Consider the following 72,089-nt stretch of genomic DNA (forward strand, 5'->3'; position numbering starts at 1 on the left):
GACTAAAAATGATTACATATTTTCCGTGTGTTATAAATGATTTAGCAAACCAATAAAATTTAACACTTGCTGTGCAGGTGTCCCACAAAGACATATCAAATTAAATCAGTTTTTATTCTGCTGAATATTTTTAAGATTTTTTTTTTTTTAATTAATTTATACTCATTTGCGTTATAAACACCACAGTTTGTATTAATTTTTTAAACAAATTTTTTGTTACATTTTTGAAAAATTCAAGATTACCATTTTATTGAGAACAATTCCCAAAGCTAGTCAAAATTTGTCATGTCTTTGTGGGACACCCTGTATACTTAATATTAGAAGGAAATCATTTTAAACTAATAGTTTTAGTCAAAACAAATTATAACAAACACACTTCTTCATCATTTAGTTGGCGAGCGGATTCAACAAACATCAAACAAGTTAGAAGCAAAATAATTGAGATTTTGAAGTACATTATATCGGTCTATTATAAACCAATGTTTAACAGTGCGACAAAAAACTATTACTTTTATTCTCTACGGTTGCCTATTGACTGTTGTATAAAAAAAATGAGAAATAAAATCCAAAACAGTAAATAAATATATCAAATACGTTTCCGACAAGTATCCAACTGTGGCATTGTTGCAAATGTCTATTTGCACTGTTTTTATCGAATAAAAGTATTGATGTCATAATGCACAGATGTGTAAGTATGGCTTTAAAAATTTTACCGGCAATACCTGGCAAAATTATAATGCATATATGTAATAAACTTCTAAGCCATCTTATAACATCAAAGCTTTGAATTCGTTTGAAAAAAAATTATTACCAAATGGGATACCCTATTGTACAGTTAAATTCCTCATGTCTTATTCAAGGTTAACTGTATAATGTGCACAAAAGTCTATTCAAAACAAGTTTTCCAATAACATTATTATTCCAGGCCTCAAACTAATATCTTCTGCTGTTTTACGCTTGCATACATAGTAAATAATGTGTCTGACTATTATGTCTATTGACAGCTACCCGGATATTTTCCGGCAAAAATACTGGATGATTTCTATCGATATTTTGTTTGTTTTGTATGCTTTGAAATTCTAGTAAATAACCGTCTTCCGCATTAACAAAGCGCCCGTGTACCCGGGTTCGCTCAGGATAAGAAAAAACAATTGGAACAATATTTTTTATTTGCTTAAGTTATATCACGACGTAGAATAGATTGTAAAAATGAAGTCATCATTCATATGAGTATTAAAATGTTGAATTTACTAATAGGTAAAATAACCACAACAATATTAAATTAATTATACTTTGAATTTGTCTACCCTATATAGATAACCGTGTTGTGCTCGTTGTAAATTATAATTGGTAAAGTACACATATTGAAAAATAAAAAATGTGTATTGAATACCAATTCGTAGCTACAAATGCGCGACTTCATTTGTAAATTGAATAAAAACGTATTTCAAATAAGTAAGAACTCACAAATCTACCTCTCGGGAATCTGCAATTGGGATTTTTGTCCATTTATTCCTTTAGGAACTGGCTGGCTTTTTTTCACACGAGTCAGGTACTCTTGACGTACATGTAAACAGGAATCCAGCAACCTCACGCGTTTAGGCGGTGCCAATTCTTGTGTTTAAAACTTTAAAAAATTCAGCACTACCCTCTACCTCTTCTTCCCACAATGCCCCAAACAGGTATAACGTTGACCGAACAAATTCGGCACCTGCTGAGAGATTTGTCCATTATATTTTTATTACATAAGAAAACTCGATTGTACATAGATATATGCAACTATGAATAATTGTATGAATCATACCAGGTATTCGATAACCATGGCCCAGTCAATAACTTAATAGTTATTATTTTTTTTTATACATTTTTATAGTTGTTAGATGGTACAAATTAAAATTTAAATAATTTTAAAAAAACTATAACCCCATCCCTTATTTGATAAACTTGTTTAACCCGTTTAATATCTTTCACGTTATTGACTGGGCCATAGTTATCGAATTACCCGGTATACCATATAAACGACAGATGTCCAAAAAGTCCGGGAGAGTGTAAATAGAAATACTCGGTACTCGTATTTGTATGTACAATAAGTCTACTAAAATAGTACACAAAAGCTATAGTACTTGGCTGCATGGCAACTCCGGGGTGATAGAGAATTATTATTATTACTATTATTAGTGTATAAATTATTATCACATTATTTATATTTCTACATAAAAAATTATAGGTAGTTTTAGTATTATTAATTTTAGTAGTTTATTATTCAATAAAAAGAAACCAACAGTTTGATTATATTATATAGTATAATATATCCCGTATTCACTAATAAAAACAATCCATACAAATTTGGAAGAAATTCTACTATTTTTCAAAAAGTAACGGAGCATCGTAATTATAAGTTGAAAAATGTGTAAATTTTTTGGGTATTTTTCTCGATTTTGAAAAAGAAGGAAAGACTTTTTTTTTTAAGTTTTGGCCCAATAAAGTATATTTCAGGTACGATTTGTAATCTATACAGTTGCATACTCGAAAAAATTGGTTCAGCGGTATCGTGTGCCCAAATAAAAATAAAATAAAAAAAATATATGAAAAATAAAAATATCTTCGGCCATCAAAAAAATGATTAAAAATCAGTGTCATATATAAAATGATCTTCTTTTTTTTTGCTTTCTGAAAACAACTTTGATTTTTTTTTTTTTGTTATAGAAAAAAACTAAAATGGAGTCTAAAAAGTTGGTTTTTTCGTGTTGCCTAAATTTTAAAATATTCCAACGTTAGTGTATCGATAGTTAGAAGCAGGGTTTAAACTCAAATGAACAGATTACAATTAAACATTTTTTTATAAAGCGTTCAAATTAAAATACTGAAAATACCTACCTACAGTAAATAAAAAATCCCAAATAGATGTTCCTAGCTAAAAAGAACAATTTTGTTTTCATTTGTTCAAATTTATTTCGGTATGTTTATTTTTCTATATATTAATTTGTTTTTGAAAATATATATGTATATATGAATATAAAAGTTTCATTATCGTTTATTCAGTAAAATGGTCAGTCTAGTGACGGTAAATAATAAATATTGCAGGGTCTATTTTTGTGTGTAATGTGCTACATTGTATGCAATAGAAAATAATATTTGAATGGGTCGAATAAAATATTTGAAATGATTAAAATAATTTTAAAAAATAGTATTTAAATAGTTTTTAAATGCTTTTTTAAAGTAACTATATTTGAAAATATGATTTCGTATAAATCTAATATACCTATATACTACATTTAGAAAATATATAAAACCAGTAAATATAGGAAGCCAATTTTTTGTATGAATATTTTTTTTATTCGAATAAATTAAAAAACATTATCAAATAAACTGTGAAATGATTATTCAAATAACGTTTTATTCGAATAAAAAATCGCACAACCTTGATTGTGGCGATTTGATTTACGTTGATGTGTCTTTTCTTCTCTGCATTTATACCTAACTACAAGTAGTAGAAAAAGTACTCCGATCTTTATGATTCCAGTAGGAAATTTTGTTTGTGAGGTACTTTATTTGAAACATTTTTTTATAAAATAAAATCCCAAAATTTTAGAACCAATAAACCGCAAAAAAAATGAAAACGTCAAATAATCGACATGTCCATAGGTGAATTCTATAAAAGTTTTAAGATAATTCATGTAAAATTAATTTTGTTATAACCATTTTAATATTAAAAAAAAATTATGGAATAAAATTTAAATTATTTTTACTAAATTAAACTTAAGAACTTAAATTCTTTACCTATCCTGTTTTTTTTAGTGAGATAAGTTAGCATACAAGTTTTAGAATCTGTAGTGTACAAATTTGTTTTATTTTACACAAAAACTTAAAGTACAACCACAGTTAAATGAGGTGCGGTATGACATACCGTACGTCACTAGTAATGTATAAATTATTCGTGTAACACTGTTCGTTAGTTAAACTAGTATACAAATTAATTATAAAATTAGATATAAATTAAAGAAAAAATAATCCCTAAAATTGAGCGCTGCTGTTTAAATTTTGTATAAAAGATGTAGACTGTAAAATTTCAAATCTTCAAAAAATAGCTGTTAGTGTTTAGACTTTTTGATAACGTGAGATTTTTAGTATAAAAAAATAGTATAGATGTGAATGGGTAGTAAGTAAATGCAAAAAACAGAACGCACTAATAAACTTAATATTCACAATTTTAAACTACTACAAAAACAGAAAAAAACGTATTAACAAAACGTTGCCGAGTTGGCTAGATCTTTTCGGGACGACACAGAGATCTATAGACGATTATCCATAGAGTTTTTTCAATATTAATCACAACGTGTTCAATATGGACCTAGTATTATTATTATCATCTACACAAGTCACAACAATGTGTTATATTACATCAATGACAGCGGTTACCTAGGAACTCATTTTTATTTGTTATTAACAATATAGTTGGCAATATTTCTAGTTACATACATACATGAACGTTGTTAAATTAACACAAGTCCTAAAAACCAAAAACGGGCAAATACTAGAATAACAAAATCACACACCTTAATATTCTTTTGACTCTTATTGTTATTCCATGTAAACTTAACACAATATAGTTTTCTTAGTTCAAATAGTGTCTAAAATGTTCAATATTTACCTATTCTGAGTTCTTTCAAACACATATACCATCATTGACATTGCTCAAAGGCGAAGCCGAGTATGGTTACTATGTATTTTTACAAGGACAAATCTCGTTTCTTTTGGTGAGTCTAGACCTACGATATTTTTAAATACAGATAAGGAACATTACACTAATTTTATTGAGAAAATCCAAAAAAATAAAGCAATGAATTATTATTAGTAAAATGTAAAAAAAAAAAAGATATAAAGCTCTCGTCATATTTTTTTATTTAGCTGTAATGATACAAATAACACTAAAATTGAGTTATTACAAATAACAAAGTACACGGGACAGTGCTAGTACATAATATTATAAAGTTCGATTAATTACATACATTATTTAATATAATTCATTGAACAAACAAAATGTAGTATAGACAAATTTACAACACGAATTAGATATTAAATAACGAGTATGCCAAAAAGTGTTTAAAATTTAAAATCCAGAGAAAGACACTTATCCAGTATGACTATTCTACTATTCTCCAACATGGTGCCGTTTGTGTACAACCATGTTACTTCTTTGTCAGAAACCCTTGAAGCACACATTGCATTCGTATGGCAATTATCCAGTATGCACTCGTAGATGACTTACTAGTCTGGATTTTTTCGACAACGATTTTAAACAAACGTCACACGTGTATGGTTTCTCTCCGGTATGAACACGTTTGTGTTGTACAAAGGAAGATGATTGATTAAAAGATTTTAAACAAACGTTACATTTGTTAGGCCTTTCTCCAGTATGCACGAGTTCGTGTTTTATAAGGTTTGACTTTTCATTAAAGTGCTTCAAGCACACAACACATTTGTATGGCTTCTCTCCAGAATGAACGCGTTTATGTAATACCAGATTGGATCTATCCGAATACGATTTTAAACAAACATCACACTTGTAAGGCTTTTCTCCAGTATACACGCGTACGTGTTCTACCAGAGTGGATTTATACAAAAACGATTTTAAACAAACGTCACATTTCAATTTTTTAGGCTTTTCCCCAGTATGCACTCGTCCGTGTTTTACCAAACTAGATTTCACCGAGAAAGATTTAAGGCACACATCACACTTGTATGGCTTTTCCCCAGTATGCACCCGTCCGTGTGTTACCAGAGTGGACTTATCCGTAAACGATTTTAGGCACACATCACACTTGTATGGTTTCTCTCCAGAATGAACTCGTTTGTGTACTGTGAGATTGTATCTTGCCATAAAAGATTTTAAACAAACATCACACTTATAAGGCTTTTCTCCAGTATGGACACGTTTATGTTGGGTAAGGTGTGAATTTCTAGAAAACGATTTTAAACATACATCACATATAAGTGTGTTTGCTTGCTCTTTGGGTTTTGTTTGTGCCAGTTGATCATTTACTCCAGTCTCATTCGCTTCATTGTTAATTTCACTAGAACAAACATAACAGTGCAATGTAAATGAATAGTTAGAAAAATGTATTATAATATCGGTTTAAATTGTTTTCATAATATTAATATATTTTGTCTTATATTTAGTAAGTAAACTAATATACACAATTTAGGGCAGGAGTGTAGTATTATCTAAATCTGTCCGCATTTTCCAACCGCACTTCCCCTCCTATCCTAAGTTTTAAACTCTTACACTTTTTGCTTTTAGTTGTCTCCTAATTATTCTACATATTATCATTTTACCCTGTCTACATTTTTTTATTCTCTTATTGCCACTAATCACTTCCCTTCTCTTCTTGCTAAGCATGAAACCTATCATAAGTTTTTATTATTATTAATATTAACTAATTTATAATTAATTCATCCGTAAGAGTAAAAATATCATATTTTTTAAGAAGAATGTTAGTATGTAAACCTCTTTATAGATTTATCTTTGGTGTTTTTATAATTAGGAATCTAATATCTAAGTACAGTTTTTTTTTTGTTACAAAGGGTCGATGTGTTTATAGAATTTATAAATACTTTGGTTGATGATTAATATACAATTATTTTCTAATCCTATTCTACCATTTGACATAAGGTAATTACAATCTACAAAATACTACTAGTCTTCTCAGACTTCTCATATACATTTTTTATATAAGTTTATATATATAAGTTTTTAAAAAAAAATCATTAGTATGGGTGGTAGTAGCCTTATTAAAATTATTCTAATTTTTGTTTTCACATATTTTATTCTAAATTTGAAATCTATTGTTCATAATAAAATATTTAAAAGCAAAATTGTTTTTTAGAGTTTTAAAAAAATGTCACCTCACCTGAGTATATTTCTGACAAATGTTTTATGACTACTTTTTCTAGTTGCGGTGTTCACGTCACCACGTCATAAAAACAATGAGTATCAAATATATTCAGTGCATTGTTTATTATTATTATTAGGTTAAACGATATGTTTATACCGGGTGGTACTTTTAACGCATAACGCCAGTTTTCTCTCAAGATGATTAATATTTTGTAAGTTTTCTTTTTGAAAATATTTTTGTTTATGCTAACACCATTAAAAAGAGTCTTTATACAACAATTTAATTATGATCTTTATGAATAATTTAATTAATTATTTGAAAGAAATAAACAAATCTATCACACTTTCAATATGTTTTCCTCAGTGTAGTTAATATAACAAGATGCTATACGACCACTATACTCAAGAACACACAATATAAGGAATGGAAATTTGAATAGAGTCGCATATATTAGACCACGGTTGCATGGAATCCACGAACACCGTTAATATCAATTTTGACTCGGCTAAGACGTATTACTTTATAACAGAAATAAAAGATTTAGGATAAGTTATTACTTACGAAGTCGCCCGACCAGGAAACGTGCGAGGATAAGATTAAAAGTTAAAACTATTAGTTAAAATTATCAATGAGATTGTGCATATCGAACACGGTTAAATACCGAAGTATCGACCACTGTTAAAAATGCATAATCTTATTTCTAAAGATCAAAATATGACTTTAATAAATCTCCCCGGGTATTTCTGCTATCTTTCTCCATATTACCTCAAGATACCCCAAGAGGTCCCTTACGCATTTTATTATATGCTCAACTAATTATTTTTTACTATTCACGTGTTTATATTAACCTTAAAATGTTTGTTTATAATGCCCATATTGTTTTAAGGAATTATTAAATAATTAACCCTTAATATTACTTAGTAAATCGCTAAATTAATATTCTTATGTTTCGGATTTAAAAAAATCTACCATACTTGTGTATATTTTTGGCAAATGTTTTTCGACAAATTTTTCTGGTTGCGGTGTTCACGTCATGTGATTCTGTTTTGTGGTGTTCCATAAGCCTTTTGGATGTAAATATTTTGTGACACTCGTTGCAAACAAACCACTGTTTTGAGTAGGAATCATCCTTTGCCGTTATCTCATCCAAAAGCAAAATTTTTTCAATTTCCACAACAGTTTCGAAGCGACAACCATTTACTACATCTATTTCTTCGACTTCCACTTTGGGCTTGTTGCACGGTTCTTTAACACTAAAAACAATGTAAAACAATGAGTAACAAGTATATTCAGTGCCTGGATTAAGTATTATTATTAGATTAAACAATATGTTTATACCGAGTGATTCTTTTAATGTCTAACACCAGTTTTCTCTCAAAATGATTAATATTTTGTAAGTTTTTTTTTGAAAACTACAATATTAAACAATAGTCAAATTTGTATCTTTTTTAGTTTAGCTTTGGGTTCATTGCATGATTTTTAAATACTAAAAAAGATGTAATTTAAAGTGTAATTGATATAATAACTGCCCAGGATAGGTTGTTCACGGTTAAACAATATATATATATATATATATATATATATATATATATATATATAGGTAGATATACATATACATATTATATAAATGGAAGTGTTTTTAAGTGAATTCGCGTTTATGGTGGTAGATAGCTTTTGGTAACATACCGATCATAGGAAAGTTTGGTCGCGTTCGCTTTGCGATGGTGGGTGTTAGAGGCAAAAATATGTAAGGTAAGTAGTCGGGCTCAATTCTATACTTGAGATTATGATGATTTATGATTTCTGTATTTAAAAATTCATTTTTTTATAACTAAATACATGAATAAACTTGAATCAATAGCTACAATTGTATGCAGAAGACCCAAGTGATACATTTATTTTCTGATATATTGTACACAAGTTATAACCTCAAGAACAAGATCTTTGAATTCACAATTCACAGTTTGAATAATCTATATTAGAATCGACAAAAGTATACAATGTAGCCTTCAGCAACCAATGCAAACTCTCCTTTCTCTAAGAAAAAAAAATCAAAGTCAGGCGAAGTCAGTATATATACTAGTTGCCCTTTGCCAATTTTTAAAAGTAAACAAAGTTCTACAATAGTATTTTAAAAATAATTAAATTAAATATAATGTGGTATTTGAACTTTCTATTCTAATACACAGGCAATGTCGGGTCGGGACAGCTTGTAATAATATAAATAATAATAATATTGTAAATGTCTTAATTGAATAAACACTGTAAATATTTTACTTGGTAACTTCTGAGTTCAAAGGACCTTTGAATTAAAGAAAATGTTATTGCTATAATAATAATTTTACTCTTTTCATAGGTACCGAGATAAAATTGATGAAAAATATGTAAAGCTAACCTTAAAACACTATTATACTATTAAAAAATCTCCTAAGTCAAATATCCAGAAAAAAATGAATACCTAAGTTTAAACTCATCATCATCATGTAGTACAACAGGCTTTGAATTCGCAATGATAACATTGTAAAATAGTTTCTTGACAACTTCGCTGTTGGGATGGTTCGTCAGTCTGTCACCGTAGAGGAGTAACGTTTTCTTTTCATAAACCAACTGCTTGCTTGCAAATAGTACCGCAAGACCAAATGTCAAACCAGCAACAATAAATGCTAACCCACATAACCCGCTCTGCCATTAGACCATCTCAAAAACTAATAAAATAGCAAAACACTCCTATGGTTGTTTAACTTATACATTAAGTAGTGTTAAGGGTTTTTAATGATTTTTTTATCACTATTTACCTTAAAATGAACTCAGTTGTGACATTGAGTCTATTGTATTTCAGTTTGAACAAAAAAAACCCCTGTCAAAACGGTCAAAAGAAATAATAATTACTTGCTCTAAAACTTATAATAAAATGTCGACACAACTATCACAGTTTAATATCAAATTTTTATTGTGAAAATCGCTTCTAATTATACTTTTTCCGTTTACCTTGAAAACTCATTTGTGAGGTTTGATCTATTGTACTTTCATTTGCTTGTTCTGTGATCACACTTTTTTTCGTTTTTTCGCCCATAACTAGACAGAATAAAATATTTATTATGATGACTGTTATTTAAAATAATTTAATTAGAAAATATTATACTTTACCTGGATATGGTCGACATCATAATTCCCGTAGTTTGAATTGTTATCATTTTATTATAATTAAAATAGTATTTAAAGTATATTTAAATACACTGTAATGAATCCAAATACAGTTAACAAAAAAAGTCAAAACAATTAGTTGAAAAAAATTATTATTCGCCAGCATGTTAGGAAAAAAACATAACAAATAGTAAATGATAAGAGAAAAAACAGAATAATATATGATAACATTTCTGTTGCCATGGCGTTGGCGTATGTTTTGCTGCCAGTTTGGTAACTTCCAAGGTGGATTTTTGAACTATCATACTAAAAACGTTTAGTGGCTCGTCAGCATACTTAAATAAATATTAATTGTTCTATATTAAGATTATGTAATGTCATTATTTATTATGCAATTTTATTTTATTGTTTTTTTTTTTAAATCACATTATCTATGATATAGTTAGGGATAACACCACCTCTCCCAAATTGCATACATTACCACTACACTAACCATTTTTTCCATTGTACACTTTTTCTCAACGATCTATTTGTTATGAGTTGTGAGAATATGAGATCCCCTAAACTTGGTTTGGTAATTGCATAAATTACCAATTTGTTGATTTGTGAATTAATTTTTTTTTAATTTTAGCATGGCCGTTTTTGGGGGGGGGGAGGGGAGGGAACAAGGGAATTTTCCTCACACTACGAATTTCGATTTCGATTATATATTTTTTACTTAAATAAATAGTCGATAAGAAATTTTCGTTATTTTCGCCTTATACAAATTGTAATTTAATAAAACTGTACGTGTAAAATACTATTGCAGTGTACCTTCGAGAATAATATTATCGATTATGGATTATAAACAAGGCCATAGTACAAAATTCAATATTAGAACTGGCGGGAACGGCGTTGTAACACAGAACACTTCAGTACCTACACTGTTTAATAGGTACATATTGTTATACTTGATGGCATGATCTTAAGACTTTTTAATAAATTCTAAAATTATGAAAACTTCAATACGTTTTGTGCATTTAAGTGTACTTCTGTAACAAAGTACCTAACCTTTAGAAAATAATTTTATGTATTTTAAATATTGTTATACATGTGTTTTATAACAATGCGTCCTTTGTTTTATATAAATTTGATAGTGCTTGATATACAAACAGGAGTTGGCAAAAATTACAATTAATCACATTAGCCCTTTTGAGATCCCTAACACTACAATATAAGGTAGTCCCTAGTCCACCTCGCGTTAACATTTTTTTTTTCTTGAGACTGCGCTTAACAAAATTCGTATTTACCACTTGGATTGTTCTTATTTGTATAATAAAAGAAAAGTACAATAATTCACCCTTCTAGGCCAACCCTAAGTGGTTGCTAAAGATAAATTTTCTCCTACATAATTTTTATAAAGAAAAGGTATTTTTTATAATATATTAAACTAAAATGGGAAAAAAACAATTTAATGTTAGATAACAGATTAAATCTGTCATAGTATACTCTTCAGACTTATCAAATTTTTTTTTATACATATTCTGAAATCTGATAATTTCACTTTCATTATACCTCAACTAATTGCTGCATTTTAATAAAGATAGTCTAAGCTTGCAGAATCCTTTTTCTAAAGAGTATGCAATTAAAAATTGTAAGAAAATTACTATTTTCTATTTAGTTATTACGCATAGGTCAGTCATAGTATATTATATTAAAAACATTTGAATTATGATACAATAATGTGTAAAATTCCATACCATGTAAAAATATACATCATACGAATAAATCTTGAAATATTATATTAGTCAGTATAATTCATTAAACAAACAAAATGTAGTACAGAAAAATGTACAATACAATTTAATAAAAATCTAAAAGCTGTTTTTTTTTTATAAAATAGTCTAAAAAAATGTTTATATTATATATCGGAGAAGACACTCAGCTGTATGACTATTCTCCACCATGGGTCCGTTTGTGTTTTACCATGTTGGTTCTTTGGGAAAAGCGCTTAGAGCATATATCGCATTCGTAAGGCTTTTCACCAGAATGTAAGCGGTTGTGAATTCTGAGGGAAGATTGATCCACAAATGATTGTAGACATACATCACACTTGTATGGCTTTTCTCCAGTATGCGCGCGTTCATGTACTACCAAAGCGGATTTCACCGAAAACAATTTTAAACAAACATCACACTTATAAGGTTTTTCTCCAGTATGCACACGTTCATGTGATACCAGATTGGGTTTCGTCGTAAAAGACTTTAAACAAATGTTACATTTATACGGCTTCTCGCCAGTATGCAGGCGTACGTGTGTTACCAGACTGGATTTCACCGAAAAAGATTTTAAACAAACGTCACACTTGTAAGGCTTTTCTCCAGTATGCACGAGTTTGTGTTTTATAAGGGCTGACTTTTCATTAAAGTGCTTCAAGCACACAACACATTTGTAGGGCTTTTCTCCAGTATGCACGCGTTTATGTGTTGCTAATATGGATTTTGTGACAAACGATTTTAAACACACATCACACTTGTATGGTTTCACTCCAGAATGAACGCGTTTGTGTACTGTGAGGTAGTCTCTTATCATAAAAGATTTTAAACAAACATCACACTTGTAAGGCTTTTCTCCAGAATGAACTCGTTTGTGTACTGTGAGATTGTATCTTGACACAAAACATTTCAAGCAAACATCACACTTGTAAGGCTTTTCTCCAGTATGGGCACGTTTATGTTGTATAAGGTGAGGACTTTGTTTAAAACACATTAGACACACATCACATTTAAACGGCTTCTCGCCAGTATGTATGCGTTCGTGTGCTACCAGACTGCATTTCACCGAAAAAGATTTTAAACAAACGTCACACTTGTAAGGCCTTTCTCCAGTATGCACGAGTTTGTGTTTTGTAAGGCTTGTTACATGATTAAAGTGCTTTAAGCACACAATACATTTGTAGGGCTTTTCTCCAGTATGCACGCGTACATGTGTTCCCAGACTGAATTTATTCGAAAACGATTTTAAACAAACGTCACATTTGTAAGGCTTTTCTCCAGTATGCAGGCGTCCGTGTGTTACCAGACTGGATTTCGCCGAAAAAGATTTAAGGCACACGTCACACTTGTATGGCTTTTCCCCAGTATGCGCTCGTCCGTGTGATACCAGACTGGATTTCCTCAAAAAAGATCTAAGGCACATATCACACTTGTATGGCTTTTCCCCAGTATGCGCTCGTCCGTGTGATACCAGACTGGATTTCGTCGAAAAAGATCTAAGGCACATATCACACTTATAAGGCTTTTCTCCGGTATGGAAACGTTTATGTATTGTAAGGTATGAATTTCTAGAAAACGATTTTAAACAAACATCACACTTGTAGTGCTTTTCCCCAGTATGAACACTTTTATGACTTGTCAGAATGGACCTTTGTGAAAACGATTTTAAACACACGTCACATGAGTATGGTTTCTCTCCAGAATGAATCCGTTTGTGTACTGTGAGGTAAGATCTTTTCGTAAAAGATTTTAAACATATATCACACTTGTTAGGCTGTTCTCCCGTACGCATGCGTTTGTTTTTTCCTAGTAAAGGATTGATCGTTGACGTGTTGTGGAATTTTAATATGTGACGGATTATTTGCCTTTTAGTAAAAAACAATTTTTTACACAAATCACATACAAATGTGTTTGATTGCTCTTTGGTTTTTGTTTGTGCCAGTTGATCATTTACTTCAGTCTCATTCGCTTCCATGTTAATTTCACTAGAACAAACATTACAGTGCAATGTAAATGAATAGTTAGAAAAATACATTATAATATCGGTTTAAATTGTTTTCATAATAATATATTTTGTCTTATATTTAGTAAGTATAACTAATATACACAATCTAAAGCAGCAAAATTAAAGTATTTATTTTAGCGAAAATGCATTAGTAGTCCTTATACAAAGTGATCAACTCATTGTGAACCACTCAATATCTCACTGGGTTTAGGAATTTAATTTTTTCTTTACATAGTTTTTTTTTATGCAATGTGACTTCAATTTTTCACAATGTTTTTTGTTTTTACTTTCTTTCCAATTTAGTTTTTTTGATAGTCTTTTTTGAAACTTAACTGGTAACGAATACATTTCATTAACTTTTTAAATATTAATAATGTACTAAAAATGTTGACTTGTCAATAACCAGTTTAAGATAACTATTTTTGAAGTTATTGGAGTTTAGTTATTCAAGTTTAGGCAGGAGGAAAGGTGGAATAGTATTGTTTAAATCTGCGCGCATTTCCCAAACGCACTTCTCCTCCCATCCTAAATTTTAAACTATTATAACTTATAAATAGTTATCCTAAACTGGTTTTCGACCATTTAAACTTGTTTGTACATTATTATCAATTCAAAAGTTTAATGGGTTCTATCAAAAAACTAAGTTGGAGGGGGTAAAACAAAAAAAATTGTGAGACATTGAGATCACATTGTATAAAAACATTATGGAAAAAAAAAATTATTAATTAAGCCCAGTGAGTATATCACCCTGTATGTTATCTACCTACACTAGCTCTTAATTTATAAATAATCCTTTTTTTTAAAACAATTACACTTTTTGCTTTTAGTTGTCTCCAAATTATTTTATTACATTTTTAAAGGAGAAAATGTTTGACCGAATATATAGGGCATGCTACATAAACAACGATTAAGCCGGTTAGGAGATAACAAACAAAAAATCTAGACATAAAAAAATTAATGAATAAATACAATTAGTTCTTTAATCTCCTCATCAAAACTAAAATTATATTAATTTTATTTTAAAAATACTAATATGCGTTACTAAGAGTTAAAACTATTATCAATATTAAAAAAATTAATTAATATAACACTTATAGGGTATGCTACATAAAAAAAACGATTTAGCCATTTAAGAGATAACAAACTAAAATTATATTCATTTTATTGTAAACATAATATGTGTTACTAAGGGTTAAAACTATTATTAATAATAACAAAATCGGCATCTATTAAGTAGAATTCTATTAAGTAGCCCTTTTTTTTTTAAAATCCACTGTCATTTGACAACGAGTAATTTACACTCTACAAAAAACAACTAGTCTTCTCATTGAAACATATCGCCATCTGGCGGTACATACAAGGCAGCCACGGTCAAGAGGACAGGTGCAGCCAACGCCGCACGGGACGCGCCCTAGTGTTGCATCGGCAGGAAGCCACAGTCAGGACGACGTACGCACGCTAGAGGGCGCGCCAAAAGAACATCAGTTTATTTCTAATCAACAATTAACAATTATTCAAATTTATTGTAAAAAAAAGATGCCAATAATTTATTCGAATCTTTTAAGAACCATAGGGAAAATTATATATCATTAGATCAAAGTTACTTTTAAGGCCGTAGGTCGATAAACGTTTGAAAATAGGGACACACGCTGAATATAACTAAACGCGTTTCGGGGGCCCCAAGGGCAGAAATAAGCATGCGGGCAGCTAATTAATCATCTCTTTCAGCTCATCGGTCCAGCGGTGCTTGACTTGTAAGTCCAACCGCGTTTGATCTCTCCTAGTAAACGGTGTTTTTGGCTACTAGCCAACAACCGATTACATTATTTTCCTGTCTTATTCACAGTGTTTTTAGCCACGAGCTAACAACTGTTTACCTTATTCCAAATAACCTGGTGGTGTTTTAGATTAAAATCTACAACCACTTCCTTGTTTTATCTTACTAACGGTGTTTTTAGCCTAGGCTGACAACCGCATCCATCCCACTCCACTACTATCCGTTTCAAACAGCGTCCGCCTGTCACATTAATAATTATCTTTTTTTTATAGGCTAACCACCGTGTCCCGTCTCTCAGCGTACATAGTTTATATTCTTTTTCTTTTGCTCGCTTTTGCTTTTTTTTCACTATTTGGGACATTACTGTAAGTAAGAATTTTAATATTCGTAGTTAGGAGTAATTTTCTAACCCATTCGCTCCAGCGGTGTTTATACTTAAAGTATCAACCGCGGTTGGGCGATTCGGTTTTATTTATATATATATATTTTTTTTTTCTCTTTTTTTTGGCATCTTTCAACACATTTTTAAAAAACACCAGTGTAAACACACATTGTATTACTAAAAGTAATAATAAAGGATTTTTAAAATTCTTTTAAAAAGGAAAATTACGAGTTATTTAATTGTAGTTAGAAAGTAGTTAGCAAACCCTTTATTTAAATATACTTTGTAATTAAAAGAACAGACCTACTCTGTCAGGAACACAAGGGATAGGATTGTGTGGATAGGTAGGGATTGTTTCATCATCTAGTACCATACAACTACCAAAAGACAACTTGTTTATTCCTAACATCAAGCAAAATTTTTTTGTATCAGTTTTTAAAAAAAATCTACCATACTTGTGTATATTTCTGTCAAATTTGTCTCGACAACTTTTTCTGGTTTCGGTGGTGTTCAAGTCATGTGATTCTGTTTTGTGGTGTTCCATAAGCCTTTTGGACGTAAATATTTTGTTACACTCGTTGCAAACAAACCACTGTATTGAGTAGGAATCATCCTTTGCCGTTATCTCATCCAAAAGCAAATTTTTTTCAATTTCCACAACAGTTTCGAGGCGACAACCATTTACTACATTTATTTCTTCAACTTTCACTTTAGGCTCGTTGCACGGTTCTTTAACACTAAAAACAATGTAAAACAATGAGTAACAAGTATATTCAGTGCCTGGATTAAGTATTATTATTAGATTAAACAATATGTTTATACCGAGTGATTCTTTTAACGCCTAACACCAGTTTTCTCTTAAAATGATTAATATTTTGTAAGTTTTTTTTGGAAACATTTTTGTTTATGCTATACTACAATATTAAACAATAGTCAAATATGTATCTTTTTAAGTTTAGACTTTGGGTTCATTGCATGATTCTTTAATATTAAAAAAGGTGTAATTTAATATGTAATGGATATAATAACCGACTAAGATATGTTGTACCCGGTTAAACAGTATAATTTATATAAATATATATATATATATATATATATATCATAAACTGATTTTTAATAGTCAACTACAAAAGTATTTTAAAAATAATTAAATTTAATAGAATGTGCTACTTGAACTTGAAAAGCGTAATCGTATAACATACTACAAATATTATATATTTGTAGCTAGAAAAGTTTACAATGAATATTATACAGGGAGTGTAAACATAATGTATTCATTCAACCTGTATCAATTGACTTTTAAAAATGTACAGATTGTAAATATTTTACCTGATGAGTTCCGTGTTCAGCAGTTCTTTTTCTTCTTTTATTGTTATTGTGGGCTCGTAAAAACAACTATCAGTCCCTTCTATTTTTATTGGTGCCTCAATTTTTTCTTCATCAATGCTAAAAAAAAATACATTTAAAAATTGGTCCGTGGTCTGAATTACTATATTATATGAAACTACAAATTACCTATCATAAAATGTGAAATTATTTAACACAACTGACCCGCTATGTATATTATTTGAGTGGCGGGACCCGTTTCCATGGCGTTTTTATGCGAATTCGCATTTATGGTGGTAAATAGCTTTTGGTAACATCCCGATCATAGAAAAGTTTGGTCACGTTGGTTTTGCGTTGGTGGGTGTTAGAGCCAAAAATATGTAAGGTAAGTAGTCGGGCTAAATGCTGTATTTGAGATTATGATGATTAATAATTTCTGTGATGAGATCTTTGAACTTACAACTCAGAGTTTGAAAATTCTATAATAAAATCAGCAAAGGTAAACAATGTAGCCTTCAGCAACAAATGCTAACTCTCTGTTCTCTAAAATAAATAAAAAAATAAATAGGGAAATTGTATAGCCTTGTGCAAAGTCGGGGAATACAGCTAGTATATATACTAGTTGCCCTTTTGCAAAAGTTTTAATTGAAGAAAATGTTATAGCTATAAAAATCATTTTAATTTTTTCATAGGTACCGAGATAAAATAGATTAAAAACATGTAAAGCTAACTTGAAACTCTATTATACTTAAATCTCCCAAGTCAAATATCCGGTAAAAAAAAAATGAATACCTAATTTAATTAACCTAATTTTAAACTCATCATCATCATGTAGTTTAACAGGCCTTGAATGCGCAATGATAACATTGTAAGATAGTTTCGTGACAGCTTTGCTATTGGGATTGTTCGTCAGTCTGTCGCCGTAGAGGAGTAGCGTTTTCTTTTCACAAAAGAAAACCTACCTGCCTAGCAAATAGAACCACAAGACCAAATGTCAAACCAGCAATCATAAATGCTATAACACACATTACCCGCTCTGCCATGGACTATTTTAAAAACTAAAAATATAGCAAAAATACTACTATGATGGTTTAACTTATAAATTTAGTAGTGATAATAGCGTCTAATGACTTTTTTTTATCACTATTTACCTTAAAATATACTCAGTTGCGACGTTACATCTATTATATTTTTGGTTTGAACGAAAACCCCCATCAGAACGGTCAAAAAACATAATAATTACTTGCTCTAAAACTAATAATAAAATGTCGATAAAACTATCACAGTTTAATATCAAATTTTTATTGTGAAAATCGCTTTTAATTTTACTTAACCTAGAAAAACTCATTTTACTTTACCTTGAAAAACTCATTTGTGAGGTTTGATCTATTGTACTTTCATTAGCTTGTTCTGTGATCACATTTTTTATCGATTTTTCGCCCATAACTAGACAGAATAAAATATTTATTATGATGACTGTTATTTAAAATAATTTATTCGAAAATATTATACTTCACCTGGATCTGGATTTGACATCATAATTCCCGTTGTCGGTATTGTTATAATTTTATTATAATTAAAATTGTATTTAAATGTATGTAATGAATCCAAATACAGTAAACAACAAAACTCAAAACTATTAGTTGAAAAAAATTATTATTCGTCTGCTTGTTAGTTGTTAGGAACAAATCAACAAAGTGTACTGTATACTGTATACTTACGATGTAGAGAAGATAAGGTGACGCCACTCCAACCAAATCAGTGGGTCAAGAAATTACGGCATTTTGGTAGTACAATTTTGTCACGTAGATAGCGCCACCATTCGCCCGGAGGCCGACTTTTACATGGAGCTAATAGAGGTTTTTACATATTATTATACGTTACTGTCATTTTTATTACTAAATAAAAATATATTACATGTAATTTTATTTGATTACAGGGCTATAGATTATATATTATTTTAAAAACCACAATATTCGTATATGTAGTCTAATTAAATGTACTATTTATTCTAATTCCTATTCCACAAAATACGTTTATAGTCGAACGATGACTATCCTTTTATAACAATATATGAAATTATTCTATACGATGTATAATATAATAACACGTATTATGTACAAGGAAAAAATTTTCCTCAACCCCTCCCTCCCCCTTCCTATATCGAATTTTAAGCACCAGAGAAGTTTTTTCAAATTGAGTTTATAGTTGTTGAAGGCCTAAAGAATAATTCGTTGTAAAGAACAACGAAATTTCTGGACTTACAGTTCCGAAGATATTTTAATTCTTACTTAGGTAGCCGCAATTCCCCTTAACACTCAATAATTAAAATATAATTATTAAATTATTATTTATTTACTTCAAGTTCTAAATTACTTCAGAGAGTAACATTGTAACAGTTATATAATAAATACCTATAATATATTACTTAAAACACAATTTTTTTTGGCTCTGGGGTATTTAAACCCGAACCCTTCCCCTGTAATACACCACTGTACATAACAATACATTCTTTCCGATTATTTTAATTTACCCCCGAAAAATAATTTGCATCACAAATAATTGTTTATATTTTGTGTCTACATAATAAACCGCGGCATATATAATTATAAAATACTGTTGTTCTTATTCATTTTTACAAATAACATTCATTGACTAATGTAGATCTTTTAGATTTATAATTTATTGGCAATATTTGCTCTACTATAGTTTTATTCTATTACTCTGATCTAGAATTTAGAAATTATGACCATGTATACTAATGACTAATTAGTATTGGAATACTACTTTATATTAGTAGAGTAGCTAAAATAATAAAATAAATAACTGTGCTGGACAAAGACTAGATCAGAATAAATTTAATTTAATTAATTATGAAAGCTATATTCTAGTGCTAATATTTACTTAAATGCCGTTAAAAAACACAGTTTTCGCAATTAAAAAGTTAACAAAATAATTACTTATTACTAAATAAGACAATAAAAATAATAAAAACTCCAAATAAAGAATAATTAACATAAAAATAAAAAATAAAACGTTTATTGTCCATAAGCCGCATAGAAAATATCGGCCTCCGGGCGAATGGTGGCGCCACCTGTACAGCGAGGCTGAACTACCAAAATGCCTGAAGCATTCGACCCCAGATTTTTACTGATAAGAAGTTGAGTGGTGTCACCTTATCTTCTCTACATCGTGATCGTGTGTATACTATATAAAATATGATAAGAGAAAAACCAGAATAATATATTATGATAACATTTTTGTTGCCATGGCGTTAGCGTATGTTTTGCTGCTTGATATATTATCCTAAATTTTTAATAGTATTTCATTTGTTTATTTTAATAAATGTAAAAAAATTATAAAAATGTCTGTACGCTTTACGCATTTGGGTGTACGTTTGTAATAAAGTACGTTAGTAAATATTTTTTGTGTTTTAGACGTATTGTTAACAAATACTGGTGTTACAGTTACCTAGTATTTTTGATTAAAATGATCCCTTAATTTTTACCGATTTAGTAAAATTTCTAATATATAAACAAGAGTTGTTAAAATTTACAATTATTGATGACATTAGCCCTTTCGAGATCCCTAGCTCAAGTCCAAGTTCTGCTTCTTGATATATTTTTTTTTTTGCATTTGATTAACATGGTTAGGTTCACAGCAAAGAAGGTTCTATTTTAATGATTAATCATTTATTTGTTTAACTTGTGTAACGCGTACAAACTTTATTTTTGTATAAAACTAAAAACATACGTTTCTAAATCGGTCAAAAAGTTTTTAAAAATTATCCGATTTATATTAGGAAAAAAAATTGCACGCTGATGGTTACAAAACGCACGGCCACTTTAAGGCGGTCACGGCTAGTATACGTTTCGCAGTCGACAAAAAATACATAATTTTATTGTTTATAAGGACCTAGTATTAATATTGTCTTCACAATAATGTAATATATTACATCAATGACAATGGTTACCTGGGAACAAATTTTATTTGATATTTATATGTTCACTTGCACACATGCATGAGCGTTTTTGAATGAACACAAGTCCTAACAACCCAAAATGTGCAAAATACTAGAATTATAAAATTACACACCTTAATATTCTTTTTATTAATATTGTTATTCCATGTAAAATTAACACAATATATTTTCTTAGTTCAAAAAGTGTTTAAGATGTTCTATATTTATTCTGAACTCTTCCAAAATATCTTTGACATTGCTCCAAGGCAAAGCTGAGTATAGGTATCATATATTTTAACAAGGATAAATCTCGTTTCTTTTTGCGGGTCAAGACCTATGATAGTTTTATGTACAGATAAGAATTAATATTACACTAATTTTATTGAGAAACCCCAAACAATTAAGCAATGAATTGTTAACTATTTATGTTAAGTGACGCACAACGAATAGATTTCAATACTTTTATTTGAAACAAAAAAATAATTACATGAACATAAAACAGGTCAACCCCAACTGTCTCCGTTGCAGGCCACCAACCAACTAACTCTCTAACCTATTATACACAATCATTTTATATACATGATATGAGATAACACTCGGCCTTCCTGCTATTTTGTTATGTCCCCATAACAATTACAAAAAAAAACAGATAACTTTTAAGTCTTACAAATTAATAACTAATCCAGAACAATTTTTTTTTCTCTTGTGAGTTTTCTTTAGAAATACACATAATCGGAAAACTTCGCTGGTTTCCTCTTCGTCCTCACTGGCCTCTGTGAACTGATTCCCTTGGGTGTCAAGTCTTCTTCCGCGACCGTTTTAATTTCGTCTGGCATCTCCTGTTCTTCAGCTGGTCTTTGAAAATCGACTTCCTTAGGTGTTGAATCTCCTACCGTGGTAATGTCAGTTCCGTCCGACATTTCTTGGTCTTCAGCTGTCACCTTCCAAGATTTTAGTTGAGACACATGTGCAGTTGTTATATAGTGCCTGTTCTTTTCTTGGGATAATTGTTCTACACGATAAACATCTCCCGGCAAAACTTCCACAACTACTAATGGGCCTCGGTAACGGTCTTGTAATTTGGTCGATTCTCCTGTAGCAGTAGGGACCCTGGTCATCACAACTATCTCTCCTACCTTGTAGTGTATGTGATTGTGACGATGAGCATCAAACGCCTTCTTGGTTTTTTCCTGAGACTTTTCAACTGCAGTCTTAGCTTCCTCCCACAATTCAGCAGGACAAGTCCACTCCTCAGACGTAGTCGACAGCTCACGTAGCGGTCCCAAAAAAAATCTAGGACGATAGCCATGAAGCAGTTCGAACGGAGTACGACAACTGACTTTACTCTCGCTGTTATTTATCTGTCGTTGTACTTCTCCTAAAAGTTGGGCCCAATCCGCATGCTCCTCTATCTGTGTAATCAACATAGACAACACAACGCTGTTAATTCGCTCTACCTGTCCATTTGCTTGAGGTCTACGAGTAGAATTTAACACATGATAAATGCCCATCTTCTCACAATATTCATGAAAAGCATGTGATGTAAAGCAGGTTCCTCTGTCAGTGATGAGCCTTCTCGGCAGCCCATACCTCTGTACGAAATCACTCATGTGAATCAACACATCTTCTGTACTAGTGTCCCTGGCAGCATAAAGACAGACATATTTGGTCAGATTATCTACCATTACCAATATGTATCTCTCTCCTCGGGCTGTCCTCACAAATGGCCCGACATGATCCATGTTTACCACTTCAAACGGTCTATGCGCAACTGGAATCGGATGTAATAGCCCTGGGCGTCGCCCCCTTGGCTTTTTGGACATTAGGCACTCCATACACATGTAGATGTGCTGTTTTACATACCTCCGCAACCCCACGAACCAATAGTCTTGCAGTATATTGCTCACTGTTTTATCCACTGACAGATGTCCATTAAGGTCATGCGAAGCAACTACAACACTCTTCCGCATGCTTCTCGGCATAACAAACAGCAACTTCCCTTGATGATTTCGATAAAGCAGCTGTCCTTGTAGCATAAAGTGTCTTACTTCACCTCTCTCTGCTTTCGAACGTTCATCTTCCGGCTTCTTTAATATGTCAATCAGTTTTTGTATCTCTTCATCTGTTACTTGAACCATAAGTATTCGTTCCTGTTGTTCTAACGATACACAAACATCCAGACGTCCAGATAACACCTCATCCAACGTTTCTTCCTCATGTCCATCAACTGGAGCTCTAGATAAGGCGTCGACATGTGTCATCTTAGTTCCGGCACGATGTTGGATATCAAAGTCATACTCCAGCAACAGATCATGCCAACGTTGAATTTGTGGATGTGTATCTCGGTGGTTCTTCAAGTAAACTAATGCTTGGCAGTCAGTAATAATCATAAACTTCTTACCTATCAAGAAATGTCTCCACTTATTCACTGCCCAGACAACACACATCAATTCCAACTTACTGGAATGATACTTGGACTCTGGTTCTGTAAGTCTCTTACTGATGCAGTAGACAAGTTGTAGAGGACGGACTCCATCTCCACTCTGTAATAACATAGCCCCTAAACCCAAAGAACTGGCATCTGTATGTACTTCCGTGATAGCAGCCTTTGGATTAAACATGTTTAGTACAGGTGCGTTGGTAAGCGATCCCTTTAAAGATTCGAACGCAGTCTTCTGGTCTTCTTCCCAAAAAAAAAACGCACCCTTCTTGGTCAGTCTTGTAAGTGGCTCTGCAACAGAGGCATACTGGTACACGAAACGTCGAAAAAAACCAGTAAGTCCTAAGAATCTACGAACTGAGTGTACGTCATGCGGTGGAGGAAATCCGCGTATAGCTTCGGTCTTGTCACGTCCAGGACGTATCATCCCTTCACCGACTACAAAACCAAGAAATTCAATTTGTTTCGCCCCAAACGAACACTTTGACGGCTTTAATGTTAAATTAGCTTCTCTTAACTTTTCCAGAACTAATTTAAGTTTTCCCAACATATCGGTCCAATCTTCGGCGTCTATGACCCAATCGTCCAGGTAGTTCTTCACTATTTTGTTCCGTAGTTTTCCCAACACCTTGTGCATGAGTCTTGTAAACTCACCCGGCGCACCAGCCAGACCAAACGGAACTCTAGTGAATTGTCCAGTGTCATCCGGAGTGATAAAAGCGGTTTTCTCTTGAGCTGACTCGCTTAATGGAATTTGCAAGTACCCAGTGGCCAAGTCTAATTGCGCAAACATGTTCCCTAACGCCAGTGCCTCTACCTGTTCCATCAAGTCAGGCAACGGAAAATTATTTCTCTTTACTTGTTTATTTAATCGGCGATAGTCTACGCATAGTCTATTTTTGTCTTTTTGTTTGACTAGAACAACTGGACTTGCGTAAGGAGAATCCGTGTCCACTACCAGTCCATGTCGCTTCCATTCACTTATTATCTCGGCGATTGCCTCTCGATCCGCGGTTGTAGTTTTATAAGGCCGGCAAGTTACGGGCTCACTCCCCTCCGTCTCTTGAATGTTCATGGATACCAGCCCCGTGCAACCTAGTTCACTAATGTTCAATGCGAAGCACTCTCGGTATTCGTTGAGCAATATCAACAGTTTGTCTTTCTCTTCCTTCGATACTTCATCTGACACATACTTGAAATCTGAAACCAACAACGGAACCATTGTATAATTTTGATTTACCACTTCCACCTGAAGTACATCTGCGCTAGACCCAATCGACATTACTGATGAATCACTAAGTTCTAGTTCATCCTTATTCCTAGAAAGAACCATCTTTCCGTTTTCTTTCCAATACACTACAGAAGGCAGATCAATCCAGTTCCTTCCTACGATTACTTCTGGTCTTTGTACTCCATCTGGGACAACTAGAATGGTAACTGGTCCAGCTTCGACATTTTCAACTGTAATACTGGTTTTCCCTTCTCCTATAGTACTTACTGCAGGTACAGTTGTACTACCTATTCCATATAACTGGCAATCGGACTTCTCTAGCTTGATACCACACTTTAAGGCTACACTCTCTTTAACCAGTGTATAATGACTACCTGTGTCTATGAGTACTGACACTATCTGATTGTTTATGGATCCAGTCTTAAGGTAAGAGTGCAAAAACGGTTCACTTGCCATAGTGGTTGAATGAATAGCTTGTTTGGTTGGGCAGTCTCTAGCTAAGTGTTCTGCTGAGTCACACAGGAAACACTTACGCGGTTGACTTTTTGCAGGACAGTCTCGGGATACATGGCCAGATTTCCGACAAAACCAGCATACATTAGGATCTGCGACGGTAGATTTTGTCATCTCTATCCGGTTCCGGCTGGCCCTTCCCCAAGTCTTCTGCATCTTATCGTCTTGTACCTTAGGTCGTTTATCTTCGCTTGATAAATTATCCGACTGATAACCAACCAACGGAGCAGCATGTTCCTTACGGTTTCTTACTAGTTTCGCATTACTAGAACGGAGAGCGTTCATCCTCGCCCACTCCAATAAGTCCGCCAACAGACTATCTTCGTTGTTATGGACTTTACTTAAAGCATACATGGCTAACTCTTTTGTATAAATGCCCTGTAACACATAATCACGTGTCTCTTCGAACTTCAGTCCCAGTTCCCGACACAAACGCACTTTGTCTTGAAAGTATACCATGATGTGTTCATCGCGACCTTGATGTCTGTTTGTCAAAGCATCCCATCTGTCAGACATTCGAACTTCTCTGATAAAGGTGGTTTTGAACTGCGAAACGAAATCGGTCCAGTCTTTAAAATCTCTGGCTGTGAACCAGCTCCTTGCGGCTCCAGTCACATGTGCGCGTACAAACTGAAATCGGAACCTGCATGGCCACTCGTTTAGCTCAGCAGTACCTTCGACCGTCTGTAGCCAGTCCATCGCATCGTATGTTGACTCGCACCCATCGAATAACCTAACTGCTTTTTCTATATCGGGTAAAATCCGATATTCGTTTACCGTTTTAGATTCACCCTCACTCGACCGCGATACATTTTCAAGTGCGCGCACTTTATCTTGTAATGTGTCCACCAACTTGATCAATTCATTATAACTAGGCGCCCGTAAGTTTGAGTCGTTTTCCCCCATCCTGACGGAACTTTAAATAGTTTTCGGATCGTCTGATCGGTTATCACGTTGTAGAAAAGAATAGAAAGCTGATAACGACGTCGGTCGCTTACCGTACTAATCGTTGTTGATAACTACGGTTACTGAGTGGTCACCAAACTCGCGCCAAATCGTACTAACTACTAACGCTTTGTTTCAAATCCACGTGACAATGTCCTCGATTCTCGGCAAAACGGTCGTTTAACTTCGGATTTCGTTTTCCAACGGCCGCGACCCGAACTCCAAATACCACAAATCCACAATTAAAGCTGTTGCGATCGTATAAAACAAAAAAAAACTGCAAACTACGCGTCGTACAAGCCACGTCGGCTTACCGTACACGCTATGAAGTCGTCAGTCGTTTCCGACGCACAGATTTCTTTATCCCACTTCTGAATTTATGTTAACTATTTATGTTAAGTGACGCACAACGAATAGATTTCAATACTTTTATTTGAAACAAAAAAATAATTACATGAACATAAAACAGGTCAACCCCAACTGTCTCCGTTGCAGGCCACCAACCAACTAACTCTCTAACCTATTATACACAATCATTTTATATACATGATATGAGATAACAGAATTATTATTATTTTACAAGTAAAGTTCTTGTTTTTTTTTTTTTTATTTAGTTGTAGTGATACAAATAACACTAAAATTTAATTATTACAGATAACAAAGTGCACAGGACAGTGCTAGTATATATTATAATGTTTGATTAATAATACAACATAAATTAGTTAATATAAATCATTAAACAAACAATTTAAATTTGTAAGAAAATTACTATTTTCTAGTTATAATGGGCAAAAAAGTGCACGAGTCAGTCCTAGTATGTTATAACATTTGACTTATGATAGAATAATGTGTAAAATATCAAACCTTGTAAACATATACATTAAACGAAAAAATCTTAAAGTAATACATTAGTTAATATAATTCATTGAACAAACAAAATGTAGTATAGACAAATTCAAAACACAAATAAGATAATGAATGACTAAAAAGTATGACTGTTCTATTGTCCAACATGGGCTCGTTTGTGTAAAACGTTGTTGTTTTATTGTGCAAAAGCCTTAAAGCACACATTGCATTCGTATGGTTTCTCTCCAGAATGAACCCGTTTGTGTACTGTGAGGTAAGATCTTGTCGTAAAAGATTTTAAACAAATGTCACACTTATAAGGCTTTTCTCCAGTATGAACACGTTCATGTAGTGCAAAGTGTTGTCGTATACAGTATTAACTCGATACGCACAACGTGATACCTTTTAAAGATGTTATACTAGGATCCTTTAAGGTTGATCAAAGCCAATGCCCAGCCGTTTAAACCTTCCGGAACTATACTTCAGCCAGACGACTAACCCACACTAAGTAGTAATCAACCAGACGCCTAATACGGGTTTAATCGTAATTAAGGCCCATTTTCAATTATACCTAGTGCAAGATTAATGACTATTTCCGTAAGTATAGAACTTTAAAGAATAAAGACTATTTGCAATTTTGATCACTAAAAAGGTTGTCCTAGCACACGATATTTAAAAGGTAAACTTTAACCCTTTAAAATGAGACACTAAAAGGTAACGTTAATAAATAAATACGCAAGTCGAAAATATACTTTAGAAATAAAGTATAATGGCACAAAACAACAGTCGATACAATAAGTTCTCCACTTAGTTAATGCTAAGCGGAGAGACCTTCCCCGGGCCAAGCCCAAGAGAGTGCTCTTGACATCACAATTTGTACGGCTTTAAATAATAGAAATAAATATAATTTTCGCTGTATACACATTTTAACTGTTTGCCATTTGGCCTAGATACATTGCTTAGTTTCATAATTGTATAATAATAATACTATTTTCCCTCGCTCCTACTACAGTGTGATTTTCTAGAAAACGATTTTAAACACACATCACATGTGTATGGCCATTCATTATTATGGACATGTTTGTGTAGTACAAGTTGAGTTTTTGAAGTACAACACTTGGCGCACACATCACACTTGTAAGGCTGTTCTCCTGTATGCACGCATTTGTTTTTTCCTAGTAAAGGATTGATCGTTGACGTGTTGTGGAATTTAAATATGTGACGGATTATTTGCCTTTTAGTAAAAAACAATTTTTTACACAAATCACATATAAATGTGTTTGATTGCTCTTTGGTTTTTGTTTGTGCCAGTTGATCATTTACTTCGGTCTCATTCGCTTCCATGTCAATTTCACTAGACCAAACATAACAGTGCAATGTAAATGAATAGTTAGAAAAATGTATTATAATATGTTTTCATAATAATATATTTTGTCTTATATTTAGTAAGTATAACTAATATAATAATGTATTTAGGAATATTGGGTACTTCTTTTATAGTCTTACTCTAAATGTACAGAAAGAACTCTTAAATAAGTGAAATAAAGAAAAAGGGTTTCCTCCCCCTTGACGAATAGGTTTTTAATTTTTTTTTCTTTAACAAAATATTGTATTGTTTTTTTTTTAGCTAGACATTTGACATTTAGTTAGATACTTAGCATATTTAACTATTTCGGATATTTTTAGACGTTATTTTAATATAAAAAAATGTAATCTTGTAGAGTGTTTTATTACATTTATGAAGGAGAAAATGTTTGACCAAACATATAGGGTATGCTACATAAAAAAAACGATTTAGCCATTTAAGAGATAACAAACTAAATTTATATTAATTTTATTTTAAACATAATATGTGTTACTAAGGGTTAAAACTATTATTAATAATAACAAAATCGGCATCTATTAAGTAGAATTCTATTAAGTAGCCCTTTTTTTTTTTTAAATCCACTGTCATTTGACAACGAGTAATTTACACTCTACAAAAAACAACTAGTCTTCTCATCTAGTACCATACAACTACCAAAAGACAGCTTGATTATTCCTAACATCAAGCAAAATTCTTGTATTAGTTTTTAAAAAAAATCTACCACACCTGTGTATATTTCTGTCAAATTTGTCTCGACAACTTTTTCTGATTTTGGTGGTGTTCAAGTCATGTGATTCTGGCTTTTGGATGTAAATATTTTGTTACACTCGTTGCAAACAAACCACTGTTTTGTGTAGGAATCATCCTTGGCCGTTATCTCATCCAAAAGCAAATTTTTTTCAATTTCCACAACAGTTTCGAGACGACAACCATTTGCTACATCTATTTCTTCGACTTTCACTTTAGGCTCGTTGCACGGTTCTTTAACACTAAAAACAATGTAAAACAATGTGTTACAAGCATATTTAACACTCAGGTTAAGGAATATTAGGTTATATAATTTATTTATACATCCGTACCTCAAAATTATTCAAAAAAAAAAATTTCAATTTCTCAGTTTTTTAGTTCAACTAGATTTAAATTTCACGCCCGATTCACTGATCTACATTATACAACATTTGGACTTTAAGTTCATCCATTTAAATTAATTACTAAGTAAATAGTTTAATATTTTTTCTTTCTCCCGTAAAATTTAATTGTGGCATAATACACTTTTGCTCTGGGGTACGAATATACATCAAACAAGATGGCAACTGTAATAGCTAACTTAGCTGGCCTCAGCTAATGTTTATGAGTGGACAAAATTCTAGAAAAGTTCAAAAGAAAATAATTTAAAAATTATTAAATTAAATATAAAGTGTTATTGGAACTTGAATGGCGGTATCTCTTCAACTTGTTAACCATAGAGCGGTGAAAAATATTTGCTGTGACATATGAACAGCAAATATTTTGATCATTAAAATTTTAAAACATTAAAACTAAAAAAAAACAACTACACAAGTTACCACGATCGGTCCATTTGGGTTGAGGACGACCACACCACTAATCCAAGTCAGTTACCAATTGACACTTTTCAAGTGATCATGAACAAGGAGGAATTTATAAATTTAGCTACTGTGGCAGTTTATATGTCCTTAAAAAAATAAAACGGATAATCAAATGGCAGAAAGGGTGGCTTTCAGCTAGACAATGTTTAAGTCATTTGCATTTGCTTCAAGAACTTTTCTTCAAAGAACTTCTCCTTATTAAATGACACTGGAACGATGAAAGCTTTTTATGAACAGTTACCCTATTGGCGTTAGGGTATTTAAAAAAAAAATAAAAAATTTCTAGTACTTCAACGAAGGCTTGATTTCTTACATAATTTTTCATCATCGTTCAGTGTCAGTCATTGTTTTTTAGACATTTTATAGAATTTAAATAATTCATATTTTGCCATGAAACAGGGGTAATTTTTTTGCTTTTAATTAAAATAAACTAAATTTGAATGTATATTTGTACCTAGGAAAATTTACAACGAGTACTACACGGGGAGTGTAAACATAATTTATTCAACTAGTCTTAATTGAATTAATAATATTAAATATTTTACTTGGTTTCTTCCGAGTTTGAAGGATTATTTCTCTCTGCTACAAATATCATAGTTCTGTTGTCACAATCATATGTTTCATCTATTTCAATTTTCACATTTGACTCTTTTATTACTTCATCGATACTAAAACATTGAAACGCAATTGATTTAAAAAATTGTGAAAGATTTCATTTTAACAATATGTTCTAAGTTAGGGTTTAACAAAGTATTGTAGAACAAGATACAATAAATTATATAACTCCCATTAACCATTACAATGAGACAATGATCTAACTAAAGAACTATAAGGTATCATAGCTACGTAAAATGAGAAATATATCTTATGCATATTTTGTTAAAATCAAATCACTTTTTTCAGATACCGAGAAAAAATAGATTGAAAATATGTAAAGCTAATTTTATATATGCTATCATACTTTTAGAAAACCAGTAAAAAATCCCATCAGATACTTAGTAAAAAAAAAAAAAATAAATACCCAAAGTTAAGAGTTAAACAGACGTGAGGCACAATGCTATCATCGTCAAATAGTTCCTTATCAAATTCACTTTCAGCAAGGTTTTTCACTGTTGAGCGGGATAGACTTTTCTTTTCACAAGACGATTACCATTTGAATAAAAAATCCCAATGGGCACGGTCGGGGAAAAAAACCAATTACCCGCTCTATTACTCAGAATAAAACTCGTATGTCAAAACTACTGCTATCGTGTTTTATTTTAAAATTGTTAATAGTCGAAATAGCTTTGTATTTTTCTTTTACCTTGAAAAACTCAATTGTGAGGTTTGATCCGTTGTACTTTCATTTGCTTGTTCTGTGATCGCACTTTTTTTCGACTTTTCACTCATAACTAAACAGAATAAAATACTTATTATGGTGGACTGTTATTTAACAAAAAAGTAATCCGAAAATATTATACTTCACCTGGACCTGGAATCGACATCATAATTCCCGTAGTCTGTATTGTTATAATTATATTACTTATTACAATTCTATTTAAAGTAGATTAAAATACCCTGTAATTAATTCAAATACAGTATAATAACACAACTATTAGTAAAAAAAAAATATATTATTCGTCCGTCGGCATGTTAGCAACAAAATATAAGAAATAATAAATGATAAGAGAAAAACCAGTACATTTGTGATAACATTTCTGTTGCCATGGCGCTGGCGTATGTATTGCTGCCAGTTCGGTATTTCAAAGGGGTAAATCACTATGAAGTGCTTTTTAAAATGATGTGTTGATTTTTCGATTATTTTTTTATTAAATCGGTTGACTTGACTCTGTTAGAATATTTTTTTTTATCTTTTTTAAAAAAATTTCTAAAATGATTAAAATATGTTTTGCACAATTTAGCGTACTTCTGTCAGAAAAGTACCTTTAGTAAATGTTATGTATTTTAACGAGAACGGTTTCACAGTGAATATGTACCTTAAATAATGCACCCTTTGTTTTTTACTGATTAAGTTTTAAATGCTTGATGTACATAAGTTATTAAAATTACAATTAGCTCTTTTGAGATCCAATCAGATCTATCGTTATAGAGTATACCGATATAATTTGGAAACGTCCAAAGACTTAAAATAATTGAAGACTGATTTATAGTTTTTACATAAATGTACATCATCTCTGATCGTAACCTATTACAATATTTTAAAGGGAAAGATTTGATTGAAAATCATGTTTTTAGTTTTCATAACACCATTACATAAATATAAATCCATTTTTTTTCTTCAAATTTGTAAGGATGATGGCAGAGAATAAAAAATGGAGAAATCTCACATTTTAATACTTATACAGAATTTTTGTTTTTTAAGCAAAATAATAGTTTTTAAAAAAAGTTTTTATTTTAATATTTTTTTCCATTTGATTAAGAGGGCGTCGCACCGCCCATTTTTAAGGAGTAAAGTATAGGCAATTTTTTACAAAATCTTAATTTAAAGGTTAAACTGTGATGTGTAATTATTAGTTCAATAACTAGGACTCTATTTTGATAGTTAATTTATTTTTTGGACTATCACAGCATCCTTGAAAGCGATTTAAAAATGTTTTTTTCATCTCTACATGTTTAAGCAGACTGAAAATAACTCACTTAATGTTGGTTTTTGAGTAAAAGCACCCCTTATAAAATTAAAAGAGAACAATATTCCGGAGGGCAAGACGGTGCGTTTTTTTTCATTATTCCAAGTATAACGCTCAATACATGTTTTTACCACTGAAAATTACCGGTGCGACGCCCTCTTAACGTGGAAAACTTTGTTTTCATTTAAAAAATTCTAATTTAAAGACCAATTAAAAATGTTTTCAATTTAAGTGTATATTAAGTTGAAATATAAAACTTGAAAATCTTCTATTGATACATTGTGATAACATATTTTTTTTAAGACATTTTGACTGTAAGAGAAAGTCTAAGCAGAATTGTTTACCAAAGAGTTTGAAATTTAGAATCATCAAACAAAATAACTGTTTTTTTATTTAACCGTAATAATACAAACAAAATAGAGAAATGCAAAAAATTTACACAAATTACTCGATATCTAAGAGCTGTATTTTTATTCACAACAAAAATCAAATATTGTTTGATAAATTTGCAGAATGGACATGCCGACTGTGTCGCGTAAGGTGTGATCTCACCGTAAACGATTTTACACAAACGTCACACGTGTATGGTTTTTCACCAGTATGCTTACGTTTGTGCCGGATAAGTTTAGAATTTTGGTTAAAATTCTTAGGGCAGACGTCACATTTAAATGGCTGTTCGCCAGTATGCACGCGTTGATTTTTTCTGAGTAAAGGATTTTTATTGGGTTTTGTTCTTGCCAGTTGATCATTTACATCAGTTTCTTTCGTTTCATTGTTAATTTCATTTACACTACAAACAGAGTGCAACATAAAGTAATAGCTAAAAAAATGTATTATAAAAATCATTTTAAATTTTGCTCATAATAATATAGTATTTTAAATTAAGCAAGTATAGTTCATATACACCCAACATAGAACAGCAAATTTAAGGTATTTATTTGAGAGAAAACCCATTAGTGCCTAAATGTAGTCTATATTTGTTACTCCCTACCATCAATTTATAAAATACTCCTTTTTTAATAATATTACACTCCTTGCTTTTAGGTGTCTCCTTATTTTTTTATAATTATACTCTGTGTCTATATTTTTCTTTTTGCCACTAATTACTATCATTTCCTACTTGCTAAATATAAAACCAGTCTCAACTGAATTTAAAAAAAAAGTAAAAACAATCTGAACTGAACAAGTTACCACAATGGGGACCAAATGGTTTTTTATAATTAATTAATACAAGCCAATAATAATCTATCCCGATCATAAAATATATTTGGGTTTTGTAACAGTAATTTTAGACCCATTTGTTCAAGAGAACAATACTTTGTACATTTTACAAAAGTTAACCTGAACGTAATTTATCCAGCCAGTCTCAATTGAATTTAAAAAAAATATATTGATTATAAATATTTTACTTAGCAAGTTCTGTGTTCAGCAATTCATTTTCTTTGTTTATTTCTATTGTGGTCTCATATAAACAATCATCTGTACCTTCTATTTGAATTGGTGCCTCATTTTTCTCTTCATCAATACTAAAAAATAAAATGCATTTAAAAAGTAGTCCATGATCTGAATCACTATATTATTACAAATAGTGATTTATCACAAAACGTGAAATTATATAAGCAATAATAATATTGTAAATGTCTTATTGAATGAACACTGTAAATATTTTACTTGGTAACTTCTGTGATCAGTACATCATTTTCTTCCTTTTTTCTTATCGTAGGCTCGTAGAAACAATCATCTGTTCCTTCTATTTTAATTGGTGCCTGATTTTTCTCTTCATCAATACTAAAAAATCAAACACATTTAAAAATTGGTCCATGGTCTGAATTTACTATATTATATGAAACTAAAAATAACCCATCATAAAATGTGAAGTTATTTAACACAACCAACCCGCTAAGTACATTATTTGAGCGGCGGGAGGTGTTTTCATGGTCAGACAGGACTTAGTATACTTAAATAAATACAAATATTCGAAATATTTGTTTAATATTTTTTTTATGCAGCTAAATTACTGAAATAAGTAATTTCATAGCAAATATTTTGTTTATTATTTTATTTATATAAAAAGAATTTAAAAATATATATATATACAATTTAATATAAGGATGCAATATTTTTTAAAAAGCTATGACCCCCATGAGGCTCCAATGCTATTGTCCAAGTTTAGATTTAAACATCTAAGTAAAGTTTTTTTTTTTATGTTACAAAAGGACGATGTGATTAAATTATTATTTTAAATGGTGGTTGCTGATTAATATACATTATGTTGATGATGTTGACAGAGATCATACGACTTTCTATAAAATTACAATTATTTTCTAAGCCCACTGTCATTTGATATTAGGTATTTAGGCTCTACAAACAAACTTCTAGCCTGCTCGGCTAGGATACCATACGACTACGAAAAGACCACTTGTTTTTATCCTAACAATAAACAAAACTGGTACCTATGTTTATGTTTTTCAAAAAGAATCCATCTCACCTGTGTACATTACTTTCCAATTTGTTTCGACAACTTTTTCTGGTTGCGGTGTTCATATTATGTGATTTTGACATGTGATAGTCCAAACTTCTTTTAGATATAAATATTTTTTGACACTCGTTGCAAACAAACTGCCGTCGAAATCGCACTCTGCTGTGAGCTCATGCAATAGCTTATTTTATTCAACTTCTACTATGAGCTTGTTGCACGTTTCTTTGACACTAAAAACAATGTATAACAAGTATATTCAGCGCCTAGGTTAAGTAATGTTAGGTTTTTCAATATATATATATAATATCGAAAATTGCAAAACCAACTAGCAAAATATGTAATAGCTAGCATAAATATATGTCCATGTCATAATATAGATAATAACTATATTATGACAAGAAACTACTATTTCCATATTAGGGTATAATAAAATATTGCAGCCCAAGCTACAATAACACTCCATAGAATCATAACATTTTGAACAACTATTAATAAATTTGATACTCCTATTTACCATTACAATGATACAATGGTGTAATAAAAGAACTAAAAGCCATCATGATATGTAAAAAAAAATTTACAACATCTGTATTTTGTTAAAACTGCGTCACTTTTTTCATATATAGAGAAAAAATAGACTAAAAATATGTAAAGCTAGCCTAAAATACCATCATACTTTTAATTAATAAGTCAAAAATCCCTGCCAGACACCTTCCATAAAAAAAAAAACAATTAATACCCATTCAGAACTCCTCATCATCACGTAGTTTAACAGGCCTTGAAGGCGCAATGTTCCGTGGTTTCTTGACAAATTAGTTTTTGGAACGGTTCGTCACTGTAAAGGATATTATAGTGTTTTCTTTTCACAAGGCAATTTCCCGCCTAGCAAATAGAACCGTAAGACCGAATATCGAACCAGTAAATGCCAACACACCGACACATTAACCGTTCGGCCACTGGTCCTCCTCAAAAATTCATAATATTACAAATCAACAACTATAATGGTTCAACTATTATGGAAAAAAACTCAGTTGTGACGTCAGGACTAATGTACTTCCATTTGAACAAAAATCCCTAGACAACATCATTACTAGTTATATAATAAAACATATTTTATTATAATGGCTGTTATTTAAAAGCCAATGTAATGCAAAAATATTATACTTTACCTAGATCTGAAATCGATAATCCCCCGAAGTAGGTGTTTTTATTATATATTAAAATAGTATAAAATGTATATTCAAATGCGCTGTAATGAATCGAAATTCAATCAATGAAAATATATCAGTTAAAAAATACTATTATTCGTCCGTTTTCGAGAAAGACCGAACAAAATGTAATAAAATAAAAGCATGGCAATTCAACATGGCATGCCGCCAGCCGCATGTCTGATATCAGCAAGATAAGTGATAACAGCTGATAACAGACTTTAAAACGTTAAATATGTACACGGATGAAAATAATTCCCGGTAAACTTTGTTTCTAGGCCAGTAGGAATAACTTTGTTTACTGACCAACTTGTCTACTTCTGATTTATTATAACCTTCGATTTTTTTTATACAAAAATGCACACCAATAAGATCTACACACGAGAACAAAAAACAATGACAATTTTGTACATTTGTTTTCTCGTCGAGTTGACGTGTTTTTCTTAAACTTAATATTTATTTTATGAATTAAGAAAATTAGATAATATGAAAAATACATTTGAAAAAATGTATATTAAAACAACTAATGTACTAAGTCTACAACTAAAGTCTACCTGTTTAGTGAAAATTGTCAACTTATGAAATATTATTTTATACAATTTTAATTAAAAAAATGAATGTATTGAATTCGATAAATTCGTACATTATTTTGGAATTCGATCGACTTACCTACATACAAATACTAAATAATGAGTACAACAAAGCCAGCTCAATGGGGAGGGGAGGGATCAAAAGTGCAAACTCAAAACACAAAAAATTGTTTACCTATGTCGGTTTTGCGTCGCCTAAAACCGCAGTCCATCTATCAAAAATTTGATTCTGAAATCGTAACAAAATGAAATACGGTAAGTATGCGATCCGGATAATATTTTTGTAAGCACAGAAATAGGTTTTCTCCATTCTGTAGTATATTGTACCTATACAGGGTGTTCCATTTGATGTAAGACACCCATATTTCCAGAAAATATTACTATTTTGAGAATAATTTTTTCCTATACTTGTAGGTGCATATTATTTTACTATATTTTTCAATATTTCGACCTTTTTTTTCTTCATCCCTTGTACGTAAAACAAGCAGGTATGGACTTGTTTTTTTTTTTTAAATGGAAATATTAAATCGGTGTCAGTGTTATCGACGGGTCATTACCTATTATTATGTAATGGGAAACTGTTGTAAAAAAACCGAACGAAAAAAAGAATTCTGAATATTGAAAAACACGGTACAATTAGTACTTTCAAGACGTATAGGGAAAAAATGATTTTCAAAATATTCATATTTTTCCGAGAAAATGAGTGTTTAATTCTTACATCAGGCGGATCACCCTGTAGAGTATGCTTATATAATTAGAACAACGTTTTTAAGACTTAATATATTTGAAGTATCAGCATTATCATGCCTATTTTAAACGTTTGTGAATTGTGTAGTCTGTAGAAGTACCTATCAGACATAGACATTGTTAACCCCCCGCTAGTAATTTTACTAGCTTTTGTTGGCGCGGCTGTTGTAGGGGTTGGCTAGCTTTTATTATATCTCATGCAAAAAGGGATAAGTGTGCTAAAATGCAGTATTCGAGATTTTGAGCTTTAACTATAATAATATAGAAGAACGATAAAATTTGGGTAGAGATGATATAGCGTGATAAATATCACGAATTTTCTTGGTTGACTGGATGCCTATGATACAAAGTCTTAAAAAAAATTGTTTTAAAAATAACACTTGTCTGTAAAACAAATAAATTTTCTGCTCGGTTTTTGTCAGAAAATAATAAATTTGCGTGTAATCAAAAAACGTTTTTAATTTTACACATCACGGTAGGTGCACGTGATCAACTCGTATGAAAACTTTCACAAGACAACGTGTACAAACTGTTGGCAAGATACACATTTTTTTACAATTTAAGACAATGAAAACTTTAACGACAGCATAACGCGTCTTGCGATTATGATAGGTTGGTATTAGTTTATAGTTACACAAAAGACTTGTATTTTACTATAGTATAAATAAAAATATAAAAAATAACAATGATTGTAAACATTTATGGATTTTTGCTATGTTGTTTGGCTATAACGTCAAATATAAAAACAATCCGATCAGCAGGTAACCACCGGGTAAGGATTTTTTTTCAACTACATTTTTTTCTGTAAAATAATTTCGATTATATTGGTGTCCCACGCAAATTTGACACATTTTGTTCTAGTGAATATTTTTATTTTTTTTTTAATTGATTTATACTCATTTGTGCTAGAAACACCACGGTTTGGCTTTTAACTGTTGTACCTTTTATGGTTTACAAGTAACTATCCAAAACCAGTTATCGATCAGTCAAAATTCTCAGCAAACTATTCTTAATATGGATATCTTGAATTTAAAAATAGTTATAAAAAGTAAAACACAAAAAAAGTCATTAAATTAGTCAAATCTTTGTGAGACACCTGTATTTTGCGGTTGTAAAATATACCAAATGCTATAAAATGACAATACCGAAAAGTCAATCTTAATTTGTATTGACTCGGGGTTTTGTAAAAAATACACATACAACATTGTTCATTTATTTATACAAATGAGATGTTTTTATTAATTTGTAGTCATAATAATACATTTTCAGACAATACAATCAGAATAAACTATATATTTAACAACTGCATCATACTGAAATTAAGTTTATTTTATTTTGAAGCAAAATAATCATTGAATAAATCATAGATTGTCTATTGAGGCTGTCCAATTTACGTTTTCGTTTTAAATTACAATTATTTCGAGTGATTAAACGAAATTGGTTTATTATTAGAGTTACAGTTTTATAATTATATAAATATATATATATATTTTTTAGGTTACTCCTACACGGTTTTTCCTTCAAAAATCTGAATCACGCTATTTGCAAACCTTAAGAGGGCGTCACACCACTTTTTTTCGGCGCGTAAAACATGTCTTACGATATGCAACTTTCTGGGAAACCGAGTGGGTTTAGCGTATACTTGCTAATGAACAAAATTAAAGATTAGAAGTTTATCTACATATTAACATAGGTTTTTTTCGATTATGTTACTAGGAACCGAGTTATAGATCTTTGAAGTTTTCATTTTTCAATAGCGTATATCTTCGTTTTAAAACATTTTATCGAAAAAAACCTCTGTTAATATGTAGATAAACTTTTCATCTTTAATTTTGTTAATAGGCAAGTATGCGCTAAAACCACTCAGTTTCTCAGAAAATTGCATATCCTGAGACATGTTTTAGTCAAATTTTAGTAGTTATTAGTGCCAGTTTGTGGCGATCCTAGCGGCGACTTTAAAACACATGCGGTGTGACGCGGCGGCGGCAGTGGTGGTGGGGGCAGCTCCTAGCGGGTTGCAACTCACGTGAACACGAAGGCGGCGGCCGCCGACCACGACCACGACCGGTTTTAGGCGGCAAGTAATAATATAATTTTTCCTATTGTATATTTCTTCTTATCTACAATAGTTTTATTTTTATTTTATTGCATTTATCGATATCCGATATTATTTCTGTTACCTACTTTATAATATTCTAAAATACTGATTTTTAGCCCGGTCCGGGTTAGGTGAGCTGTGCTGTGCTATCCGTACGCAGTACCTTTAACTTTGAACTACTTTAACTTTTAAACCGCTGTACCGATTTACGCGAGTGGTACATCAATCGATCAGTGATTGGACATAGTTGGTACATAGAGGGGTAAGAAGATTTGGAAAAATCTACTTCTTCCCCCAAAAATGTTAAAACAAAAAAAAAATGACCGGGTTAGGCGTTAGCGGCGGCACTGTGTTATTACACAAGCTTGCGCGCATTCTCGAATAGTATAGCTACTGTTTATTGAAATTTATGAAACAACGAACAGAATAAAAAATACAATATCCAACATAGTTTGAATCATTTTGATAGCTTTATTACTCTTGTTGTAATAATGTATCTTTGTTGGATAAACGTATTGGTACTTCGTACTTACTTATTACCTATTCTATGCGAGTACGCGTCGACCAGTTTCAAAAATAACTTAATTTCACATAATAAAATCACTACATATTAAAAAACGAATTCGTTTAAATTGTATTTATAAACTTTAAATTATATTTAGTATAAAATATAATTGTACTAATATTTAAATAGTTTAAAAAAGTTACTAATTATATTTTTTTTACACAGACTTGCTGTAATTTAACCAAAAATAGTGAAATCGACTCAAATCTAGTGTGGTAATTTTATATGTATTATTATAGTAAATAACGATACATTTAAAAATGAAAAATATTTAATTTACAACTATATTAAAAAGTATAATTTAAGTACATTTATACATATAGGTTATTGTTTAAGTAAAGTATAAAATAGTTTCAATTATAATTGACATAAAAAATAATTACAACTTTTTTTACATTTATAGGTATATAATAATATGTATTGATATATAAATGTATAATAAAATACAATTAATTTTACGGTCTACATTATGACTTATTTTTCACGCATAAAATTGTCAGGTGCATAATTAAAAGGGTTATTAATGGTAACCAAAGGATCACGTCTACCTAATTCTATAACCTGAACATTTGAAATTGGCTTTTTATTTACACAAATAAATAAATTTAAAAAAAACTTTTTTAAAAACATACTTTTCTAAAAAAAAAAAATAGTAAAAAGTAAAAAATAATTGTATTACAAAAACAATTTACCAATCAATTGTAGCATTTTTTATTTAAAATGTCATTTACTTTGAAAACAACCGAAAATTAACTAAAATTTTAAATAATTTTAAACATCTTTAATTTTTGACTAAAAAGAAAAGCGTGGGCCCTATTCAACAAAGTCTAAATTCATTGAGTTAAGTATTATGAAATGTATGTGTCACACACAAATATTAAATTTAATTTTAATTACAAAAGAATTTACAATATAAAACAATATCTGATAAGTTTATTAGGGACTTTGTTGAATAGGGCCCACAGTTTTCTTTTTAGTAAAAAATTAAAGATATTTAAAATTCTTTAAAATTTTAGTTAATTTTCGGTTGTTTTCAAAGTAAATGACATTTTAAATAAAAAATGCTACAATTGATTGGTAAATTGTTTTTGTAATACAATTATTTTTTACTTTTTACTATTTTTTTTTTTTAGAAAAGTATGTTTTTAAAAAAGTTTTTTTTAAATTTATTTATTTTATTTTTTTACTTTTTAGTCCTATTAAAGGTATTTAATAATTGCTGTATAGATTACTAAATTAATTTTGGAAGATTTGAAAAAAACATGAAATTTTAGTGAAATGACCCCCACATTTGACCCTGTGTAGGGCGACCTGGATGTCCGAGTCCCAATATGATTACAGGATATTGTATTGTCATCTAAGACAAGTGTCTGTGCAAAGTTTCAGCCCTATACGACATCGGGAAGTGGGTTAAATTAATTTTGCAAGATTTGAAAATACTCGTACAAACGTACGTACGTACGTGTTAGCGAGCTAAAGAAAAACATGTAATAAATATAGTATACTTAATACTATAATACATACTAAAACGAGGATTATAAGTATAAAAGAAATAGTCGCAAAAGAAAAATCTAAGGCATTATCAATAGTATGGCAATTAATAATAAGGCATAATCAACTATCCTTGTAAAACACTCTTTTTATCAGTGAAAACTAGAATAAAATTCGTTCAGTATTTACTGAGAAAATCGTGCATAGACTCGGTAAACGAATTTGTTTATCGAATTAGATAATAATAAGGTTATTTTTGAAACTGGTCGACGCGTATTCGCTTATAATAGGTAATAACTAATAAGCAAGTACGAGGTATCAATACGTTTATTCTGATTTCTAAGAAAGTTATTCATAGGTCATATTGTCATAACAACAAAAGTAATAAAGCTATCAAAGTTATTCAAATTATGATGGCTATTGTATTTTCTATTCTGTTCAATGTTACATACATTTTAATGAACAGTATTTAAAATAATACTCTAGTTTGTAACAAGCGGGCGAGCGCAATAGCGAGTGTTATATTATAGTGCCGCGCCAATGTCCAACGTGATAGAGCATACGTTGCGCGCGCATAATATTAGTTTTTACTAGAACGGCTGTCCGTAAAAGAATGATGTGCTACTCCGCACTGGCTGCAACCCGCAGCGTTGCAGCACTCGTATGGGCGTGGCTATATGCCGCCGCCGCCGCGCCGATATGGAAAATAACGCCATCTCTTGAGCGTTGGTTTCGTTTCACTTTTGCTTTGACGCCCTCTTAAGTAAACTGAAAACATTCAGAAAACCTCCAATTAAAATTAACACCACATACATGAACATTTTGTCATCGCCTTATTGTGACAGTGTTGACGAATACAAATCAAAATTACAAAGCCGGTCTAAATTAGAGAGAAAAGTCCAAGACATAAAATGTAGTTTTTGTGTAATTGCCAAATCAAACATACGGCACATGATTGATAAGTTAAACAGCGAAGAGGCTTTCGTCGATCACATGGAAACCGTAAAGCGTTATGAAGAGGAAGCCAAATGTATACTTGAAATATTGCTGACGTCGGATTTAGAGACTGGCAAATGGCTTTGGATGTATTTGTTGAGAGATTGTTACGAGAGTCATCGACAGTTTCCAAGACTATTTGACCGGACTAAAAGGCTTGCCGTTCGAATATAAAGTGCTTTTGCATTTTATGGACGTAGTTAAATGGTCGGCTACTCAATATATGTAATACATTTTTAAATAATCTAGAATTTTCCCTCTTAGGCCAAAATATTATTATTTTTATACATTGATTGTTTGCATTTTGTCTGCACGTTCAGTGAGTTAACAACTCTATTCCCTTTTGTTTTAATTTTAATCTATTAACTATAATCTACATTATAAATACAAATTACTGTATTCATAGGTATTTTGTTTTTTTCTCGTCGTTAAGTGACTTCTTATATGTGTTTAGAAACGGGTTTTCATATTTTTCGTAACATGGTTTTGATATGTTACATAATAATAAAAATTGTTCAAAAACAGTTCCATGGTGAAAGATGCATTTTGACTAGGTAAAAACATAAAACCCACAGCCGTTTAATAAAGTTTTCTAATTAGACGACAAAAATGTATGTAAAAAAAACAAAAATAATAATAACATTAGTTTTAAGAAAGTTTATCGAATATTTATTTTATCTTATAAACAATATACATTTTTCCCCTCCCATGAGAGAGGTGCTATAAATTATTGTACACCGTCAGCATATCGAGCGGCAAATATTATTTAAATTGAATAAAATTTCTTGTATTAAAAAAAAAATGAGTCTTTGATTTTCTCTAAATGTATAACACGTATGTGTTGACACTTTTCACAAAAACATCATAAATTCGCCTGTCGTCCTATGACGAAATATTACAGTTGTGAAAACATTCCAGAAAACCCTTGAACACAATAGACTAACTCTTCTTTGTCGATTTACTCCGTACTTTCAGATAAGTTGTCTGAGAAACGGAATAAATTGTAAAGATACATTTTTCAACAACTTTTCGTAAGTCCGTTAGCTAAATATATAATTTTACCGAACATGAAGTGTTCGTTTTCGATTAGAACGCTGTTATTCTTTTGGCTCTATATGACCTGTTGTTAAAGTAAAGCATTTAAAAATATCGTGACTTCCAAAGTCTTTAAGGAGAAAATTTCAACTTAGGCATAGTATCGTGAGTAAAAACAAAATAATAATTAAATATTATATTAAATCGGTCTTACCTTAGCAAAACTTATATGATATTAAACGATCAATAATTTTCCCGACTTGAGGTATTTTAAATAAAAATAAATTCAGTTACATTGTGCCTGTTAACCGTCGACACGGTAAAATTGTCTTCAAATTGATTTCGACAAATTCCAATAGTAGACGCATGCCCCGAATTTTAGATTCCAAACTATAAATCGAATGAGTAAGGGGACTCGTGTCAAACGTAAGCTATTACAATTTCACAGCTGCTAACATTTTCTACAGAAAATGTTTATTTTTCATTTAAAAAATACAATATGTAGCCATCTTGTTTTGCGAAAACGTATAATATTATGCATGCCACATTGACATGTGTTCGGTAGACAACTTGTTTGAACTGTAATACTTCAAATCAATCACTATGTCGAGTACAACACGAAGTAACATGAATTTTCGTTTTTAGGCGAAGAGTGTCATTATTGACTGTAGAAAACATATTATTCCAACGCATTAGACACAGCAGATCAATTAGCAAAGAAAAAATCGTGCGGTATTCCTGCCAATATGACGTCTTCGAATATTTCCCGGGTTATAATTATACTATGCATTATTTGTTCAATACCAACTATGGTATTGTCGAAACAAGATGAAGTTATGACCGACAGCGAATCGGTTCAAATAACCGCCTTAGACTTTCTCAAGGATATGGACATACGAAAAGACGGCCAGTACACGTCCCTTAGTAAAACGTTCGGCCCAAACCTAGCCGAATGGAGTGTTGATAGTGGCAACAATCGAGCTATAAACGACATGACTCTTACTGCGCTGTGCTGTTTGTATTGCTCGCAAATAACGCAATATTTACACAATGGACTCAGCTACTTCCAGATACGTGCACATTACCCAGAACACGTACTCAATGAGGATTATCGTTCAGAGAACGTGACAAAAAGCCAGACAATAGTGTTCCAGAGCATAGCTATGACAATTTTTTATTTGATCAGAGAAATATTAAGAATATCCGGAAAGGGCAGAACTCTTAATTGGCATACAAATAGAATTATAACCGACGCCGTAGGCGTTTTAAGACATTTTAATTTTCCCGGATTGTTACATGTGAAATTGAGGAACGTGGTGTATCAAAGAACAATTAGCACAAACAACCGTAAAGCGTTAAAAACAATTTTTCAAGGTTCACAAATCAATAGTTTTGAAATCAATGAAAGAGTTGCGTACTCGGGCGTGTACCGAAAATCAAAAACCGTTGAAAGTTTTACCACGCTTTTGGAACGTTTTACGAAAAATATAAAAGCCATGGAATCTGACATAAAAGCAGTTAGAGAGATAAATGCAAATTTGTGTGATTATGAATACGAAGAGGTGGGATTTTTGCAGTATGACTCACTTCTGAGTATAGATCTAAACGTTTTGCAGGTTACGAGAAAGACAAATTAAAGCAAGCAATACAAATTTTGAAATCTTTAAAACAGGATGATTGTCAGTTTTCATCCGTCGTCGTCGTTCATTTTATATTAAATGATCATATCATATCGCAGTGTGAATCAATAACGTTGGATGCAAATAATATGCACATGTCCGAGCAATTGCAATCATGTTTTAACTCTATGACAAAATCTATCGTATCAATAGAAGAAAAGCTCGACCATTCGCTGAGTACTATCATCGAGTCTTTGGATTCGACTAGGCCGTACAACAATGCCAACCGCAACGTAATGTGTCGACATACTCACCGAAGAAAATTTGAAAAAGTACAAAACTGTTGAAACCCAAATGGATAGAAACAATTATACAGTTGAAAGTCTGTTAATGAATAACATTTTGAATAAGGCTTTGGCCAAACATAGCAGTTTTTCGATGTTGCTCGACATCAACGTTTCGTGGGATGGCCATTTCAAGAGATTACCGGAAATTGTGGATTTCGTCAAGAATAATATAAACCCCAAATATCTGTGCAAATATCAACTGACCATGATCAAAGCTATTGTTATTGTAGCCTATGAGAAAATGAAAACAATTATTAAAACTAGTATGGCAAGAAACAATTTCTCAATGTATTCTAATAATATAAACACATTGCTTGACGCATTAAGTTTTGTACTTACTTCATATATCCCGTTGAGAATAGAACTAGTGTATAGAACGATTTTGGCATATTTTAAAAAGTACTTCTCAGGCGATGCTTCGATCGAACAAAATACACTTATTCGCATAATTAAAGTAGAACAATATTATTTGGGGTTGCAGAATGGAACGTCCGATGCTAAAACCGATGAAATAGTACTTTCGATACCAGATCATACAATATTAGCAACGACATCCGAGTCACCTGATGTCGAAATGCTTGAACAATATGTTTTTGAAATGGATATCAATATCGACATTAATGATGGCCAAGGAAGTATAAATCGATTAATAGCATTTTCGTTGGAGGGTAAGGACATTTGGACTAGTCTGTTGAATGTTTTACGTTTGTTGGATTTAAAACAAATACATGATGTTGAGATCGTATAGATAGCAACTTGTAAGAAAAATAATCCGTTAATTTTATATATATCCTAGTTTCAATATTATTTTATAGTAATACATAAAATACATTTTAGAAAATCTAAAGTTTTACTAAACGTTTATTTCAGTGTTTTCTTTTTGCACATCAATTACTCTTTATTGCACCGTTTCAATACAAAAATATTGTATTATTGTATTTTATCTTAAGTTTCTTGATGTATTAAACTTTTCAAGTTTCGGCCCTTTATTATTTATCATTGTAGCAATCATATTACGGTAATAAAATATAAAGCTTTATCGACTTATCGAGATAGGCTTTTTCTAATTTACATCACCTTTATATTCAACTAGTTTGGGGTCAGTCTCTTATTTTTACTTCAACTAGCACTTCTACAGCGGTTATATCATTAAGCAACTAAATACATTTATTCAAAGTTCAATATAACACTGTAAGGTAGTAACAAATATTAGAATTTTCAACTAGTCACCATCATAGTCGAATTTATACCCACACACAACGTGTGTGTACAAATAGTCGATAATATGTTTATAATCGTGTTGTTTGGTTTTTTTAATGAGGCGAGAGTGTATCTCGAAAAAAATATTTTTAATAAAATTCTTTTATTGGACAAAAAGGCAATTTGTCAGCAGTGGCGACCCGTAGAAAAATAATTAGGGGAGACCATACATATATTAAATTACTAGATAGCCTACTATTTTGACGTACCTATTCTCAAAAATGAAGCTGGATGCAGTGTGGTCAATGTTTACATTATGTTACCAATATTTAATTGTCGTAATGAGATATAAGGTTTACTTAGTAGTGCGGTATATTACTATAACTTGTATTACTATTATTATATTACAATAAAATATTGATAAAACAATATAAACATTGAAAACACTTCATATGGCCATCAAGCTGCTATGAAAAAATTGAATAATATAATATTACTATGGAGGAAACTGAAAACTCAAACTATTAATACCTACTGATAAAAAAAAACCAAACAAGAAAAACCTTTATTATTTTGAATTTATTTAGTTATTTAAGAGTATAACACTGCTAGTGTTATACTTACATACAATTTTATTTACATATTAGTATGTTATGTCTCAAAATTTCAGACTTTAACCAACAAATGACATTTTTCCTGATTTGTTAGTATAATTATTTTTTAGTAGCTAAAGATTAAAGAGGAAACTTAGTTTTAATTTTTTCCCCTCACGTGCGGATACTAAATGTGTCTATAAGAGTCGCATACATACATATATTACCGTTTAAGTCGATCACTTCCATAATTGATAAGAATAACCGAGAACATTGTTGAAACACGCCAAGTTTTATTTTTCTTATTTTAAATAGTTCATTAAAAATATTATACATTCGCATTGAGGTTTATATTTCTCTGGAAAATACTCGGATGCCTAGGAATCACATCTCTATCCCAACGGGGGGAGGGGGGTGGTCATTTTGGAAACGGAGTTCTCCTTAGCCGAGCTCCAGTGGATAAATATTGCAGTGTGTAAGATGTGTTAAAAAATATTCTAATTTCTGTTATAAAATATATAAATTTATATTATATTATTAGATAGTAAGGAAAACTACAACTTGAATAATTTGAATATTATTGTGTTACATACTTGCATTAGGTGCATGACCTAATACAGTTATACTAGGTTAGGTATAACCTAACCTAACCTACTACACCAACTACCATTTTTTTGTGTTTAATTTAAGTAATATAATATAATTTTGTATGGATTATAAAATTGGTATAGATATAATTGCCTATAATAAATATACGAGTACTACACAATAATTATTGATTTTAATATTATTATACATTTTAAATGCAAACAAAAAACATTACTAAAAGTAACAAAAAACTACAGGTAAACAAATAATAATTATTTTATTTGAATAATAACTTTTACATTATTGTGTCACCATTTTAATATGCTACTTGGCTTACCAATTACACTAAAAATTAGGATATGTATAACGTTAGCCAATAACGATATGATGATCGGATTTTAGTAATTGGTATTACAACGATGAACTATTATAATATAACTCCACTTGAGAGAAATTTCTAGAAACACAGTTTCCATATTAGTACATGCATCGTTACAATATTCGTCAGGTAGGTTAAGTTAGTAATAATATGCAATGTTAGTAATACATATCCATGATAAAAAGGTACTCTAGGACAAACAATGTTTTCACAAATGTTAGGTATAGTATAGCAATAACTGAGTGGCTACAAACAGTCATTAGCGAACAAAATCATATGTTTTCATTGTTTTTTTTTAATTATAAAAATATATTATAAAACGAATATAGTTAATGGGCATTTGGTAATGTACATACAAAAAAGTACTCTTCGAGAAATAATGGAAATTAAATACGCAGTTATTTTCAGTTTAGTTAAAGTAAACAGGCATTTGTCTTAGTTATACGTTTGAAACACATTTTTTATGGTTTACATATAGGGAATGTGCAGCAACCTTAAGTCGTTCAGTTAACGTACGGTTACGATAAAAAATAGTTGCTAATTTTATTTTTAAAAAGGAATACTACAGTAGTATTTAAACAAAATGTTTTACATTGTGTCTAGAGGCTTTATGATTTTGGTAATAATAAGTAATTGGCAGATCTTGTTATCATGTGACGACAATGAAGATCTAATTTTTATGATCAACGTCATACTAAGCAATACTGGATGGTGTGAAATCGACCATATTAAAGGCAAACACCGAGATTCTACAAAATCATTTTCTGGTTTTGAACTGTTCATACCCAACGAAAACCCCTATCTTTTTACAGTTACCGACGAAAATGTTTATGATAAATACTGGATGACGGCGCGATTGATTGGATGTGTGTACGCGAAAGTCTTATTAGATTATGTATCCTTCATTCGATTGATTGTACACGAAAGCTCACGCGAGGCAAGACGAGTGAGTAACGTAAACAGTTCGTGGAGGCATCGCCAAAAATTCAACATAGAAGATGTTCCCAGGACTAAACCTGATGTGAACCATGACAAATTCTGGTATATGCTCGATTTAGCGTTGGGCATAATAGAAAACAGTCACGAGATGTTTGACTGTATAGCCAATGTGTTGAGTTTTCTAGTAGAATCGTTGATAAGTCTACGTGAGGGCATATCCAAAACAAATATCGATCTAATAGAGACAAGTGTCTTTCTAATCCGTAAAGTGAAGCAAACCTTAAAACACTACAGCAACGAAAACCGAAATAAATACAATTCGTTGATTTCGAGAATTCCCAAAGTAGTGGAAAGATATTTCAAAGACCGTGTAGAAAACAAATTGATTCATTTCACAAGCAAAAACTGCGTAATGCTACCAACCGCAAACACAATCGAACCTCAGACGTTAAGTGTGCAACAGACCAGTATCATTTATTCCGTTGAAGACGCTCAATTAGAAATTGCAAATCTCATAAACAAGGTCACCGATAATTACTACCGAAAATTAGGTTTCCCGAAAGTAGAAGAAATACTTCCGTAAAATCACAAAGCGTAATTTGTTGTACACCGAACTTATTGTTAATATTTTTATTAAAATGGACAATAACTAAAATACATCATCTAAGTCTATGATATTGTCTTATATACTATGATATATATATATAAATATAGAGTTCCCTAATGAAACAATATTATCTATTTCCCTAAAAATGGAAAAACTCAAAACATAATTTTTCGTAGCTTATATTAACATGTATATTATAATGTTTATTATAAAATTTTGTTATTTTGACACAAGACGGAGGAGTGAGTGTTGATAAACAGAAGATTTTAGTTTAAGAGTAGGTGTGCATCAAGGTTTAGCGTTAAGGCCTTACTTGTTCTCTTTAGTAATGGACAAGATTACGAAAGATGTACAGGAGGGGTTGCCATGGTGTATGATATTTGCGGATGACGTAGTATTAGTGGGAGAAAATCCGGAAGGAATAATTTTTTGATCACGGCGATCACAACACAAATCCGTATTAGTAACTAAATTATGTACATGGTGTCTACAAACCACTACAGACCATACGGTTTTTATTAAAAGCAACAAAAAACACGGCTATTTTCAAGAGAAAACACGGTTATTATTTACAGGGCAACAGTGTCGTCCATTGGGCGAAGGCCATTTTCACTATAACTTAACATTCAGCTAACATTTAAAAAAAAATTATAATATATAAGAAGGAAAGATATTTGAATTTGATGTATAATTTTTGTTTTTAATTTCTTATAACGCATGTAGGATCTATTGTTGTACAAAAACATATGTCTATACTTCAAACGTGCTGGTCCTATGATTACTTAGTTTTCGGTTTAAAAACAACATTAGAATTCTTCCAAACATTTTTATGGCATCGATCGTACCACAGTTTTAAGTTGTTTTCGGCCAAAAACATGCAGGTGTAGAGGCCTCTTAAGGTAAATAAACATATTTTGTTTGAAATGAACGTTTGAAACATGTTTTTATAATTTACCAATAGCAAACTTAAGTACCTAGTTTTAGTTAACGTGCGGTTACAACAAAACGTAGTTGTTAATTTTATTTTTAAAAAAGAGTATTACAGTGTTATTTGAAAAAAATGTTTTACAGTGTGTCAAATGGCTCAATGATGTTGTTAATAATCTATAATTGGCAAATGTTGATATCGTGCAACGACAATGAAGATCTAACTTTTAGGATCAACGACTTACTAAGCAATACTGGATGGTGTGATATCGACCATATTAAAGGCAAACGCCAGTGCTCTACAAATTCATTTTCTGGTTTTGAACTGTTTGTACCCGACGAAAAACCCAATCTTTTCAAAGTCACCGACGAAAATGTCCACGATAAATACTGGATGACGGCTCGATTGATTGGATGTGTGTACGCGAAAGTCTTATTAGATTATGTATCCTACATTCGATTGATTGTACGCGAAAGCTCACGCGAGGCAAGACGAGTGAGTAAGATAAACAGTTTGAGAAGGCATCGCCGTAAATTCAACATGATAAAAGTTCCGAGAGCTAAACCTGATATGAACCATGACAGATTTTGGTATATGCTCGATTTAGCGTTGGGCATAATAGAAAACAGTCACGAGATGTTTGACTGTATAACCAATGTGTTGAGTTTTCTAGTAGAATCGATGAAAAAACTAAGTGAGGGCACATCCAAAACAAATAAAGATCCAATAAGGACAAGTGTCTTTCTAATCCGTAAAGTAAAACAAACCTTAAAACATTACAGCAACGAAAACCGAAATAAATACAATACGTTTATTTCGAAAATTCCTTTTTTGTTGGAAAAATATTTCAAAGACCGTGTAGTAAACAGATTGATTCATTTCACAAACAAAAACTGCGTAATGCTACCAACCGCAAACACAATCGAACCTCAGCCGTTAAGTGTGCAACAGACCAGTATCTTTTATTCCGTTGAAGACGCTCAATTAGAATGTGAAAATCTGAAAAACAAGGTCATCAATAATTACTACAAAAAGTTAGGTTTCCCGAAAGTAGAAGAAATACTTCCGTAAAATCACAAAACGTAATTTGTTGTATACCGAAACAAGTGTTATAATATTTTTGTTGTCTTAAAATTTGTATTATAATTAATATCAAATAGTTTTGTTATACATATTATACATAAATTTAGGTTATCAGAATGGTCTAAAACTGTGGTTGTCTATTAAAAATTATGTCAGACTTTACATGTAAATATAATAAACTCTTGACAAGGTTACACGGCAATGTTATCGACGGCTTATATGCAGCTTCCACGAACAGCCACCATTATATCACACAAATTACAGCAAACCAATTCATACTATGTTAAGAAGCATGACGCGTTTAACAAAAGCCTGTAATTTTCAAATAAATTTTACTTTTGTGTGTGGGACAATTATTCCTATTTCAACAACATATTTAAGTGCTCGTTTTCTGTTTATAATACTGAATTACGAAATTCGTTTGATATTCACGTTTTTATATAATATGTAATGTCAGCTAAGATGAAATTAAAAAAAAACGATAACCAGATAGTCAATGGTTTCATCAGTCAGTGAAATAAAAATGTAACCAGCGCCATTCACTCAAATCTCAACTGTTACATGCTCTAGGGTTCATTTAAGAATCTAGTTCTTGTTATTCTCATATCCTTCATTTTATATTATCATAATAATTCCATTGAACTCATCAAGAATTTAAAGGAAGTAATGGGAAATTAATCCATTATAAGTTTTACTACTTTACCGTCTTATCTTAATGATGAAAGATTACAATAGCGTTTTTTTTAAATGGCATTTGGAAATTCCGTCGATGAATGACCCGGTCCAAAGTATAATGTACTTTTATTTTAGAATATCAGAAGATTATTAGTAGCTAAAACAGATATACGCAAGTAACAAAGGGTAACGTGAGGTTCACATGGAAAAACATATTCCTTGGTTTACAAACCCATCATATCCACTTTAAAAAAAGTTTACAATTTTCCTATAATTTTGTTTTTCTTATATTCACATATTAATTGAAAAAACAGTGCAAATTTAATTCAAATAACCAGTCAGCTTAAGTTTACGATCTACGAAAAATATCCAATCGATTTTCCTAGGATCTAACACTTAACGGTACAATTTGAATGCTTTAGTTTTTTAATCGTTTACTGTATGAACAGATATAGTATATATACGCACTTGTAAATTTTTTAGCTGAATTTTTTTCAACAACAACAACTGTCTGAGCAATAAATATGTTGGTGTTATCGATTCATTTACAAAAAAAAAAAAATCATACATTTCATAAAAACGGTTTAATGCTAATATATCTGACTGTTCTTTGAAAATTTAAACATATTCACTCTTTGACTAAAGATTGCGATTTGACCACCAACATTTAAATAAAGTTGAAGTGGATATAAACAAAAAAACATACTATTGGACGAACAATGTTTTCACAAATGTTAGGTTATAGTATAGCAATAACCGAGTGGCTACAAACCGTCATTAGCGAACAAAATCATATATTTTCATTGTTTTTTTTTTTAATTATAAAACAAATAATGTTATTGGGCGTTTAGTATTGCACGTACAAAAAAGTACTCTTCAAGTAATAATGAAAATAAAATACGCAGTTTTTTTCAGTTTAGTTAAAGTAAACATGCATTTGTTTTTGTTATACGCTTCACACACGTTATTTTATGGTTTACATAAAGGGAATGTGCAGCCACCTTAAGTCGTATCAGTTAAAATACGATTATGACTACACATAGTGGTAATTTTATTTAAAAAACATTTTTCAGCCTAGTCTGCAACAACGAATGATCATTTTCATGTCTCATTGAAGTACCGAATAAATTTAGATCAGTGGTGGAATCATAGATACTGAAATATTATATTAACAGGCAGTAACAAGCTAGTATCTAAGGTGGCTAGTAAACATATCAAGTTTCTGGTAAATATTTTAGTGTTTTCATAATATCTGGCCTAAAACAGTTCATTGAAATACGCCCTCTTAAATTATTGAATTTATTTTTCAGTTCTTGTTTGAACGTTGAGAATACAACACATATGTCCCGAACCCCATGCCCATTCCCACATACGTACAGGATAATTACAGGTTGACCGCTAGATTGATTAAATGTGTGTACGCGAAGGCCATATTAGATAAATTATCCTTCATTACATTTATTGTACACGAAAGCAATCTTGAAGCAAAACGTGTGAGTGCTGCAATTCGTATGAGAAGGCATCGCCAAAAACTAATCGACTTATAAGCTGCGCGTCCATAAAACCAACAAGGCATATTTTGGGATATGCTCGATTTAGCGTTCAGGAAATGTTAAAATTTGAACAAACATATTTTGCAGAATACTATTGGAGTGGTTAACAATATTATACCTATATCGTGACTAAATAAACAGGCATGATTGCTAGTATATGAAATTGTCCGATCTTTGCACAATTCCCAATTCATGGATAATGTGAATAACTGTCTGGGGATTTATTCAAATTGGCAATCATGTCTGTGTATTGAGTCAGTTCAATAATAATTAGAATATTAAATTTCGCTTAAGTTTTTTTCCTCTGAAGTAATATTTTCTGTACTAGTCAATTTACAATATGTTGTCCGTTTTGGTTGATATTACCGGTAGTTTTATTTTTGTATTAGTCGACTAAAATTTCCATTTTTGCTTTTTTTATTTATTCTCACGACACTTGTCACCGCTTACCCGACTCTTGTGTGTTATAATTTGAAGGTCTGTTCGTAACAATGTTTTCACAAATGTTAGGTTATAGTATAGCAATAACCAAATGGCTACAAACCGTCATTAGCGAACAAAATCATATGTTTTCATTGTTTTTTTTTTAATTATACAAATTATAAAACATATAATGTTATTGGGCATTTGGTATTGCACGTACAAAAAAGTACTCTTTAAATAAATAATGACAATAAAATACGCAGTTTTTTTTTAGTTAAGTTAAATTAAACGTGCATTTGTTTGTGTTATACATTTGAAACATGTTTTTTATGGTTTACAATTACTAGGGAATGGGCAGCAACCTTAAGACGTTTCAGTGAACGTACGGCTACAACAAAACAAAGTTGCTAATTTTATTTTTAAAAAGGAATATTACAGTGTTATTCGAATAAAATGTTTTACAGTGTGTCAAATTGCTGTATGATTTTGTCAATAATCAGTAATTGGCCAATGTTGATATCGTGTAACGGCATTGAAGATCTAATTTTTAGACTCAACGCCATACTAAGCCGTCCTGGATGGAGGCAAATCGACCATATCAAAGGAAAACACCAGTGCTCTAAAAATGTATTTTCTAGCACTGATTTGTTTATACCCACCGAAGAACCCGATAGTTCCTATGTAACCGAAGAAAATGTCTACGATAAATACTCGATGACGGCTCGATTGATGGAATGTGTGTACGCGAAGGCCATATTAGATTATATATCCTTCATTCTGTTGATTGTACACAAAAGCAATCGCGAGGGAAAACGGGTGACCCACGGACTGCGTAAGAGAACGTATCGCCGTAAAATCAATCCGTTGAAAGTTTCGAAGGATAGACTTGTTTTGAACTATGACAGTTTTTGGAATATGCTCGATTTAGCAATGGGCCAGATAAAAAAAAGTCACGCAATGTTTGAATGTATAACCGATGCGTTGAGTTTTCTGGAAGAGTCCTTGAATAAATTACGCGAAGGCCCGTCGGATTTATATATAGATCTTATAAAGAAAAGTGTCTTTTTTATCCGTAACGTGAGGCAAACTTTAAAACAATACAACGACGAAAACCGTAGTAAGTACAATTCAAAAATTTCAAGAATTCCCAATCTATGGAAGCGATTGTTTAAATGCCACGTAGTAAACAAATTGATTTTTTTTACAAACGAAAACTGCGAAATCCTACAAACCGCAAACATAAGCGACCGTCAGACTTTAGGTGTGCATCAGGTCTGTATCATTCATGAAAATGCTCAATTAGAAATCGAAAAACTCATAAACAAGGTCATCGATATTTACTACCGAGAATTAGGTTTTTCGGAAAATGGAAAAGTGTCGGAAAAACTCGAAGCATAATTTTTAGTAATTTATATCATTCTAATTTGTATATTTTAATGGATATCATATCATTTTGTTATATACGTTGATTTTAATATAGATTGTCTTAATAGTCTTATATTACGGTTAACTGTTAATTAATAATTATGTCATTTGTCATTGGCCGCATCAACATCACACAAATTACAGCAAAGAAAATCATACTATGTTAAGAAGTATGGTGAGTCTAACGAAAGTCTGAAATTTTAAGTGTTCCTATTTTATCAACATACTTAAATACGCGTTTTCTGATTACAACATTGTGATAAGATAGTCGTATAATATTCTCGGGAAATTATTACTATTGAAGTGGTAAATAACATTATACCTAAGTCATTGCGAAAAAAAAAAGACAAGATTGCTAGTATACGAAATTGTCCTATCTTTGCACATTTGAACCATTCGTGGAAGATGTAACACACTTAATTTCCTAAACCTGGGGAAATTATCATGCGCGGTATTATATTATAGCAATCATGCCAGTGTATAATTAAGACAAAATAAGATACTTGTGGACGAACAATTTTTTCACAAATGTTCAAAAACTAAAATGTATCAAAGACTTTGGTATAATAAAAATATTTTAACATAATGTAAATCTAAAAACCGCCTTAGGTATTCGTAGCAATTCTAAAATAATGGCAATGAAATTCACAGTTATTTTCAGTTTACTTAAAGTAAACATGCATTTGCTTAGGTTATACGTTTGAAACATGTTTTGTATGGAATGAAAATAGGGAATGGACCGCAACTTAAAGTAACTTCGCACGTACAGGCCCCATAGGTAAACATACATACATTGCTTGCGATGTACATATGAACCATATTTATATGATTAACGAATTGCAGCCTTAAGTAGTTTCAGTGAACGTACGATTACAACACAAGATAGTTGCTAATTTTATTTTAAAAAGGAATACTACCGTAGTATTTGAACAAAATGTTTTACAGTGTGTCAAATGGCTTAATGATGTTGTTAATAATCTGTAATTGGCAAATGTTGATATCGTGTAACGACAATGAAGATCTAATTTGTAGACTCAACGGCCTACTAAGCAATACTGGATGGTGTGAAATCGACCATATTAAAGGCAAACACCGAGATTCTACAAAATCATTTTCTGGTTTTGAACTGTTCGTACCCAACGAAAAACCCAATCTTTTCAGAGTTTCCGACGAAAATGTTTATGATAAATACTGGATGACGGCTCGATTGATTGGATGTGTGTATGCGAAAGTCTTATCAGATTATGTATCCTTCATTCGATTGATTGTACGCGAAAGCTCACGCGAGGCAAGACGAGTGAGTAACGTAAACAGTTTGAGACGGCATCGCCGTAAATTCAACATGATAAAAGTTCCGAGAGCTAAACCTGATATGAACCATGACAGATTTTGGTATATGCTCGATTTAGCGTTGGGCATAATAGAAAACAGTCACGAGATGTTTGACTGTATAACCAATGTGTTGAGTTTTCTAGTAGAATCGATGAAAAAACTAATTGAGGGCACATCCAAAACAAATAAAGATCCAATAAGGACAAGTGTCTTTCTAATCCGTAAAGTAAAACAAACCTTAAGACATTACAGCAACGAAAACCGAAATAAATACAATACGTTTATTTCGAAAATTCCTTTTTTGTTGGAAAAATATTTCAAAGACCGTGTAGTAAACAGATTGATTCATTTCACAAACAAAAACTGCGTAATGCTACCAACCGCAAACACAATCGAACCTCAGCCGTTAAGTGTGCAACAGACCAGTATCTTTTATTCCGTTGAAGACGCTCAATTAGAATGTGAAAACCTGAAAAACAAGGTCATCAATAATTACTACAAAAAGTTAGGTTTCCCGAAAGTAGAAGAAATACTTCCGTAAAATCACAAAACGTAATTTGTTGTATTTTAAACTTATATATTATGATGGATATCATATAATTGTATTATACATATTGTATATAAATAAAGATTCTCTAAATAATCTAATACTGCGGTTTTCTACTGATAATTTAAAAAATAGGCTTTTTAAAAAAACCAGTAAGATTAGTTTACGCATTTAGTTTTTAGCAGACGTGTTTCACTGTGTATGTTCAACAGTTGGCGTTATCAACCAATTTAAAAATAAATCAATTATTCTTTAAAACTTAATAAATTTGTTTCTCGGTAGCATACATTTTTGTAAGTCGTTCCCACTTTATATTAATGCCTGTCGATGATGAGCAAAGTACCGTTGGACAATTTCCAATGAAGTAATAAAGTGCAACAGGCCCGTATCATTTATTTCGTTGAAGATGCTCAATTAGGAATTGAAAATCTCATAAACAAGTTCACCGATAATTACTACCGAAAATTAGGTTTCCCGAAAGTAGAAGAAATACTTCCGTAAAATCACAAAGCGTAATTTGTTGTACACCGAACTTATTGTTAATATTTTTATTAAAATGGACAATAACTAAAATACATCATCTAAGTCTATGATATTGTCTTATATACTATGATATATATATATAAATATAGAGTTCCCTAATGAAACAATATTATCTATTTCCCTAAAAATGGAAAAACTCAAAACATAATTTTTCGTAGCTTATATTAACATGTATATTATAATGTTTATTATAAAATTTTGTTATTTTGACACAAGACGGAGGAGTGAGTGTTGATAAACAGAAGATTTTAGTTTAAGAGTAGGTGTGCATCAAGGTTTAGCGTTAAGGCCTTACTTGTTCTCTTTAGTAATGGACAAGATTACGAAAGATGTACAGGAGGGGTTGCCATGGTGTATGATATTTGCGGATGACGTAGTATTAGTGGGAGAAAATCTGGAAGAAATAATTTTTTGATCACGGCGATCACAACACAAATCCGTATTAATAACTAAATTATGTACATGGTGTCTACAAACAACTACAGACCATACGGTTTTTATTAAAAGCAACAAAAAACACGGCTATTTTCAAGAGAAAACAAGGTTATTATTTACAGGGCAACAGTGTCGTCCATTGGGCGAAGGCCATTTTCACTATAACTTAACATTAAGCTAACATTTAAAAAAAAATTATAATATATAAGAAGGAAAGATATTTGAATTTGATGTATAATTTTTGTTTTTAATTTCTTATAACGCATGTAGGATCTATTGTTGTACAAAAACATATGTCTATACTTCAAACGTGCTGGTCCTATGATTACTTAGTTTTCGGTTTAAAAACAACATTAGAATTCTTCCAAACATTTTTATGGCGTTATCAACCAATTTAAAAATAAATCAATTATTCTTTAAAACTTAATAAATTTGTTTCTCGGTAGCATACATTTTTGTAAGTCGTTCCCACTTTATATTAATGCCTGTCGATGATGAGCAAAGTACCGTTGGACAATTTCCAATGAAGTAATAAAGTGCAACAGGCCCGTATCATTTATTTCGTTGAAGATGCTCAATTAGGAATTGAAAATCTCATAAACAAGGTCACCATTAATTACTACCGAAAATTAGGTTTCCTTAAAGAAGAAAATCTGCCGAAAAATCAAATAATGTAGTTTGTTATACCCTGAAATTACATATTATAATCTATAGTAAAATGGATTTCATATAATTTAGTTATAAGTGTTATATATAAGTATAGATTTTTTTCAATAATCTAATACTGCTGTTGTCCAATAAAAATTTAAAAAAAAAACGCTTTTTAAAAAACAAATTATATTAATATAACTAACACATTAAGATACTCTTTAAATGCTTTGATTTTCATACGAATGAATATTCTTTCATGAGATTTAATTGGCTATTAATATTTACAGATATAATATAACCACGCGCTTAGTTTTTAGCAGAAATGTCTTACAGTAAATATTAAACAGCATAACAACAGTTGCCGTTGCCAACCAAGTTAAAAACAAACTAATCATTCTTTAAAAAAAACTTGCGTTTGAAATTCACTTAAGGTAAACTCGAATTTGTACGAAAAATGCGTTTGTATAAAGCAACTTTTAGTAGTTACGGTTAACGTACGATTATAATTTAGTATCAAAATTATTTTTTTAATCTAAAAAAAAAATAAAATGTAATAATATTACACTATTATTCGAATTCTATGTTTAACAATGTGTATTGCTTTCTGGAATTATTAATTGCGATATTTGAATTTTTCTACAATAAGTTGATGGACCAAATCCTCTCTTCATTTAAAAAAAAAATTAAAATACATTCATTTCAGTTGAAATAGTAATTTTTTTTTAATTATTAGCGTAAAATGCCTTTTTTATCTAATCTATCCATAATTGGTCACGATATGGTCGATGTTTACTTCTTAAATTGTTAACAAATGCTGAAAGTGTGCTCATAATTTGTCTTGTCTACACAACAGAATCGATAAACACTTTACTCGCTAATTATCAGTGAAACGGTCATTCCATCATTCAACAGGATTAGGTTGACTTGTATGCCGATAAAACGCTGTGTGCCATGTCCACAATTCATTTTCACTACTAAATCGGTAGTATGATTAGATGAATGGCTTAAAACGAGTGCTACAAAACTTAAATTGTGCTATAAACCTTACCTATCGAAAGGATTATATGATTCTTGCACGGTTGTCGACAATTACTGTCAATACTTGTTAACAACATTGTCAAATTAACATTCAATAAGCGAGTATTATACCGAAACTTTTTAAGGTTTATTAGGATTTATTTTGGTTTAATATTTGAACCACATAGTTTTCTTTCAATTTGAGGTATATAAAAAAATGACGAAATCATCAATGAGAACCGTTTTATTGTGTGTATTAAGTGTTTTCTAAAATTTTAATAAATGTTGTAGGTCACTGTGAAAATATTGGTATGCAACAGTCGCTAAACGTATACCGAGTTTTTCAACTGTTCACAATATGAACAAATATAATATAAAATATGAACTACAACTGTAGGAAAAATGTGTTGGTGTTACCGAATAATTTTCAAAAAAGTTTACCCATTTCATAAAAACGTTGCAACTCGAATTTATCTATTTATTGTTTGCAAATTTAAACTTCTTATCTAGTAGGTCACCGTTAAAATATTGCTAGGCGACAGTCGTTGTACGTATACCGAGTTTTTATTATTGTTTACGCACCTGTTTAGTTAGTAGCTGACGTTTTTTTTATAGAATCCATATTTCCCAGTGTAATCGCAGTAACTGTACTACAACTTTGTGCACAATATGTTGGTGTAATCAATTAGTTTTCACACGAATTCATCCATTTCATAAAAACGTTACAACGCGAATTTATCAGTTTATTGTTTGCTAGTTTAAACTTTTTACTAATTGATCAAAGAATGCGATTATTTAGTTATTTAAAAATAAAAGAAATAATGCAGTAGTATTCGAGAAAAAAATGTTTTACAGTGTGTCAAATGGCTTCTTAGTGCTGTAAATAATCAGAAATCGGAAACTGTTGATATCAAGTAACGACAATGAAGACCTAATTTATTCACTCAACTCCACACTAAGTTAGTCTGGGTGGAGTCGTATCGACCATATAAACACAAAACACCAATGCCCAAAAAATGTATATTCCGGCAATGATTTGTTTATACCTATAGAACAACCCGATAGTTTCTACGTAACCGACGAAAAATTCTACGATATATATTGGATAACGACTTGATTGATTAAATGTGACTACACGAACGCCATATTAGATTATTTATACTTCGCTGTATTTATTGCACACAAAAGCTCACACGAGGCAAAACTTGTGTGTAATAAGCTTTGTTGCCGAAATTATTACTATAAAATCCATAAGGAAAAACAAATGAAAATTAAAGCATCTCCTTTGAACCATGAAAGATACATGGGATATGCTGGATTTAGCGTTGGGTCTAATAGAAAAAATATGTTTGACGTTATGACCTATGCGATGAGTTTTCTAGAAGAACCATTGTCAAATTACCCAAAGACCCGTCGGATTCAAATATAGACTAAATAATGAAAAATATCATTCTAATCCGCTTCGTGATGCTAATTTTAAGATTTCAGTGTAAAATCGAAGAAAAAGTAGATGGATTTTATAAATCCATAGAATTTCATAGAGTTAAAACAAATTCTGATGGATTTGTGGAGAAAGTTGCTATTTGTATGGTATAATTTGAGACAGATGAAGAAAAAATCAATACTGAATAAAATAAGTTACAATTTTCTATGCATTGGCTAACATATCGATGGTTGAAAGGTCAATTGACGTAACCCTCAAAACTTTACAGGAGACACTAAATAGCATGTAAATATTGATTTTGTGTACTAAAAAGTTAATTTTTGTTTTTTTAATCGATTTAAAAATAGTTAAGTATAATTTAATGTACTACTTGCAAAAGTAAATATAAGGCTCAACCACTTTATTTTACTTCAAAGTTACTCGCTGGTTACACTACTTGAGTTGTCAGAATATAAATTATTGTGGGATAATATTTTTATTGACTAGTGTGGGTTACTTTAATTGGCAATATACGAAGCAATATGGTAGAAAAAATCCTAAAACCTACTTAAAACAACTTTGAGCCCCGAGTAAAGTGCTCCTTCAAAAATATTAAACTCGTCTTCTCTTGTATTTACCTTTAAATAAGAATCGATTTGATTATTATTTACTGTCATCCTCTATTGTGCATAACAGTATACTGCAAGTTATTTTTATCCCTCGATACTCTTTCCTAATTTTCCTATTGTTAGGTAAGGAATATTTATTCAGGTGATATTTTTAATTTATATTGTTATAATGCATACGTATATTATATCGAGTTAAACATTTAAACTCAATATTACTGTATTTTGTTGTTTAAGTATGCAGTGTTAAATGTTCAAACATTTGTATTCCTTATGCTCTTCCTAAATTTTTTTGTAATTTGTGTGATGTCTTGGTGGCCGTTCGTGAGAGCTGCATACAAGCCATCAATAACATTGGCGTGTAATCTCATCAAAAGTTATCATATGTAGATTTTGACATAATTTTAAATAGACAACCACAGTATTAGATTATTAGGACAATCTATATTTGTATGTATAATAAGTACGAAAATAAAAATATTATAATACTTGTTTCGGTATACAACAAATTACGTTATGTGATTTTGCGGCAGTATTTCTTCTGTCGGAAAACCTAATTTTCGGTAGTAATTATTAATGACCTTGTTTATGAGATTTTCGATTTTTAATTGAGCGTCTTCAACGGAATGAATGATACTGGTCTGTTGCACACTTGAAGTCTGAGGTTCGCTTGTGTTTGCGGTTTGTAGCATTACGCAGTATTTGTTTGTAAAAGGAATTAGTTTGTTTACTATACGATTTATTAAAAACGATTTCATTAAAACGGGAATTCTCGAAATGGACCTATTGTATTTATTACGGTTTTCGTCGTTGTATTGTATTAATATTTGCTTCACGTTCCGAATTATAATTACACTATTCGTTATTACGTGTAAATTTGAATCTAACGAGCCTTCGTGTAACGTATTCAACGATTCTTCGAGGAAACTCAACGCATCGGTTATATAGTCAAACGTCATATGACTGTTTTCTATTTGACCCAACGCTAAATGAAGCATATACCAAAAGCTGTCATAGTTGAAATCAGGTTTAGTTTTCGGATTTTTTACTAAATTTGTTTCATGGCGATGCCTTCTCACACGGATTGCAGTACGCACGCGTTTTGCCTCCTGTTTGCTTTCGTGTAAAATAAATAGAATGAATGTTGAATAATTTAATATGGCCTTTGCGTACACACATTCAATCAATCGAGCCGTCATCGAGTATTTATCGTAGACATTTTCGTCGGTTACGTAGAAACTATCGGGTTCTTCGATGGGTACAAACAGATCATTGCCGGAAAATTAATTTGTAGAGCATTGGTGTTTTCCTTTGATATGGTCGATTCGCCTCCATCCAGGATGGCTTAGTATGGCGTTGAGTCTGAAAATAAGATTTTCCCTGTCGTTACACGATAATAACATCTGCCAATTACTGATTATTGACAACATCATACAGCAATTTGACACACTGTAAAACATTTTATTCGAATACTGCTGTATTATTTATTTTTAAAATAAATCCAATCAACATCTATGTTTAGTCATTATCGTATGTTAACTGGAACTTTTTGGGTTTGCTGCTCATTCCCTATTTGTAAGTCATACAAACATGTTTTGAACGTAAATCGCAAATAAATGCATGTATACATTCAGTAAACTGAAAATAACTGTGTATTTCATTGCCATTATTTATTTGAAGAGTATTTTTGTTAGCATTGGTGCGACTACCTAAGGCAGTTTTACGTTTTACAATATGTTAAAACATTTTCCATATTTTAAAGTTTTTGATTCAAAGTTAAATTCGGAAATGGTTGAGGATGGTAATGGTGAAATGGATTCTTATTTAAATGTAAATACAGGATAAGACGAGTTATAAAGTTTAATATTTAGGAAGGAGCGCTGAACTCGGCACTTAAAGTTGTTTTAAAAATCCAAAAAGTATAAATGTGTAAAGAAAAGTTTTCGTTAATTACGTCAAATAACGCACACACTTGCATACATAACGTTTGAGCTACTTATACTTTAATTTATACAGGACAAATAGCATTTCTACTTGTATGCGATTAAAATAAGTAAAATAATACCCAATAAAATGTTTATAATAATTTGTTCACATTTAAATCATAAATAAATTTCCCCTAACCCGTAAATCATTAAATTTGTTTATTATTGACTAATTAATATTATTTTCTTATGTCTACTTGATATGAAGTTTTTTATTATACGTCTAATTTCTAAATAATTAGTGCTAACAGTATTTTAGATTACTTGGCGTATAATGTTTTAATATTATTATTAACAGAAAGTATTAAAAACTAAAACCCACCTTAGGTATTCCCAACAATACTAAAAAAACTATTTTTCAAATAACGATGAATGACGATGAATAACACAGTTATTTTCAGTTTAAAAAAGGTATACATGCATTTATTTGCGATTTACGTTCAAAATATGTTTGCATGATATACAAGTAGATTCAGTCAATGTACAATTATAACTAAACTTAGTTGTTCATTTTTTTTTTTTATAACAAATAATAAAATAGTATTTAAATAAAATATTTTACAATGTATTAAATGGCTTTATGGTGTTGTTATTAATCAGTAATTGGCAAATGTTGATTTCGATTAAAGAAAATGAAGATCAAATTTTTAGACTCAACGCCATACTTCACCATCCTGGATAAAGTCGAATCGACCATATCAAAGGCAAACATCAATGCTGTGCAAATTCAATTTCCGGCAATGATCTGTTTGTACCCATCGAAGAACCTGATAGTTTCTACGTAACCGACGAAAATGTCTACGATAAATACTCGATGACAGCTCGATTGGTTGAATGTGTGTACGCGAAGGCCATATTAGATTATTTATTCGTCATTTGAATGATTGTACACGAAAGCAAACAGGAGGCTAAACATGTGAGTAACAGAATCCGTACGAGAAGGCATCGCCATAAAATAAACTTAATAAAAAATCCGACAGCTGAACTCGATTTGAACTATGACAGTTTTTGGGATATGCTCGATTTAGCGTTGGGCCAAAGAGGAAACGGTTACATGATGTTTGACTGTAAAACCGATGCATTGAGTTTTCTAGAAGAATCGTTGATTAAATTACGTGAAGACCAGTTGGATTTAAATATAAAACTTTAAAGAAAAGCGTCTTTCTAATCCGCAACGTGAAGCAAATATTAAAAAATTACAACGACGACAATCGTTATAAATACAATTTGAAAATTTCGAAAATTCCCTTTTTATTGGAAACACTTAAAAAAAAATCTTATAGTAAAAGAATTAATTCCTATTACAAACAAATACTGCGTAATGATACAAACCGCAAACACAAGCGAACCTCGAACTTTATGTGCGAATCAGGACTGTACCATTCATTCCGTTGAAGATGTACAATTTGAAATTGAAATTCTCACAAACAAGGTCTTCAATAACTACTACCGAGCATTAGGTTTCCCGAAAGAAAAAGAAATACTGCCATTAAATCACATAACGTATATTGTTGTATTCCGAAAAACTATATTAATATATATAATGTTATAATGGGTATCATATAATTTTGTTAGACATATTATATATAAATAAAGAGTTTTTTTATACTCTTATGCGACGGATGTCTATTAATAATTTTTAATAAAGGTATTTATTGAACAACTTATCGAACACTTTATAAAAAATATTATTATATTTGTTTCTCAGTTAGCGTACATTTTTGTTAGGTCTTTCATTTTAAATTGATGCCTGCCAATGATTTCCAGAGTAGGACCAACATCATACATCACCAAACTCAAAATCCTTTTGACGGGGCTATGTATAACAAAATTACGATGACTAGGTGCTAAATAAAATAATGAGTGTTGTGTAGTACTGACTGGCGAGGGGCCCTAAAACCAATATCTTGTAAAAAAAAGGGAGGCTGTGACTTTAAAGACTAATTTGATTTTATATTCATCGAGGTGCCCCAAATGTGGAATCTCCTCCTCGTGTTATTTATCATGTACATTTTTTATTGTAAATATTTAAAAAAAAACTCTTACTGAAAAAAAAGCTACAGATTTAACAAAAGCGAATAAAAAAAAAAATGTAAAAAAAACGGAATGTAGCATATACGTTTCGTTGTCGACATTACATGCACAACTTTTGCACAATTTTAAAATTATTTTTAGTTAATTATTGATTTCAATGTATATAACTGCAATTTTAAACGTAAATAAATTAAATAACTTAAAATCTAATTATGGCCTTGAAAAAGTTCTGAAGAATTCAAAATTTTTTTTCATCGATTTTTAGTAACGGTACTTTTAAAGTAGAGTGAGTTGTTTTCGAACAAAAACCACCTGCGTGTTACTTAAAGTATGCATGCATTTGTTTAGGTTGTACGTTTAAAACATGTTTTGTGTGGTTTGAAAATAGGGAATGGACCGCAACTTAAAGTAACTTCAAACGTACAGGCCCCCAAAGGTAAACATACATTTTTTGTTTGCGATGTACGTTTAAAACATGTATGTATAATTTACAAATAGCAAACTTGAGTAGTTTCAGTTAACGTACGGTTACAACAAAACATAGTTGCTAATTTTATTTTTAAAAAGGAATATTACAGTGTTATTAAAATGTTTTACAGTGTGTCAAATGGCTCAATGATGTTGTTAATAATCTATAATTGGCAAATGTTGATATCGTGTAACGACAATGAAGATCTAGTATTCAAGATCAACGTCTTATTAAGCAATACTGGATGGTGTGAAATCGACCACATTAAAGGCAAACACCAATGCGCTACAAATTCATTTTCTGGTTTTGAACTGTTTGTACCCAACGAAAAACCCAATCTTTTCAAAGTTACCGACGAAAATGTCTACGATAAATACTGTATGACCACTCGATTGATTGAATGCGTGTACGCAAAGGCCATATTAGATTATTTATCCATTATTCGATTGATTGTACACGAAAGCAAACGTGAGGCAAAACGTGTGAGTACTGTATTCCGTATGAGAAGGTATCGCCAAAAAGTAAATTTAGTAAAAAAATCGAGAGCTCAACCTAATTTGAACTATGCTAAATTCTGGTATTTGCTCGATTTAGCGTTGGGACAAACAGACAACAGTCGGACAATGTTTTACTGTATAATTTATGTGTTGAGTTATCTAAAAGAATCTTTGAATAAACTACGTGAAGGCTCGTCAGACTCAAATATAGACCTCATAATAAGTAGTGTCTTTTTAATCCTTGACGTGAAGGAATCATTAAAACATTACAACAACGAAACCCGTTATAAATACAATTTGAAAATTTCAAGAATTCCCATAGTATTGGAAAGATATTTCAATAATCGTGTAGTAAATAAAATGATTAATTTCACAAATGAAAACTGCGAAATGCTACAAACCGCAAACCCAAGCGAACCTCAGATATTGAGTGTACGTCCGTTGTGTATCATTGAAGATGCTCAATTAGAAATTGAAAATCTCATAAACAAGGTCACCAATAATTACTACCGAAAATTAGGTTTCCTTGAAGAAGTAAAACTGCCGGAAATTCACTTAACGTAAATTGTTATATTCCGAAATTATATGTTAATATGTATATTATAACATATATTTTATAATGATTTTCTTAATAATTTTATACTACGGATATCTATTAATTAATTAAAACTTAAACAAAAAAGGTTTGTAATAAACAATTTAAATTAATATAACTAATGGTTTATGATACAATTTAAATGCGTAATACAATTTAATTCCATAAGATTGAATGTAATTTTATGAGACTATAATTGAGTTTTTTGCAGACGTTTTTTACCGTGTATGCTCAACGGTATTACAATAGATGGCGTTGCTAATAAATTTGAAAATAAACTAATTATTCATTATAAATACGCGTCGACGTTGTTTTGACATTTACTTAAGGGAAACTTGCATTTGTTTGTGAATTACGAAAAACGGGGTTGTTGGATCCAAAATGGTATACATAAAGCAACGTTTAGTAGTTACAGTTAAAGTACAAATTTAGTTTAGTACCAACATTATTTTTAATTTTTAAAAAAAAAGTTACATTCTTCTAAGAACCTAACGGCTAAAATTATGAAACATGGAACATGCTTTAGCCGGCGGGCTCCTGAATAGTGATTATTTTTTATCTATAATCTCCTTGTAATTTATGACGATAGTATAGTCTTAATTTTATGTTCTGGCCAAAACGTTTGCCTGACGATGACGTCTCGTTATTATTTCGATGGCATCCTACATGTCATATGTTACACAAGTCACTGGTTGTGTGAGAAAGACTATTTCGGGTCGATTTTTATGAAGTTGCACCATTGCTTTACCGTGGTTACCATGTTTACAAACAAAGTGTTTATTTTGGGTTAGCAACGGAAAATATTTCGTATTTAAAGTAAGAAGTTCGTGTTTGAGGCCAACCTTAGGAGTGGAATTTTCTAAAAGTAATATGCCAGTTATCTTCGCGGGAGTGTACTCAACAACTTCCTAAAGTTTCATGGCGATCGGATGAATGGTGTACTAATACATAAAGGACAGACAAACATACATTCATTTTTACATATATAGATAATCAGTTTGATAACTCAATAGAATAATGAGTGTTGTGCAGTACTGACTGGTGGGGCCCTAAAACCGATATCTTGTAAAAAATGCTCAGGACAGCTAACCGATCCGTTTAGAAGCTATTAAAAAAATAAGGAGTCATTATAGTTACGTATTTTACTTAGAAGGGATATTCTACATTGGCTTTCAATATCTGTAGTGACTTCAATATAAATAACTGCAATTTTAAACGTTAATAAATTAAATAACTTAAAGTCTAATTATGGAAATTTTGATGCCTTGAAAAAGTTCTAATGAACTCAATTTTTTTTTCATAGATTTTTAGTAACGGTACTTTTAAAATAGAATGAGTTGTTGTTTTCGACTAAAAACACGCAAGTGTACAGGCCCCTTAAGGTAAACATACATTTTTTGTTTGCGATATACATTTAAAACATATTTGTATGATTTACAAATAGCAAACTTAAGTAGTTTCAGTTAACATACGGTTACAACAAAACATAGTTGTTATATTTATTTTTAAAAAAGAGTATTACAGTGTTATTTGAAAAAAATGTTTTACAGTGTGTCAAATGGCTCAATGATGTTGTTAATAATCTATAATTGGCAAATGTTGATATCGTGTAACGACAATGAAGATCTAGTATTCAAGATCAACGTCTTATTAAGCAATACTGGATGGTGTGAAATCGACCACATTAAAGGCAAACACCAATGCGCTACAAATTCATTTTCTGGTTTTGAACTGTTTGTACCCAACGAAAAACCCAATCTTTTCAAAGTTACCGACGAAAATGTCTACGATAAATACTGTATGACCACTCGATTGATTGAATGTGTGTACGCAAAGGCCATATTAGATTATGTATCCTTTATTCAATTGATTGTACACGAAAGCAGACGTGAGGCAAAACGTGTGGGTGCTGTATTCCGTATGAGAAAGCATCGCCAAAAAGTAAATTTAGGAACAAAATCGAGAGCTCAACCTGATTTGAACTATGCCAAATTCTGGTATTTGCTCGATTTAGCGTTGGGACAAACAGAAAACAGTCGGACAATGTTTAACTGTATAATCAATGTGTTGAGTTATCTAAAAGAATCTTTGAATAAACTATGTGAAGGCTCGTCAGACTCAAATATAGACTTAATAATAAGTAGTGTCTTTCTAATCCTTGACGTGAAGGAATCATTAAAACATTACAACAACGAAAACCGTTATAAATACAATTTGAAAATTTCAAGAATTCCCAAAGTATTGGAAAGCTATTTCAATTATGTAGTAAGCAAAATTGTTAATTTCACAAAGGAAAACTGCGAACATCAGACTTTAAGTGTGCAACAGGCCCGTATCATTTATTCCGTTGAAGATGCTCAATTAGAAATTGAAAATCTCGTGAACACGGTCATCAATAAATACTACAGAAAGTTAGGTTTCCCGAAAGAAGTAAAATTGCCGGAAATTCACTTAACGTAAATTGTTATATTCCGAAATTATATGTTAATATGTATATTATAGCATATATTTCATAATGATTTTCTTAATAATCTTATACTACAGATGTCTATTAGTTTATTAAAAGCTTTGTAATAAACAATTTAAATTAATATAACAAACGGTTTATGAAACAATTTAAATGCGTAATACAATTTAATTCCATAAGACTTTATGAGAAATGTACTTTTATGAGATTATAATTGAGTTTTTTGCAGACTTTTTTACCGTGTATATTCAACGGTATTACAATAGTTGGCGTTGCTAATAAATTTTAAAATAAACTAATTATTCATTATAAATAAGCGTCGTCCTAAAGTTACGTTTTGACATTTACTTAAAGTAAACTTGAATTTGTTTGTGAAATACGAAAAACGGGGTTGTTAGATCCAAAATGGTATACATAAAGCAATTTTTATTAGTTTTCGGTTATGTAGATTTCTTATGTCGTTTTCGAACTGGCAGGTCAAGGCTAAACCATGTTGCATGCTAAATAAAAAAAACCAGTACAGTGGGGCCAGTGCATAGTGGGGACGGAGCATAGTTGGGTCGGAGCATATTGGGGACGGGGAGGTCACAGGTTTACAGGAATTTTTAAATCTGAAAGTGATAAAATCACTTTCGAAAAAACGCTTCGATGCAAATCGGTAGTTAGTATTTTCAAGCCAGTACAGTCCAAACCAAGCACAGTATAAACCAGCAAAGTTAGAAAGTTTTAAATGAAGGTTCTGTATTTACAAATGAGCATCAAAGCGTTTATTTGAAAGTGATTTTATCCGAGAGGACTAGTACAGTAGAGTATAGGCATAATGTAATCAAAGCAATAAGGAAATGGAGAGGTCACAGGTCTACAAGAATTATTACAAATAAAAGTGATAAAATTAAATAAAATCGCTAAACCTAATTTGAACTATGCCAAATTCTGGTATTTGCTCGATTTAGCGTTGGGACAAACAGACAACAGTCGGACAATGTTTTACTGTATAATTTATGTGTTGAGTTATCTAAAAGAATCTTTGAATAAACTACGTGAAGGCTCGTCAGACTCAAATATAGACCTCATAATAAG

The 72,089-nt window shown here is 31.1% G+C and overlaps 3 protein-coding genes and 1 long non-coding RNA gene across 7 annotated transcripts; all 4 read right to left on the reverse strand.

The window, feature by feature from the left end:
* Positions 1 to 5,239: 5,239 nt before the first annotated feature.
* On the reverse strand, positions 5,240 to 19,015 carry LOC126845255 (zinc finger protein 28-like). Its single transcript, XM_050583877.1, has 6 exons — positions 18,802 to 19,015; positions 18,643 to 18,730; positions 17,288 to 17,404; positions 16,414 to 16,695; positions 5,914 to 6,074; positions 5,240 to 5,571 (listed from the first exon to the last, which is right to left on the reverse strand). The coding sequence occupies exons 1-6, from the start codon at positions 18,821 to 18,823 to the stop codon at positions 5,240 to 5,242; spliced, it is 1,002 nt and encodes a 333-aa protein (XP_050439834.1). The 5' UTR covers positions 18,824 to 19,015.
* On the reverse strand, positions 7,887 to 10,194 carry LOC126845254 (uncharacterized). The gene is made up of 3 exons (XR_007686746.1): positions 10,044 to 10,194; positions 9,885 to 9,971; positions 7,887 to 8,149 (listed from the first exon to the last, which is right to left on the reverse strand). It is a non-coding gene; the product is annotated as an uncharacterized LOC126845254 (long non-coding RNA).
* LOC126845253 (zinc finger protein 845-like) lies at positions 11,757 to 31,816 on the reverse strand. Of its 2 annotated transcripts, none has more exons than XM_050583874.1 (5): positions 31,659 to 31,816; positions 31,497 to 31,584; positions 30,739 to 30,861; positions 29,313 to 29,575; positions 11,757 to 13,779 (listed from the first exon to the last, which is right to left on the reverse strand). In XM_050583874.1, the coding sequence occupies exon 5, from the start codon at positions 13,767 to 13,769 to the stop codon at positions 11,973 to 11,975; it is 1,797 nt and encodes a 598-aa protein (XP_050439831.1). In that variant the 5' UTR covers positions 13,770 to 13,779; positions 29,313 to 29,575; positions 30,739 to 30,861; positions 31,497 to 31,584; positions 31,659 to 31,816; the 3' UTR covers positions 11,757 to 11,972. The 2 variants fall into 2 exon arrangements, with proteins under 2 accessions (XP_050439831.1, XP_050439832.1); XM_050583875.1 differs by lacking the exon at positions 11,757 to 13,779 and adding an exon at positions 28,178 to 28,574.
* Positions 31,817 to 33,264: 1,448 nt separating this feature from the next.
* On the reverse strand, positions 33,265 to 36,684 carry LOC126845251 (zinc finger protein 502-like). Of its 3 annotated transcripts, XM_050583872.1 has the most exons (6): positions 36,469 to 36,678; positions 36,039 to 36,373; positions 35,309 to 35,529; positions 34,492 to 34,608; positions 34,230 to 34,346; positions 33,265 to 33,610 (listed from the first exon to the last, which is right to left on the reverse strand). In XM_050583872.1, the coding sequence occupies exons 3-6, from the start codon at positions 35,380 to 35,382 to the stop codon at positions 33,307 to 33,309; spliced, it is 612 nt and encodes a 203-aa protein (XP_050439829.1). In that variant the 5' UTR covers positions 35,383 to 35,529; positions 36,039 to 36,373; positions 36,469 to 36,678; the 3' UTR covers positions 33,265 to 33,306. The 3 variants fall into 3 exon arrangements, with proteins under 3 accessions (XP_050439829.1, XP_050439828.1, XP_050439830.1); XM_050583871.1 differs by lacking the exon at positions 36,039 to 36,373; XM_050583873.1 differs by lacking the exons at positions 34,492 to 34,608; positions 36,039 to 36,373 and having other exon boundaries at positions 36,469 to 36,684.
* Between the last annotated feature and the right edge of the window lie 35,405 nt (positions 36,685 to 72,089).

This window comes from Adelges cooleyi, unplaced genomic scaffold (genome assembly GCF_023614345.1).
Source record: "Adelges cooleyi isolate 19-005CV unplaced genomic scaffold, UGA_ACOO_1.1 ACOO_flye_CR_arks_rails_tigmint_CR_PRNA_727, whole genome shotgun sequence".
Classification (NCBI taxonomy): Eukaryota; Metazoa; Arthropoda; class Insecta; order Hemiptera; family Adelgidae; genus Adelges; species Adelges cooleyi.

Bases quoted from the DNA above. Each gene is read 5' to 3' on its own strand.
- LOC126845251 (XM_050583871.1), bottom strand. From the start codon at position 35,382: ATGTCAAAATCACATAATATGAACACCGCAACCAGAAAAAGTTGTCGA. The intron at 34,609-35,308 runs GTGAGATGGATT...TTGATTTTTTAG, and splicing joins TTGGAAAGTAATGTACACAG to TATTGATGAAGAGAAAAATC. The intron at 33,611-34,229 runs GTAAAATATTTA...CTCTGTTTGTAG, and splicing joins CTGAACACAGAACTTGCTAA to TGTAAATGAAATTAACAATG.
- LOC126845255 (XM_050583877.1), bottom strand. From the start codon at position 18,823: ATGATGTCAAATCCAGATCCAG. The intron at 16,696-17,287 runs GTAAAATATTTA...CATTGTTTTTAG, and splicing joins CTGAACACGGAACTCATCAG to TGTTAAAGAACCGTGCAACG. The intron at 5,572-5,913 runs CTTATAAGTGTG...CTGGAGAAAAGC, and splicing joins TGTCCATACTGGAGAAAAGC to CTTACAAGTGTGATGTTTGT.
- LOC126845253 (XM_050583874.1), bottom strand. From the start codon at position 13,769: ATGGAAGCGAATGAGACTGAAGTAAATGATCAACTGGCACAAACAAAA.